The sequence below is a fragment of the Lepidochelys kempii genome, chromosome 24, assembly GCF_965140285.1.
Source record: "Lepidochelys kempii isolate rLepKem1 chromosome 24, rLepKem1.hap1, whole genome shotgun sequence".
In the NCBI taxonomy this organism is placed as follows: domain Eukaryota; kingdom Metazoa; phylum Chordata; order Testudines; family Cheloniidae; genus Lepidochelys; species Lepidochelys kempii.
Genome location: NC_136403.1, coordinates 822,647 through 883,594, shown reverse-complemented (window position 1 = coordinate 883,594; position 60,948 = coordinate 822,647). Strand labels below are relative to the sequence as shown.

At 63.4% G+C, this 60,948-nt stretch overlaps 3 protein-coding genes across 11 annotated transcripts; 2 read left to right on the top strand and 1 right to left on the bottom strand.

The window, feature by feature from the left end:
* Positions 1-389: 389 nt before the first annotated feature.
* DCST2 (DC-STAMP domain containing 2) lies at positions 390-10,901 on the bottom strand. The gene is made up of 15 exons (XM_073323471.2): positions 10,583-10,901; positions 10,120-10,290; positions 9,823-9,924; positions 8,866-9,060; positions 8,402-8,467; positions 7,536-7,749; positions 5,280-5,437; positions 5,007-5,171; positions 3,882-4,049; positions 3,449-3,549; positions 3,085-3,215; positions 2,407-2,534; positions 2,145-2,238; positions 1,083-1,250; positions 390-519 (listed from the first exon to the last, which is right to left on the bottom strand). The coding sequence occupies exons 1-15, from the start codon at positions 10,899-10,901 to the stop codon at positions 390-392; spliced, it is 2,310 nt and encodes a 769-aa protein (XP_073179572.2).
* A 1,282-nt stretch (positions 10,902-12,183) lies between these two features.
* Positions 12,184-22,551, top strand: DCST1 (DC-STAMP domain containing 1). The gene is made up of 16 exons (XM_073323470.2): positions 12,184-12,220; positions 12,337-12,459; positions 12,936-13,010; positions 13,377-13,505; positions 15,236-15,375; positions 15,817-15,994; positions 16,158-16,301; positions 17,241-17,362; positions 17,652-17,809; positions 18,226-18,325; positions 18,948-19,043; positions 19,223-19,349; positions 20,305-20,421; positions 20,764-20,906; positions 21,594-21,707; positions 22,312-22,551. Exons 1-16 carry the CDS (start codon positions 12,184-12,186, stop codon positions 22,549-22,551), a joined length of 2,043 nt encoding a protein of 680 aa, XP_073179571.1.
* A 1,065-nt stretch (positions 22,552-23,616) lies between these two features.
* On the top strand, positions 23,617-54,081 carry ADAM15 (ADAM metallopeptidase domain 15). 9 transcript variants are annotated; one of them, XM_073322880.2, is made up of 25 exons: positions 23,618-23,960; positions 28,891-28,994; positions 30,448-30,524; positions 31,471-31,549; positions 32,491-32,567; positions 42,538-42,709; positions 42,943-43,008; positions 43,115-43,174; positions 43,470-43,639; positions 43,743-43,827; positions 43,915-44,063; positions 44,155-44,332; positions 46,833-46,925; positions 47,587-47,782; positions 47,956-48,064; positions 48,148-48,307; positions 48,427-48,504; positions 48,599-48,710; positions 48,997-49,135; positions 49,223-49,270; positions 50,081-50,174; positions 51,914-51,991; positions 52,776-52,847; positions 53,082-53,212; positions 53,366-53,510. In XM_073322880.2, the coding sequence occupies exons 1-25, from the start codon at positions 23,825-23,827 to the stop codon at positions 53,406-53,408; spliced, it is 2,706 nt and encodes a 901-aa protein (XP_073178981.1). In that variant the 5' UTR covers positions 23,618-23,824; the 3' UTR covers positions 53,409-53,510. The 9 variants fall into 9 exon arrangements, with proteins under 9 accessions (XP_073178989.1, XP_073178981.1, XP_073178980.1 ...); XM_073322879.1 differs by having other exon boundaries at positions 43,115-43,183; XM_073322883.1 differs by lacking the exon at positions 51,914-51,991 and having other exon boundaries at positions 43,115-43,183.
* Positions 54,082-60,948: the final 6,867 nt, after the last annotated feature.

Below are 60,948 nucleotides of genomic sequence, written 5' to 3'. Positions count from 1 at the left end.
CTGTTGGGGCAGGGGAAAAATGGGGGGTTCTAGGGTAACAGCAGCCCCTGGCCACAGAGAGATGGGGGGATGCAGACATTAGGCCCTCTCCTTATAGCCCTGCTGGGGGGCATCTTGCACCCAGAGCCGCCGCCCCCCCTCCTCCCCCGGTGGCAGAGAGTTCAGTGCACAGATCAGCTTGAGCCCCAGGGCACTTTATTAATTGCTGCTCCTCCCGCGCAGTCCCTGGGGACTGGCTCCCAGGCAGGGGGAAGCCCCCTGGTGCCCAGGCCAGAGTCTGTGCAACTCCGAAGCCAGCTGGGCATTGGGGGGCAGGACCATCTGCCCAGTGCCCCCACCTGCCCTGTGCATCTGTCTCCTTGGCACGGGCCAGGCTGCTGGTGCTTCCCTCACTGGCTGGTATCTGGGACTGTCTTCACTTCCTCCAGCTCCCCACGCTCTGGGGGGCTGGGCCCCGGCAGGGCCCCTCCCTCCCCGTCACTGTCCTCAGGCTGGTTCTGGTAGCTGAAGTCCAGGTCGCTGGGGGGCAGAGAGAGGAGGCCCATGAGATCAGTGCTGGCAGATCGGCCTTCAGCACCTGGCCCCTGCACTCCCCTCCCATGCAATCCTGCTGGGCCCCGTGTACCAGCTCTCCCTCCTCCTCCCCTCTCTGCTTCTTCCAGGGGGCCAGGAGCCCTCTCCCCAGGGCCCTTCAGCTCGCCCCCCCGCGGCTGCCAACATTGTCTTTCAGAAATCCGGACTGGGCTGTGTTTGGGTGGCAGCAAGACCCCTGCATGAGGTCACAGGGCCCCCCAGTCGAAATCCCTTCGGCCTTTCGGGCCGGGCTGTAGTCGTGCCAGGGCGGGCGGAGGCCGGAAAAGTGGGTGGAAAGGCAGCCTGGGCTGACGCAGTGTGGGGCAGGCAAGGGCCCTCCCCTATACTCTGGGCTCTGCCCTATGGGCCCTGGCGCCTGGACCTGGCCCCCGTGGGCCTACGCCCCTGCCCCGTTCCCAGCCGCTCACCTGGAGCTGTCGTCAGCTGCTGCCCTGGGGCTGGGAGTGCTGTCTCCGCTCTCCTCCTCCTCCAGCTGGGCCCAGACCCACTCGGCCAGCTCCTGGGGCAGGCGCCGGCAGGACCCCCGGCCTTGCACCCTCTGGCGGATACGCCTTCGCAGCAGCTGGCGCAGTCGGCACCTCTGCTCCTGCTCCTGGCCCCGCAGCGCCCGCAGGGCACCCAGCCACAGCCCCACGGTCTCCTCGTCACTGGAGTCGCTGTGGGGCCCAGGGCAAGGCTGTGGCAGGGGGGCCACCTCCTCCCGCTGGGCTCGCACCCGCCCACAGCCTGGACCCCAGCCCTGGGGGGAGCCTAGCCCAGGGCCCAGCCGGCAACGCCAGCTCCAGCCCCGAGCCGCCTTCCCCCTGCCCCAGCTGGCATGTTGTGTCGGCAGCTATCCAAGTTGGAGCTCTAAACGCCCGGCATCAAACGGCCAATGCCAGCCGGGGGGAGGGCAGAAATAATGCATCGGACCCCCCTCCCCCCACCGTTACATGATTGGCCCCCATGCTCCAGAGATCTGTAAATATAGATGAGCTGGTGGGTTTTGGGGTGTTTTGATTTTTATTTCCCCGCCACCCTGGTGCTGAGAGGGACAATTAGTGTTTCCATGGCTCTCGGATTCATTAAGGTGATTTTGGCCCTGCTTCTCCCCCCCCAGCCCCACCTCTGCTCCTCCAGGGGCTCTTTACCCACTTTCCCAGGCCGGGGGGGGGCACTGCAGTGGGGTCCCCTCTCCCCATTCTATGCTGGATGTTGGTGGGGGGCAGAGGAGCCATCTCATTGGTCACAGGAGCCGGGGGGGTGGGGGGGAAGGGGCACGGCCTGAGATCCTATTTCTTTTGTTCCCCACCCCATGAGAGCGGAGGGGGCGAGAACACGGCCTGCCTCCTCCAGCAGCTGATTGGCTACCCTGCCCAAGGAGGTGGGACGGTGGGGCAGGCAGCCAATGGGAGGGGGGATGTCACCCCTCCCCCGGGGGTTCTCGTGGCATTGCCTGAAGGGCACAAGTCACGCAAGCCATGCCCATGACGCCCCAGCTGATGCCAGCCCCCCTGCCGCGGGCTCTGTGCCCCATGGTGGGCACGAGTGCCCCTCCCGCCCTCACTCACATCTCTTCGTCCACGTCGCCCTGGTAGGCCAGGGGGGCCATGCAGATGGCGCAGACATTGCTGAGCTGCTGGTAGCATGCCCTGCAGTAGATCCCTGGGGAGGGGAGCAGAGCAGGGCAGGGAGGGGTGTCAGACTCCGCTCTGGCTGCCCATGCCCGGGGGGGTGTCACCCACCCCCCGTTCCCCCTCCAGCCCTGCCCTCTGCTGCCCCCTCAGTCCCAGGCTCCCCTCCCCTCGCTGTCGCCTGCGCCCCACTTCCTACCTCTGCAGCCAGGGGTGATGCAGGTGATGAAGTCCTGGCTGGCGGCCCCCCCGCTGATGCGCCCACATCCCATGCAGTACTGCTGGTGAACGCCCATCCTCCGCGCCAGCCAGGCGCACAGGGGCAACCTATGGGCATAGCGCCGGGGAGGGGTCACTCACAGGAGGGGGGATTGCACGGGGGGGGTCACTGGGCATGCACAACAGGGAGTTGCACAGTGGGGGGGTTGCAGGGTGGGGAGTGGGGGTTACCCAGTGTGGGGGTCACTCAACCTGCACAGGAAGGGGGATTGCACTGCGGGGGGGCTGATGAGGTGGTCACAGAGGGGGTTACACAGGGTAGGGGGGACAGGCCCGCGGGATCTCAGACTGGGTCATGCCATCCCTCGCACTAGGGGCTCACAGGCCCCCCCCCCAGGTCTCCATAGCTGCCAGTCAGGGGCCGCGGTGCTGCCAGGCTCCTGGCTCCTTCCCCGGGAGTGAATGGAGCAGGCTGGCCGCCAGGGCCTGGGATGGATCCCATGAGCCCCCGCATGGAAAGACCCAGGGGCCCGGGCAGCACCAGGCCCCTGCAGGTGCCCCAGGGACGGTTCAACCCTGCCCAGGCACCTGGCTCCGAAGCTCCCACTGGCCCCTCGAGACCGTGGGGCTGGCCCCCAGGGGGAGGGGGCTCCTTTACCTGGAGGCGAGGATGAGGAGCAGGTTGGTGTGGCCTTCGTCGGCTGCCCGCTGCCTCGTGGCCCGGAGCAGGGAGCTCGCCAGGCCTGTCCGCCGCGTCAGGAGGCTGTTGTAGAGGAAACATGTCCGCTCCTAGGGCACAAGGGGGTGAGCGCCATGGGGGGAGGGGGCGTGAGCACTGGGGGGGCTGGGCCTGGGATGAGCATAGGGGCAGGGGCTGGGTGCGAGGGGGCGTGTGAGCGGCACGGGGCGGGCGGCTGGGGGGACCATGCCCATTGCTGGCGGGGGTGTGGAGAGATTCCCGGGCTGAGGGCCCAGGGAAGGGCCCAGGCCGACCGTCCCTCTGGCTAACGGGGGGCTCTCACCTGCTCGCGGGAGGGGTAATACGAGGCGCACACGACCCTGCGCAAACGCCCCACGTAGCTGCCGAAGATAGCGATGAAGAAGCACACGCCATACATGAGGCCTGTGAGCAGGAAGGGGTGCCAGTCACAGGTGGGGGGCTGGGCACAGTGGGGGGACAGGGGCTGTTGGGCACAGCAGGGGGGCACAATGTGGGAGGAGGTGCTGGGCACAGTGGGGGGCGTCTGCCAGCCATGCTGATTGGAGGGGGGCTGAGGCTGAGCCCTGTGGGTGCAGCTCTCCCCTGCGGGCTGGTGAGCCGTAGGTTTGGCCACGCGGGGCCTCGCACACGCAGACGGGGCACGCCCAGCACACACGTGCACCTGGCTGTCCCCAGGCCTGCTCAGGCAGCGAGGGGGGGTGCCCGCCCCCGCCCCCGCCCCCCCGGCTGGTCACCGATGAGCAGGTAGGTGCGGTAGTCCGGCTCGGCGGGACGTAGGTGGCACCGGCGGGACAGCACGCTGACGTTGCCACGCTGCAGGGCGTCGAACGACGAGACCAGGTCGCGGTAGATCTCGCCCGTGTAGCCCGTCCCGTTCACACTGACGCTCATCACCACGGGGGCTGTGGGCAGATGGGCCGGGTCAGTGCAGGGCCGGGTGTGGGCAGGGAGTGGCTGGGGGCCCAGCGACTGGCAGGGCCGGGTGTGGGCAGGGAGTGGCTGGGGGCCCAGCGACTGGCAGGGCCGGGAGTGGGCGGAGAGTGGCTGGGGGCCCAGCGGCTGGCGGGGCTGGGTGTGGGCGGGGAGTGGCTGGGGGCCCGGTCTCCGGCAGGGCCCGGTGTGGGCGGGGAGCGGCTGGGGGCCCAGTCTCCGGCAGGGCCCTGTGTGGGCGGGGAGCAGCTGGGGGCCAGAGGCTGGCAGGGCCGGGAGTGGCTGGGGGCCCGGTCCCCGGCAGGGCCTGGTGTGGGCGGGGAGCGGCTGGGGGCCAGAGGCTGGCAGGGCCAGGAGCGGCTGGGGCCCAGAGGCTGGCGGGGCTGGGTGTGGGCGGGGAGCGGCTGGGGCCCAGAGGCTGGCGGGGCTGGGTGTGGGCGGGGAGCGGCTGGGGCCCAGAGGCTGGCGGGGCTGGGTGTGGGCGGGGAGCGGCTGGGGCCCAGAGGCTGGCAGGGCCCTGTGTGGGCGGGGAGCGGCTGGGGGCCAGAGGCTGGCAGGGCCGGGAGTGGCTGGGGGCCCGGTCCCCGGCAGGGCCTGGTGTGGGCGGGGAGCGGCTGGGGGCCAGAGGCTGGCAGGGCCAGGAGCGGCTGGGGCCCAGAGGCTGGCGGGGCTGGGTGTGGGCGGGGAGCGGCTGGGGCCCAGAGGCTGGCGGGGCTGGGTGTGGGCGGGGAGCAGCTGGGGCCCAGAGGCTGGCAGGGCCGGGAGTGGGCGGGGAGTGGCTGGGGGCCCGGTCTCCGGCAGGGCCAGGTTAGTGGTAATGTGCTGCTCCCCAGTGTGCCATCCCTGGGGCACCAGGGGGCTCGGCCGGCCCAAAGAGGGAGCCCCGAAGGGTGGCCGGGGAGGGGCGGGGGCTGGGCCGGGGCACTCACCCCTGGCGACGATCTCGCCGTGCAGCTGGTAGCGGACCAGGTCAAGCAGCCAGAAGACGCCGTAGTCAAGGAGGATGAGGGTGAGGCCGAGGAGCACGTGACGCAGGACGCCGACCAGGGCCAGGCTGTAACCGAAGCGCTCGCGGCGCGACAGGAACGGGGAGCCTGTGCCAGGGGGGAGACGGTGCTCCATTGAGAACGGGTGGGAGCAGCCCCCTCGGCCCAAGGCCCTGCCCTTCTGCTCCCCGCTGGGCCCTGCCCTCAGCCCCTTACCCGGGCAAATGTACTTGGTGCTCTCCCGCGCGGAGAGGGGCAGCACAGTGGGCCTGCCCTGCCGCGCCCGCAGTACGTCCATGGCCAGGAAGCGCTCGGTGATATAGATGTTGTCGAAGTCGTCGTCGTGCAGGTACCGTCTGCGATAGAGTAGGGCCCTGCGGGGACACCAGGCTGAGGGGGTGTGACGAAGTGGGACTGTTCTTAATGTTTCCTCTATGTCTCCCATAGTATTCTTGTCAGCAAGTTAAGGAAGTATGGGCTGGATGAATGCACTATAAGGTGGGTAGAAAGCTGGCTAAATTGTCGGGCTCAACGAGTAGTGATCAATGGCTCCATGTCTAGTTGGCAGCCGGTATCAAGTGGAGTGCCCCAGGGGTCGGTCCTGGGGCCGGTTTTATTCAATATCTTCATAAATGATCTGGAGGATGGTGTGGATTGCACTCTCAGCAAATTTGCGGATGATACTAAACTGGGAGGAGTGGTAGATACGCTGGAGGGGAGGGATAGGATACAGAAAGACCTAGACAAATTGGAGGATTGGGCCAAAAGAAATCTGATGAGGTTCAATAAGGATAAGTGCAGGGTCCTGCACTTAGGACGGAAGAACCCAATGCACAGCTACAGACTAGGGACCGAATGGCTAGGCAGCAGTTCTGCAGAAAAGGACCTAGGGGTGACAGTGGACGAGAAGCTGGATATGAGTCAGCAGTGTGCCCTTGTTGCCAAGAAGGCCAATGGCATTTTGGGATGTATAAGTAGGGGCATAGCGAGCAGATCGAGGGACGTGATCGTTCCCCTCTATTCGACATTGGTGAGGCCTCATCTGGAGTACTGTGTGCAGTTTTGGGCCCCACACTTCAAGAAGGATGTGGATAAATTGGAGAGAGTCCAGCGAAGGGCAACAAAAATGATTAGGGGTCTGGAACACATGAGTTATGAGGAGAGGCTGAGGGAGCTGGGATTGTTTAGCCTGCAGAAGAGAAGAATGAGGGGGGATTTGATAGCTGCTTTCAACTACCTGAAAGGGGGTTCCAAAGAGGATGGCTCTAGACTGTTCTCAATGGTAGCAGATGACAGAACGAGGAGTAATGGTCTCAAGTTGCAGTGGGGGAGGTTTAGATTGGATATTAGGAAAAACTTTTTCACTAAGAGGGTGGTGAAACACTGGAATGCGTTACCTAGGGAGGTGGTAGAATCTCCTTCCTTAGAGGTTTTTAAGGTCAGGCTTGACAAAGCCCTGGCTGGGATGATTTAACTGGGAATTGGTCCTGCTTCGAGCAGGGGGTTGGACTAGATGACCTTCTGGGGTCCCTTCCAACCCTGATATTCTATGATTCTATGATTCTATGAATAGTGTGGGGGTGCCTCAGTTTCCCCTAGGCAGTTCTTAAGTCTCTAGGGGGTGGGGTAAGGGTGTATGATCATTGCAGAGCCCTAGAGGGCAGGTGTGTGCAGGGGTCTGGACACAGACAATGGCCAACACCCTCTTTCCTGGCCACTGATGGCCTGGGCCCTTCCCCCCTGCAAGGTGAGAGCTAAAGGGTTGGAGAACAAAGGAATCCGGTGACCTCCTGGCCCGGGAAAGGAACAAAGCCCAGAGGAGGAGGGGCTGGAGGGAGTTTCAGTTTGGGTCTGGCTGGGACATGGAGTGAAGAGAAGATGTGGTTGTCTGGCTCACTGCCCCCCAAAATGGACCCGGCTGAGGGGTCCTGTTCTCTGCACCTGCAAGCTCTGTGTTAGACCATGTTCCTGTAGTCTAATAAACCTTCTGTTTTACTGTCTGGCTGAGAGTCACGTCTGACTGCGGAGTGGGGGGCAGGACCCTCTGGCTTCCCCAGGACCCCGCCTGGGCGGACTGGCTGTGGGAAGCACGCGGAGGGGCAGAGGAGGCTGAATGCTCCGAGGTCAGACCCAGGAAGGTGGAAGCTGTGTGAGCTGTGTGTCCTGGAGACAGGCTGCTCCCAGAAAGGAGACTGCCCCAGAGTCCTGCCTGGCTTCATGGGGAGCAGTTCCAGAGCATCGCCCAGGGACTCCGTGACAGGGGGGAGCAGCCCCAGGAGTAGGGCAGGGGAGCCAGGACTCCTGGGTTCTCCCCTCTGGCTCTGGGAGGGAAGTGGAGTCTAGTGGTTGGAGCAGGGAGCTGGGAGCCAGGACTCCCCGGTTCTCCCCCCCGCTCTGGGGGCAATGGGGTCTGGTGGCTGGAGCAGGGGCCCCGGGGGCTGTCCCCGGCGGGCTCCCCCAGGAAGCACTCACTGTAGGTAGAGGAAGAGGAGGACGACGGAGGAGATGTGTGTGCAGAGGCTCAGCACCTCACGGGCCGGCTGCAGCCGCAGGCCAATGGCCTCCATGATGTCCAGGGCCACCTGGGCCAGGCTCTTGGTGGAGTTGAGGCTGACGTCGAACTGGTTCACGGCCGAGATGTTGAACTCAAACTCCCTGCGCACGCGGTTCAGCACCCTCAGGACAGCTGGGGGGGCGAGCCGCGGGGTGGGGGGTGAGAGCTGAGGGGGGGCAGAGCCGCAGGGGGGTGAGAACTGGAGGGGCAGAGCTATAGGGAGGTGGGAGAGTAAAGCCGCAGGGTGGTGAGAGATGCGGGGGGGGGGCAGAGCCACAGGGGGGTGAGAACTGGAGGGGCAGAGCTATAGGGAGGTGGGGGAGTAAAGCCGCAGGGGGGCGAGAGGTGGGGGGACAGAGCTATAGGGAGGTGGGGGGGTAAAGCCGCAGGGGGGTGAGAGGTGGGGGGGTAAAGCCACAGGGGGGCGAGAGGTGGGGGGGCAGAGCTGCAGGGGGGCAAGGCCTGGGTGGCAGAGCCATGGGGGGATGTGAATCCCTACAGGGGACTGGAGGGGGAGGAGACCTGGAGGGGGCAGGGGGCTGTGGGTGGGGGAGACCCCAGTGGGCTGGAGGAGGGGGAGACCTGGGGGAAGAGCAGGGGGGCTGGGGCCCAGGGGAAAACGGACACTGGGCAGTGCAATGCTGCTGGCACATGGCTGGGGGGGCTGCCCCTTCCCAGGCCTACACGCCAGCCCTCCCCCAGCACGTGGAGGGCTGAGTCCTGGGGATATGCCCCCCCTCCCCGCCCCACCCCACTCCACCCCACCCAGGCCCCTGGCACTCACGGGCCACGACTTTGCTCCGCAGGAAGGGCCCCACGTACTGGGGGATGACGCAGAAGACCAGGAGCACTGTGGGGAAAGTGGTGGGCTGCATGGGGGGAGCTGTGCCCAGGTGGGCTGGGGGCTTCGGACCTATTGCCTCGGCCAGCCCTACCCAGCAGGCCCCAAGGGGGCCCCACACTCCCTGGTCTAGAGTCACTGGGTCCGGCCTTGGCACCCGGGGCTGCACCCTCGTGGTCCCTTCCAGCCCCACATTGCTGGGATTCTCTGATTGAGCATAGCCCCGCCCCCTGGAGATGTTGGCCCCGCCCCCCTGGAGGGTACTCACTGTTGGCCTGCCCCCTGGAGACACTCATACACCATTGGCCCCACCTCAGCGTACTTACACACCATTAGCCCTCCCCCCAGGGAACTCACCATTGGCCCCACTTGGGGAACTCACCCTTGGCCCTGCCCTGGGAACTCACCATTGGCCAGGCCACAGAGCGGCTTGAAGAGGAGGAGGATGTAGCAGAGGAAGAAGAGGGCGGGGATGACACGCTCACACTCGTCCTTGGCATTGTCGAAGAGTCGCAGGCACTTGGTGTAGGGGGCACCCAGCTCCTGGTTGCACACCTCGCCCATGTGCACCAACCAGTACCACACGTTCCGCAGGGCCCGGGCTGTGGGGATGGCATGACAGGGCATCCTGGGGGGCAGCAGGGCAGGGGTTCGAGGGTGGGCAAGGTGGCGTAGGGCCATGAGTAAGGGGTTGCAAGACAGGGTATGAAGGCAGAATCATGGGGCACAGGGGAGGGGGCATATGGGCAGCACCATGGAGGGCACGGGGCTGTGGGGGGGATTGGGGCATGAGGGCAGGGCCATGGGGCACCATGTGGGGTGCAGGAGATGGGCTTTGCTCCAAGCCACAGCTGGTGCCTACCTCCCCCCGCCCGAGCAAGCACACAGAACGGAAGCAGGAGTGGGGCTGGATGCGGGTTGGCTGGAAGGGGTGGGGGGACAGGTCACGGGACTGGGGTTGGGGGCTGGCTGGGGGTAGCGAATGGGGTCCCAGCCTGGAGGCAGGTATGGAGGAACAAGTTGAGGGTTGCTGTTTGGGGGCTGGCTAGGGTGAGGGGTCAGATAGGCTGAGGGCTGGCAGCGGGGGATTGGGGTTTTGGGTGGCTGAGGGGGTGGGGTCAGACGGGGCAGGGTGGGACAGGAGGGGGGTTATGGCCAGGGGAGGGGGCAGGCAGCAAGCTGAGTTGACCTGGGTGGGACTAGCCAGGGACAGGTGGGGGGCCATGGCCTGGGGGGCTGGCTGGGGGCAGGTGGGGGGCTGGCCGGGGGTGGGTTGAGCAGGCTGCAGGCTGAGCTGACCTGGGCTGGGGGGGCCAGCAGGAGGTAGTCGCTGTTGGTGCCTTGTTCCCCCCCCCCCAACTCACCAACGTGTCGCACAGAGTCCATGACGGAGCGGAAGAACTTGCGGACGCGGTCGCCCACCACCTTGGCCTTCTGGGCGATGGCTTTGATCCTGGTCAGGGCGTCTGGGGGCGGGGACATGGTGAGCACCCCCCCAAGGGCCTCCCGCTGCTCCCCACATGGGGCACCCCATAGCACCCCCCACGGGATGCCCCAATCCCCCTGAAACACCTAGCCCTCCCCCCAGGTTCCACAATGGATCCCTCCCTGGCCCCCCAGCTCCCCACTTGTGACCCCCCGCCCCCCGCTCCCCGTCTCACTGAGCAGCGGCTCCCTGGCTCTCTGCAGCATCTCGGCCGTCTGGTTGAGGGTGAGCTCGGCCCCGCAGGACACGGACTGGGCCGCTCGGGCGAAGTTCCGCAGGATGTTGGCGCAGGGCCCCTGCATGGCCATGCCCAGCGCCACCAGCAGAAGCATGTTCTTCCCCTGCTCTGCAGGGGGCGGCAGGCACCCCACGGCGTCAGTGGGGCAGGCAGGGCAGGGTCTGGGGGGATGCAGGGTGCCCCGGGGGGCAGGCTGGGAGCTGGGCGCTGGGTGTGGGGCGAGCTGCCCCTTCTGCCCACTTCCTGTGGCCGCGCAGGGTCTGCCAGGCAGGGGCACGGCCGGTATGTCGGGCTGGGCCCGGGGACCCCAGGGGGTGTGACGCCGGGTGATCCCGGCTCTGGTTTTGGTCCCTGTGGGATCAGGGGGCTGGGGACCCTGGGGCTGGCGGGGGGCACTTACTGGAGAAGACGTGGGGCAGCATGAGCAGGACGGTGACGCGCACCTTGCTGGAGAAGGCCATGCCCAGCCCCAGGCCGGTGCCCAGGGTGGCGGTGGACACCAGGCAGTACCAGATGCTGTAGCTCTGGGCGAAGAGCACCAGGGCACCGTAGAGGCTGGCCAGGGTCATGCCCAGGACGAAGCCACGCACGCTGCACACCACGCCCCGCACGGGGCTCTCCCCCGCCAGCCCTGGCCCGCCACTGCCCTTCCTGCTCCTGGGACGTGGGCCCTGCCTCGATGTGCCCAGAGCCCTGCGGAGAGCTGAGACAAGCCCCATAGAGCTGGCGCGGGGCAGGAGAATCCTCCGCTTCGCCCCACGGAACGGGGCCCGGGGCTGCAGAGAGACAAGGCATCGCTGGGACCCAGACACCTCCAGACCCCCGGCCCCTCTCCCCACGCCTCCTCCCTGCCCCACCCCGCACCTGCTCGGCTCTCTCCTGCTCCAGGTGCCCGCGGGGCGCCCGGCTCCCAGCATGCCTGGGTGAGCATGGGGCTGGCTCCTGCCTGCTCAGCCCGGGGGGGCGTTGAGCTCGGCTGGGCCGGGGGGCTGTGTGATGCAGAGATCAGCTGGGCCCTGCTGCGGGAGATGCTGGGGCTGGCCCATGCGGCTCTGGGGTGGTAGCACCCAGCTGGCCCTGGCCCGCACCAGCTACTGGGGGACCTTGTTTCTCCTTCTCACCAGCCCAGTCTGCGTTCAAGCCTGGCCTGGGGCCAAGGGGCCGCGGCAGCGGGGACGGGGGCAGCTGTGCAGCGGCGCAGGGACCCGGTGGCCCACTGCCAGAGAGTCGCAGGCACCAGGGCCCCGCCAGGTCCCACTCGGGCAGGGTTTCACGGCGGGCGTCGCGGCCCGTCGCCAGGAGACGGGGCACTGGCGGGCGCAGGGGCCCCAGGCGTCGCGGCCCGTCGCCGGGAGACGGGGCACTGGCGGGCGCAGGGGCCCCAGGCGTCGCTGCCCGTCGCCGGGAGACGGGGCACTGGCGGGCGCAGGGGCCCCAGGCGTCGCGGCCCGTCGCCGGGAGACGGGGCACTGGCGGGCGCAGGGGCCCCAGGCGTCGTTGCCCGTCGTCGGGAGACGGGGCACTGGCGGGCGCAGGGGCCCCAGGCGTCGTTGCCCGTCGCCGGGAGACGGGGCACTGGCGGGCGCAGGGGCCCCAGGCGTCGTTGCCCGTCGCCGGGAGACGGGGCACTGGCGGGCGCAGGGGCCCCAGGCGTCGCTGCCCGTCGCCGGGAGACGGGGCACTGGCGGGCGCAGGGGCCCCAGGCGTCGCTGCCCGTTGCCGGGAGACGGGGCACTGGCGGGCGCAGGGGCCCCAGGCGTCGTTGCCCGTTGCCGGGAGACGGGGCACTGGCGGGCGCAGGGGCCCCAGGCGTCGCTGCCCGTTGCCGGGAGACGGGGCACTGGCGGGCGCAGGGGCCCCAGGCGTTGTTGCCCGTTGCCGGGAGACGGGGCACTGGCGGGCGCAGGGGCCCCAGGCGTCGTTGCCCGTTGCCGGGAGACGGGGCACTGGCGGGCGCAGGGGGTCCTGGAGCCACAGCGAGGGGAGGAGAGCACAGCTGGCATGGGGAGACCGAGGCGGCAGAAACCGCCCAATACAAGTGAGACCCCCCCTCGGGGACCCTGGCCTGGGCCCCAGCCCCTTCAACCCCAGCGCCCTGTTATGCCCCCCGTGGCGCGCTGGGGAGACCTGGTATTACCCCATCTCTCCCCACAGCCCTGAAGCGAGCCGTGGGCCTGCTGCCCTCCAGCTGTGCCCGCTTCCTCTGGAGCCAGCCTGACCAGTTCCGCCTCAGCAAGTTCTTCCTGGGTGCGGGCGTCGGGGGCTTCCTGGCCCTCGGTGAGTCCCTCCCAGCCGGGCCCTGTCGGGGGGCTGGGGAGGCCTTTGGGGGTGTTAGTGCCCAGAACGGCCGGGAGACGGGGGTCCCTGCTGTGGGGGTGAGCGGGTGGGGTGGACACATGTGGGGGGCTGCTTGGGAGCCTGTGATGGGGGCCAGTAATGCCAGGGCATTGGTGGCAACAGGGATGTTGGGGTGTCTGGGGGCACTGGGGTATCGGGGGGATATTGGGGTGGGGGTCACCCCAGTTTAGCCACATCAGCCTCCAACCCCATTTTGTTAAATTGGGGCCATTGCCCTGTGCTGGCCAGGCTGTGGCCTTCCTGCAGCTGGCCTGAGCGCTCCCCGCCCCCCCGCCCCATGGGCATGGTGCAGCTGGGGGGTGGGGGGGGGTGGGGCTGGAGGGAGGGATCTGTGGGCAGGGAAGGGCCCGAGGGGCTCAGGGCAACTCCCACATTCCAGCTTCTTGGCTGTCCAGGCCTCTCCCAGCTCCTCATCTTCCCCATGAGCATCGACGAGGGTCACAAGATAAAGCTGATGTACGGGCTGGCAGGTGGGTGCCCAGGGGGTCGGTGCCCCCTGGTGGGAAGGTGCCCAGGACAGGGGGTGCCCCCTGGTGGGTGGGTGCTCAGGAGAGGGGGTGCCCCCTGGTGGGAGGGTGCTCAGGAGGGGGGTGCCCCCTGGTGGGTGGGTGCCCAGGACAGGGGGTGCCCCCTGGTGGGTGGGTGCTCAGGAGAGGGGGTGCCCCCTGGTGGGAGGGTGCTCAGGACAGGGGGTGCCCCCTGGTGGGAGGGTGCCCATGGAAGGGGAGCAGTGCCTGTGTCCTGTGGGTGGGGGGCGGGTTGGCCTCACCGGTGCTCAGCTGGGCGGCAGGCTGTGGGGAGAAGCCACCAGCTGTCTCAGCCCCCTTCCCCTGCAGGTGTCAGCGCCCTGGGCTGGGGCGTCTCCCCGCACTTCCGCTGTGCCAGCCTCCTGGTCGCCCCCAAGTTCCTGGGCAAGGAGGGGCGACTCTACCTGCTCACCTACGTCCTGGCTGCCGTCTATGACGGTAAGGAGCCGGGGTGAGGCTGGAGAAGGCGGGGCAGTGACCCCTCACCGGGCACCTGGTGTGACCCCTGCTCCCCACAAACATATTCCCTAGAGCAGGGCAGTCACAGCCCAAAGCTGGGGTCTCCTGCACACCAAACCAGCCAGCCAGAGAGGACTTCGGTCTCACCCCACTGGCTAACCACACGTCACACAAGCAAATTCCCTCAGACACCCCAGTGCCCCAGTATCCCCACCAGAGCCCTCGCCATGGGGACAGATGGTGGTGAAAACCAACACCCCAATAAAAGAAAAAGGTTCCCTCGATCCCAAAGGACCAAGCCCCAGACCCTGGTCAACATACAAATCGGATCTTACCCACGAATCACGCTGTTGTCAGTCCTTTACAATCTAAAATCTCTAGGGTTATTCATCAAAAGAAAGAGCGGGAGATGAGGGCTAGAACTGGTTCAGTGGAATCAGTGACACACAGCAATGGCAGAGTTCTTGGTTCAGGCCTGCAGCAGGGATGGAATAAGCTGCAGGTTCAAATCAAGTCTCTGGAGAACATCCCCAGCTGGGACGGGTCCTTCAGTCCTTGGTTCAGAGCTTCCCGTTTGCAGCAAAGTCCCTCCAGAGGCCAGAAGCAGGACTGAAGAGAAGATGGAGGAGCTGCGGCAGCTTTTCAAAGTCTCTTGCCATGCGGCTTCTCTTTCTTTGTCCCAAGGACAAGCTGCCCAGCCCATGGCCTGGAAAACCCCAGAGTCCTGTCCATAGGCAGGGCCCTGCCCACCTGGCTGAGTCCCCAGGCATGTCTGCCTTCCCTCAATGGGTCACTTGTATCGCTGATGGTCCTTAATGGGCCATCCAGCAGGCCAGGCAGAGCTGACCCCAACCTGTCTGGGGCAGCAGGGAGGGGGGAGTGTTGACCTGGGAATGTGGCAGGGGAGTTTCAATGGGAGACCTGAGAGCCTGTAACCCGAGCCGGGAGGAGGAGGGAGAGGTGACACCTCTGCCCGGGAATGTGGACAGAGGCTGCAGGAGGGAGCCTGCTGGGGGGGTTTAGTTTTCAGTTCGGGGCTGGGTGGAGGAACGCAGGGAACCCCAGGGCTGGGGTCTAAGCTCCCTGCTGCCCCAGAAGGACTTGACTGAGGGGTCCTGGTTGTACCCACAAGCTCTGTTTTGGACTGTGTTCCTGTGGTCCAATAAACCTCCCGTGTTACTGGCTGGCTGAGAGTCTCAGTGAATCCCAGGAAGAGGGGTGCAGGGCCCGGACTCCCCCACACTCCGTGACAGGTGTCCCCCAGAAGCCTAGCACAAGTTTGAACTACAGACAGTACAGAGCCAATACTGATCACTTTAAATATAAAAATGGTACGTACGTGCACCCAGACAGCATAACCCTAACCAGCCAACCATAACCGTGTCTTAGACACCTTATTTGACCCCCTTTATACAAGATTTGATGCCACTATAGGACCTTGGTTGCAACAATGATCTATATGGTCCCAGTTTGTGTCAATAACATCACCCCGCCCTCCACTGCACCCTCACCTGGGTACCTGGGGGTGACCCCCACTCCCCACTGCGCCCTCACTCAGGGTATGGTGAGGGGGGTTGCATTTCTCACCCCATCTCAGCAGGGGGCTGCCAGGTGGTTCTGGTGCAGGGTGGGGGCTGCCAGGTGGTTCTGGCTACGGGCCTTGCCCTGGCGTGGGGAGGCTGTGACCTGGCCGCACGGCCCATCCCCAGGCCCCATCGCCAACATGTGGCACAACCTGGACGAGGTGATCCACTCCGTGGGCTGCACCGTGGAGCTGCAGATCAACCACAGCCGGCAGATCTGGAGGGTGTCCACGGCCCCCCTGCGTGCCATGCTGCGAGACTTGGTGGTGAGGAGCAGGGAGCACGGGCGGGAGCCCGGCCGGGACGGGCAATGAGGAGCTGGGGCCAGGGAGGGCACAGGGCAGCCTGGCTGGGGTGTGTGTGCAGTGGAGGGAGTGTGGGGGGTCGGGGGGTTGGCCTGGAGCACTGGGGAGCCTGGCTAGGTAGGACACAGAGACACCAGGGAGCCTGGCTGGGGGAGGGGCGCAGGGACACTGGGGAGCCCGGCTTGGGGGGAGGGCACAGAGCACTGGGGAGCCCGGCCAGGGGGTGCTGAGCACTGGGGAGCCCAGCTGGGCGGGCAGAGGAGCTGGGCGGTTGGGGATGGGCACTGGAGTAAGGGCTGCACATGGTGGTGGAGCCTGGGGGTCCCCCACTCAGCCCAGGGCAGGGTTCCGCCCCCCCATGGGCAGACCTGCCCCCCCCCATGAGCACCTTTTCCCCAGCAGAAGGGCGGGCGGACCCTCAATGCGGAGACCCGGAACATCTGGCAGGCTTTTGCGGGGCTGAACAAGCAGGTGGCCAGTGAGGCGGGGTACGGCGTGAGGCGCCCGCGCCGGGCACAGGGGCACCGCGCCCCCAGCACACAGCAGATGTACGAGCAGAAAACCAAACTGCGCTGCAAATGTGAGTGTGCCCAGGCTGGGTGGGGCGGGGGGCCCAGTGCCAGGCGGCCAAGGCAGGGCCAGGCTGCACCAGGCAGGGCTGCGGCTCCGCTCTCTGGGTGCAGCTGAGCCGGGGGCTGCGCTGGGCCGTGGCGAGACGCCCCAGTGACCTGCTCCCTCCCCAGACGTAGTTGACGAGGCCATCAGGCGCTGCCAGGCCTGGTTCGATGCCAAGCACAAGGCCTGCCAGCGGAGCATCACTGTGCCCCTCATCAGCCACCTGCTCTGCCTACCCATGAAGTTCAAGTTCCTCTGCCACGTGGTGCAGGGTGAGTCTCCAGGGAGCCCCTGTGCTGGGGGCAGCTTTGGGGGAGAGGAGGTGGCCAGAGGGTGACCCCATGGTGGAGGAGCTGGGAGCCCCAGGCTGAGGAGAGCAGGGCTGCTGTGTGCCCAGGTCCAGGGACGTAGGGGGTGCGGCGGGGAGGGTGAGACCCCTTCATTCCATTGCTCCCCCCATGCTGGGGTCCTCTCCCATGCGGGGCCCTGGTGCTGCCAGACCCCGGCAGAGCATCCAACTCAGAGACCAGAAGAGCCAGGAAGCCCCCCCACCGCCTTTAGCAGCCCTGAGCACCCCGGGTGGGAGGGACAGGTGGGGCTGTGTGTGACGAAGCAGGACTGTTCTTAATGTTTCCTCTGAATAGTGTGGGGGTGCCTCAGTTTCCCCTAGGCAGTTCTTAAGTATCTAGGGGGTGGGGTAAGGTGTATGATCATTGCAGAGCCCTAGAGGGCAGGTGTGTGCAGGGGTCTGGACACAGAGAATGGCCGACACCCTGTTTCCTCGCAACTGATGGCCTGGGCCCTTCCCTCACTGCCCCCCCCCCCCCGCAAGGTGAGAGCTAAAGGGTTGGAGAACAAAGGGATCCGGTGACCTCCTGGCTTGGGAAAGGGACAAAGCCCAGAGGAGGAGGGGCTGGAGAGGGTTTCAGTTTGGGGCTGGCTGGCCTCCCCCTCCAGCACCAAATGCCTCTGGCCATTCCCTGTGTCCAGACCCCTGCACACACCTGCCCTCTAGGGCTCTGCAAGGATCATACACCCTTACCCCACCCCCTAGATACTTAAGAACTGCCTAGGGGAAACTGAGGCACCCCCACACTATGCAGAGGAAACATTAAGAACAGTCCCGCTTCATCACACTGCGGCAGGATGGGGGCAAGTGGGGCGCTCCCCACTCCATGCAGATCACTTCACACACACCCCCCCCCCTGCAGTGATGTACCCATGGTGCAGGGACAAGATCCCCGTGGAGGGGAACTTCGGCCAGACCTATGACAAGGTGAACAGCTCCGTGGTCGGCATCAGCCAGGACTTCAGCGCCCAGCTGGTCGTCAAGGTGTGAATGCCCCTCCCCCACCCTAGGGTGTGATCCCCGGCCCTCCCCCCAAGATGTGACCCCCCCACTACCTCCCTCACCACTCTAGGCAGAACGAGTGCCCCCCCTGAGGTGTAACATCTTCCCCACCTCCCGGGTTTGAGCCCGACCTTTCTCCCCAGCCAGGCCCCGATGGAGCGTAGCACCCCCCTTACAGAGTGCCCCCGGAGGTGAACTGCCCAGCCCCCACGCCTGCTGAGGCCCTGGGGAGGGCTGCACCCCCTCCACTGACAGGCTCTCTGCCCCCCAGCATGAGCCCCAGGACACACTGGTGGGCGCAAACGTGTCCCGGGAGCGGCTCACCGAGGAGGTGACCTCGCACGTGCGTCAGCAGAGCGCCCGGCTGAGCCAGACCATCTCCGTGCTGCGCTTGCTGCTCTCCTGCACCTTCCTCTTCATCTTCATCGCGTGAGCTCGGCCACCCGGCCCGGGGAGCATGGGACGGGCCCCGAGCCCCCACTCCCACATGCCCTGGGGGGTGTTATGGGAGGCAGGTTGGCCTAGCAGGTAGAGTGCGGCCTGGGACTCTGGAGACTGGGCTTCTAGTCCCACCTTGGCCACTGGGTGACCTGGGGCAAGTCCTGTCCCGACTCCGTGCCTCAGTTTCCCCGTGTGTAAAACAGAGACTGGGATCCTGCCCTTATAAAGCCCGTTGCGAGCTGTGGATGAGCTGTGTGAGCCCTGGGGCTTGTGTGGACTCTGGGACCAGGCCTCCCCTGGCAGCAAGGGGCTTTGTGCCCCATGTGCCTGTCTGTCAGTGCCCAGCATGGGGGGGTGGGGCTCAGTGGGGCCCCAGGTCTCAGCTCCCCCCACTCGTCTCCCAGCGCTTTCTCCTACACAAACCACTACAACCACGACATCCGCTTCGACAACCTCTACGTCACCACCTACTTCCGCCAGCTTGATGCCCGGCGCTGGAAGCAGGTGAGGGCACCTGGCCGGCTTGGGGAGGGCACGGGGAGCCGTGGGCTGGGGATCGGTGGACTCGGGGATAGGGTCCCAGGCAGAGAGTCCACAAATTGTCCTGCACTCTGGCTATTCCAGGTGAATGCCCCTGGCCAGGAGATGGAGTGAGGGCCCATAGGAGGGGCGGGCCCTGGGTGCCCTCAGGAAGGGTGGGGGGACAGCCCTCAGGAGAGGCAGGCCCTGGGTGCCCCCAGGAGGGGTGGGGTGAGGGCCCCTGGGAGGGGCAGGCCCTGGATGCCCCCAGGAGGGGTGGGGTGAGGGCCCCCCCAGGAGGGGGGGGTGAGGGCCCCTGGGAGGGGCAGGCCCTGGGTGCCCCCAGGAGGGGGGGTGAGGGCCCCTGGGAGGGGCAGGCCCTGGGTGCCCCCAGGAGGAGGGGGGTGAGGGCCCCTGGGAGGGGCAGGCCCTGGGTGCCCCCAGGAGGAGGGGGGTGAGGGCCCCTGGGAGGGGCAGGCCCTGGGTGCCCCCAGGAGGTGGGGTGAGGGCCCCTGGGAGGGGCAGGCCCTGGGTGCCCCCAGGAGGGGGGGGTGAGGGCCCCTGGGAGGGGCAGGCCCTGGGTGCCAGCCCCGCTTTGTCTCTCCAGAAGAAGCGCACGTTGCTGCCCCTGTGCCGGGCCGAGGTCTCCGGCGTGATCTTCCCATGCAGGCTGGCCGTGCAGCCGCCCGAGCTGAAGAGCCTGGTGAGTGGGGGCCGGGGGCCCACGCTGGCACAGGGTGTTCCTGGCTGCCTGGCAGCATGACTCCCGTGGGGCTGGCGCTGAGCGAGCATCGCGCGGCGTGCTTTGGGGGAGCACTGGGCTGGGATTGCAGGACGTTTGGCGGGCCTGGGGGAGGCTGTAACGCACCCGCACCCCCCCAGATGCTGGAGCTGCTGGAGTGCATCCCCCCACTGCTCTTCCTGCTGCTGGCCTGGGGCCTGGACCACGTGCTCTACACCATGTTCAGCGTCATCCGGCACCATTCCTTTGTGCAGTATTCCTTCCGCAGTGAGTGCCTGGCACAGGCAGCTGACCCCCGGCACCCCAGCCCCAGGGCACCGTCCCCAGAGGGGGCCGTGCCCCCAGACCCATGGTACCATCTCTGGATGGTGGCCTCCCTTCAGCAGCGGCAAGTGCCTTTCACAACTTCTGGCTGGGGGTGTCCCGGAGTCCCCGGGCGATGCTCTGGACCTGCTCCCTACGAAGCCAGGCAGGACTCTGGGGAAGTCTCCTTTCTGGGAGCAGCCTGTCTGCAGGACACACAGCTCCCCCGGCTCCACCTTCCTGGGTCTGACCTCGGAGCATTCAGCCTCCTCTGCCCCTCCGTGCACTTCCCACAGCGAGTCCACTCAGGCGGGGTCCTGGGGAAGCCAGAGGGTCCTGCCCCCCAACTCCGCAGTCAGACGTGACTCTCAGCCAGCCAGTAACACAGAGGTTTATTAGATGACAGGAACATGGTCTAACACAGACCTTGTAGGTGCAGAGACCAGGACCCCTCAGTCAGGTCTATCTTTGGGGGTAGGGAGCCCAGGCCCCGGTTCTGGGCCTCCGTCCATTTCCCCAGCTGGCTCTAAACTGAAAGTCCCTCCAGCCCCTCCTCTGGCCTTTGTCTCTCTCCCGGGGAAGGAGGCCACCTGACCTCAGTGGCCAGGAGACCGGGTGTCGGCCATTCTCTGTGCAGACACCATCACACTGGCCCTCTAGGGCTCGGCAACAGTCACACCCCCTGATCCCACCACCTAGAGACTTAAGAACTGCATAGGGGAAACTGAGGCACCCACACAGTATTTGGAGAAAAGATTAAGAAGAGTCCCACTTCATCACAGGGGGCACCCGCACTCCAGCCCCACAGGCAGGGCTCGTCAACTCCCCTCCCTGCCTTCCCTAGGCCCCTGCAGACCCCCACCTGCGTGTGTCCCCCAGGTTCCTTCTCTTCACGACCCCATCTCTCCACCTGCTGCAGGCAGCCACCACCTGGAGGTGCGGGTCGGGGGCCACTCTCTGCTGGCCCGGCTTCTCCGAAGCACCATTGGAGCCTTGAACACGTCCTCCGAGATGGCGCTGGAGTCGACTAACCTGGGTGAGGGGGGAGATGGACGCCCCTCCCCCACACGGAGGGTGCCCTCCCCCAGACGTGGGGATCCTGCGGGTGCAGGCTCCCGCGGCCTGGCCCATCTCTGCCCAGCTGCGGGGCTACTGCCCAGGCCAAGCCCAGCTGCTGTCCACGGCCTTGGGCATCTGTGCCCTGCTCCCCCTCCCCTCAGGGAATTCACTGGGGGCCTCCCGAGTGAGACCCCAGGGCAGTGCCCCCTCCCCTTCTCAGAGCTCTGGCTGCTCCGGGGTGGGGGCGGGGAATGGGACGAGGGGAACATGGAGCCGAGGCCTCACCCTGCCTGTCTGTCCGTCCGACCCCCCCCTGCAGCCTGCCTTCCGCAGCCCCAGGCCATGACACAGAGCGACTACCTGGCCAGCTGCCTGCCCCTGGGGGCCCTGGTGCTGCTGTGCCTGGGGCAGGTGTATGCCTACCGTCTGCGTCGCATCATTGCTGCCTTCTATTTCCCCAAGGTGAGGCCCCTGCCTCCCACGGCCCCCTCCCCTGCCCCCGAGACCCCCCCACTGACCCCACCCCCTGCCCCGAGAGCCCCCCACTGACCTCTCCCCCCCATGACTCCTCCCTCCCCTCTATCCCCAACACCCCCCTATGTTTCTATTTCCCCAAGGTGAGGCCCCTGCCTCCCACGGCCCCCTCCCCTGCCCCCGAGACCCCCCCACTGACCCCCCTCCCCTGCCCCGAGAGCCCCCCACTGACCTCTCCCCCCCATGACTCCTCCCTCCCCTCTATCCCCAACACCCCCCTATGTTTCTATTTCCCCAAGGTGAGGCCCCTGCCTCCCACGGCCCCCTCCCCTGCCCCCGAGACCCCCCCACTGACCCCACCCCCTGCCCCGAGAGCCCCCCATTGACCTCTTCCCCCCATGACTCCTCCCTCCCCTCTATCTCCAACACCCCCCTATGTTTCTCCTCTTCCTCCATCTCTCCTCTGGTCCCTCCACACCCCCCTCCTTCCTGTCTCTGTTAATCGGGCCCAGGTGGGTTCCAGCCAGGGCCCCCTGCCTGGGCTGGGGGCTCAGACCCCACTCTCCCCAGACTCCTGGGGGGCAGGGTCACCCCCAGATCCCAGGGGAGTGGAGCTGGGGGGGGGGGCTCTGTCGCCCTGCCCCCGCTGCCCCTCAGGCTCTGCCCTCCGGCCAGCGGGAGAAGAAGCGGGTTCTCTTCCTGTACAACGAGCTGCTACACAAACGCCAGGCCTTTGTCCGGCTGCAGGGGAGACGCATCGCCCGGCATGCCCGGCGGCACCAGGCTTTTGTGAGTGCAGGCGTCGGGCTGGGCAGGGCACGGGGATGACGAGGGACAGGGATGGCCCTGCAGTCCCCACATATGCACACACCTCTGCCTGCCCCGCAGCTCGCCAACGGCCTTGCACGCCCAGGGCAACACGCCCCTCTGTGCGCCTGTGGAGAGAGCAGCCACACTCAGCCTGATGGGCCCGCCCCTTTGCACACTTGTGCACATACTCGCACATGCTTGGGGGAGCCATTGCACACACCCTCTGCACACCTGTGCACACGCTCGCCTGCCTGTGGGGGATGTTCCACGCCCGTTGCCACAGGTGGATGGCCACCCCGCCCCCCACAGCCCTCCCCAGCTCACGGTACTCCTGCTTCTCCCCCACGCTGTCTGCCGTCGCGGATTCCAGGCCAGGGCTTCCCCTGCTCACAGCAGCTGGGGCCCACGTCACATCACGGGGGCTGGCTCCCACTCTGACCCACAGCCGGGACAAGATCCCGGGCTGGGCTGTGGGGAGGATGCCAAGCAAAAGCCCCAGGGAACCTGCCTGTCACGGAGTCCCTGGGGAGAAGGACCCGCTGCCCACCCCCACTTAGAGCCCCTGGCCTTGTCCCTTCTGCAGGAGAAGCCCCTGCTGGAGCGTTTCTACCTCTGGTGGCCACGTCTGCGCCGCTCTCTGCCCCGGTACTGTGTGCTGTGCGGCTCGCCTGCCTCCCCGCAGTGCCCCACGCCCACCTGCGGCACCACATACTGCCAGTCCTGCTGGAGGGACATGGGGCAGATCTGCTTCGCCTGCACCCCTGGCCGCACGCCCCTGCCTGGAGACAGCAGCAGCGAGGAGCAGATGACATACGCGGACTGAGGCGTGGGGGGGCCAGTGGGAGGTTCCTCCCCAGGACGGGGCTCCTGGCTCATTAAACAGACGCTGCTCTTGGCCTTGGCGGCTGCCCCTGTGCTGCTGAAACCGTCTCTGTCTCATGTCCCCCTCGAGCAGCTGGTGCACAGACAGGATAACAGCCTGCTACTCCTGCCAGCTGAGGGAGTTAGTCCTTTAGCTCCAGGGGAGGAGGCCTGTGCTAGTGTCCCGGGTTCAAACCCTGCTGGCAGCCTGTGGTCAGGGCAGTCCCCGGGAGCTGGTGTTTGCAGTGCAGGGGCTGATCCTCAACTCTCCCCTTCCAGCTTTGGTGTCCCGGCCCATTGCCCCACCCCTCAATGCCCATGACCCAGCGAGAGCAGCTGGGAGCCAGCACCACTGAGGCCAGAGTTCTGTATGACTCAGCTCCAGGACATGTGGACCCAACTCCTCATTCAAAGGCTGCCCCCCCCCCCAAGCGACCCCCTGGCTCCCAACCCAGCGAGGTCGTCCTGAAGCCTTGGCAGCAGGAAAAGCCTCTCCTGTTAGCCCCTTCCTCCGGGGGGGGGGGACGACAGAGTGGGGACACAGGGGGAGATTTGGGGGCACAGGGGCTGGGGAGTGAGCAGGGCAGAGGGATCAGAGAGGTGGGGAGTGGGGCAGAGGGTGTTTGGGGGCAGGGCAGTTGAGGGGCAGTTGAGGGGCAGGGGGTGTTTGGGGGCAGGGCAGTTGAGGGGCAGGGGTGGGGAGCAGGGGGTGTTTGGGGGCAGGGCAGTTGAGGGGCAGGGATGGGGAGCAGGGGGTGTTTGGGGGCAGGGCAGTTGTGGGGCAGGGATGGGGAGCAGGGGGTGTTTGGGGGCAGGGCAGTTGAGGGGCAGGGATGGGGAGCAGGGGGTGTTTGGGGGCAGGGCAGTTGAGGGGCAGGGATGGGGAGCAGGGGGTGTTTGGGGGCAGGGCAGTTGTGGGGCAGGGGTGGGGAGCAGGGGGTGTTTGGGGGCAGGGCACTTGGGGGCGGGCGATGCCCAGCTCCCCGGGGGCCGGGCGGACGGGCGGAGGCGGAGCTCGCTGGGCGTAGCCCCGAGCCCTGGCAGGGCCGGCCGGGAAGTTCCCCTCCCCGGCCGAGCGGGCGCTGCCAGGCCCGGCCCCGCTCCGTGCGAGCCGGGAGGGCGGGGGCGGCCCGGCCGGATCGGGGCTGGGTCCGGGACCGGGACCCGGACCGGGATAAACCCGCAGCCGCGGCGCCCCGCACGCCAGGAGCCAGGACCGGCGGCTGAGCCGAGCCATGGGGCTGGGGCTGCGGCTGCTCCTCGGGCTGCTCTGGGCCCTGGGCGGCTGCGGCTCGGGGCTCCCCGGGCACCGCCGCGAGTCCGGCCCCGAGCCGCGGGACCTCGGAGCCGGCTGGGGCGCCCGGCGCGCAGGTGAGCGGGGGAGACCGGGGCCGGGCCGGGCCGGGGAGCACGGAGCCCCCTGGAGCCAGCGCGCCAGTCCCCGGGGGGGGCGGGGGGCCAGGACTCCTGGGTTCTCTCCCCGGCGCTGGGAGAGGAGGGGGGTTGGGGGGGCGGGAGGAGGCACTTCTGGGTTCAACTCCCTGTCTGCGGCCGGGACTTGGGCTGAGTCACCAGCCCGGCGCTGCCTCTCCAAGCACCTGGAGACGCTGCAGGGAGAGGCCGCGACAGGTGAGCGAGCCGGGGCTGCCCTTGGGACTCCTGCCCAGGGCCCCCTGGCTGCGCCGGTGCCCGTCGGGGCTGGCTGCGCCGTGGGGCGAGCTGCCATCGGGACGACGTGGGAGCCTGCGTGTTCCTGTCTGACAAGGGTGGATTCAGGCACCGGGGGGCCCTGGGTGCATTGTGCCTTCGCACCCCACACCCGGCGGGGCCCCTGTACTCACCCCAGCAGCTAGGATGGCTCTGCTTGGGGGAGCTGGGCCCCCGATGCTTTTCCTTGCCTGCGTGACCAGAGCACCCCTCTGGGTTAGGTTGGTGGGGGCCCCAGAGCAGTGGGGCTTGGAGCTAATGCCCTAGTGAGAGGCAGAGAGCAGCTCCCTTCTGGGGCAATTGGCCCAGGCTGTCTGCAGACTCAGGCAGGTTTCGCTGCATGAGCAGTACTCAAAGCAGCTTCCCCGCTTCCCCCCTCATCAAGCACCTGACTCTGCCTGTGTTTGCAGAGAGCCTGCGACAATTGGTTGGGGGGCAGGCTGCGTTGGCACAGGGCCTGGCATCGCTGGGGCGGGGGGGCGGGCTGCATCTACGAGCCCTAAGGAGAGCTGTATGGTGCCAGGGGGCTGCAGGTCATGGAGGCTGCCAGGGGGCTGGGAAAGCAGCCCCATGGTGTCCCTGCACCAGTGGGGGAGGAGGAGGTCAAGCTGACTTGCCTCAGGTGTCACTCAGCTGTAACCATACCAGACCTTTGGGGATGGGGGGCTGAGCCCCCTCCCCAGGGTAAGCTTTGCCCCCTCCCCAGGGTAAGCTTTGCCCCCTCCCCAGGGTAAGCTTTGCCCCCTCCCCAGGGTAAGCTTTGCCTTCACAGGCCTGGGGGTGGGAGCGGATGTAGTGGCTGGGGAGGAGATCGGTATGGGGCGGGTTGAGCTCTCCCCTGACATCCACCCCAATCCTTGGCCATGCCTGGGGGCTGGAGTCTAGGCTGGCTCTGGGGCCCAGGGGATGAATGTCCATCCAACATCCCCTCCCCAGTGCTATCTGCTGCCCGGCCCCCTGGCTGGCGTCTCAGCAGGGCTGAATGGACCATGGAGCCTGAACACCTGTTGGGGGGGGGTGCATGGCGGGAGCTGGGGTTACCTAGCCCTGCTCTGGGAGATCCAGAATCACAATGATGGGGCGGTGGTCTCCTAGCAGGGTGGGAAGGTCTGTGCTGGCATCCTGGCCCGACCGGCTCCTCCAGCTCCACCCAGCACTGGCTGCCCCCAGGGTCCTGCTCTTGCTGTGCCAGGGGCTTGGCATGTGGCCAGGGGCTGGGAGGAAGGATGGGGGCGGCTGATTGCCCCACCCTAACCCCGCCGGGTCGTCTGGCTTCAGGTGCAGCTTTGGAGGGATGGGCCCTGCCCCCGCCATAGATGCAGAGACGTTCGCGAAGGGCTTCGCTGTGTGGCCCCAGCGGCTGGAGCCCCATGGGGCTGGGGGCTGGCATGGGTGGCTTTGCTGAGGTGCCAGCTGGAATTGGCCCAGCTAGGTTGATCTTCCCACCAGCCTGGGATGGAATCAATCGAGGAGAGAGCCCTGGGGTGCGAACTCGCAAGCCCTGATGCCAGGGGCTGCCCTGGCCTGCCATGCCTTGGCCAGGCCATCTCGGATCGGGACCCCTGGCGGTTCTTCCCCGATGCACACGCAGGTCTCCCTGCTCAGGGTACGTCCTGCACACGCAGCCCCATGCTGGGAGCCACCCAGGTCACCCTGATTCCCCCCACTTACGCCCTCAGTTCCCCAGGCTTTGTCTAAACCAGCACCCCTTTCCCCCCCCCGCCCGACAAACACACCGGCGTGTTAGCCCGAAGTCGGCCCGACAGACACGCTCCTGCGGACACCGCTACCGCTGCTCGTTAGGGGTGGTTTGATTTCGCCGTGGGAGAGCTCTCCCCTGGCAAGGAGCTGTGCCGTAGTGTGGACGTGGCCTACGTATCCCGAACGTGCTGCTGTCCCTCCGCGGGGCAGGGGCCATGCGCTGGCGAACGGCAGGCACAGGATGCGGGCAGGGCTGGTGCAACCACTAGGTGAACTAGATGGTCGCCTAGGGCGCCAAGTGGTTGGCGGGTGGGGCAAAAAGCGATGCCCTGGCTCGGCAGGGAGAAGCCACCTTCCCGAGGCCCCGGAGAGCCAGAGCATCGGCTTGGGGGGTCAGAAACCCAGCCATGGAGGAGCCAGCGCGGCGCAGGGGGGAGCAGCCCTGCAAAGGCGGTGACACTGCTAGCGGGGAACAGCCGCGTCCCCCGCCCAGGCTGTGGCTCGGTGCCCCCCCCAGGGGGCTCCTGCAGGCTGCACCAGATGCACGTGGGCGGCTGCCCCCGTGCACGCCCCGGCTCCCCCCTCACCACGCTTGGGCTCTGCAGCTCCCAGGAGCATGAGCCGCTGCTGCCCCTCCGGCTCACGTGCCCAGGAGCTGCAGAGCCCGAGCGTGGCGAGGGGGGAGCCGCGGGGTGCACGGGGGCCGGCGCATAAATGCATATTTAGGGTTCTTCAATAACTTGATATCCCATCGCATTGCATTTTTGGCCTTTTGTGTTTGAAAAGCAGATTCTGTGTCCACCGTTGAAAATCTTGGTTACCTTCCAGAACAATGGCACAGAATTCAGAAGAAGCCCTGCCTAGATTACAGCTTATCCTGCAAGATGGGAATATTCTTCAGAGTTCAGATAAATAAAGACCAATTACATGGTTGAGGAGTAAATATAAAGTATTTTCATGCGTTTATCCAAAGTGAGTTTGTTTCTACTTGGACCAGCACATCTTAAAACAAGTCGTGTTTTACTAACTTTAATATTGTTCAAAATTCACAAAGAAAGAAAATGATTCTGAAAGCTGCGGATGGAAAAACAGCCCTTTTCCCCCCTTTTCTGCCTTTGGAGGTTTTGTTCCTCAAATATTTGCACGGCATATTTTGAAAGTCAATTGAAAAACAATGAACTCGTATCAACTAAGCCACCAAGTAGTTCGGGTTTCAGAGGATGGGGGAGAGAGAAATACGGTTTTTTTATCAAAGAGATAAAGAGCCTAGATTTTCATGAAAGTTGCTGAAAGTTAGATGAGCAATGAACTGAGTGGGATTTGTCAACTGCAAAGTTGAGTGTCGGTAGGCTATGCCAAGTGACTTTATTTATTAATTTGGATTTCATTCTAAAAGAAACATTTCCACAGCCATATGCACCATGACAACCTGCCCCATTGTTTATCCATGCACCTGTTGTATCCTGTCCTTAGACTGTGAACACCTGGGACGTTCATTTACCACGTATCAATTTAGTTCCTAGCACAATGGGGCCCCAACTTGGTTGGCGCCTCTGGCACTATAGATCTTTAATACTAATATTTTTAAAACACCGCACCCTGGGAATTGTACCCCATAACTCCATCCAGAGCAGGAGCATTTCTCCAGCCTCCATGCTACAGGCATGGAAGCATGTGAGTACCTTTAAACAGAGCAGGACAGCTCACCTGGTTGAAGTTATGCCATGCTTCGGTGCTGTATTGTCTAATCATCAGTTCGTAGATGCAATGGCATTTGATGTGCTCTTCAACCATAAACTGACAGATTCGGGTTGTCCTGCACCCTAGGATCCATAGGACGTGGTTGCAAGTCGTCCTGCTTCAGGGACTCACTATGGGGACCCTGGGTGCACAAATTCCCTTGAAAGGTGCTGGGCTGCAGATGTGGTCATGTTCCCCTTACACCTTTCTCCACAGTGGTTGCAGATATGGTAGCCTGTCCTCTCGGGATGGTGAGCCCTGCAGACGCCCTATCCCTGCTTGCTGGAGTTCTTGGGGGGCCATGTGCCTAGTCCATTGAAAATGAGGCATAGAGGTGTCATGTTGCCCCAAAGATTGTCTCTGTAAGAGCTAGCTCTTCTAGATGTTCCTCTGAGGTGCCTTGCAAGGGAGGAGAATTTGTGTGTTGCAGGAATTTTGAGGAAAAGCTGGGAATCGAACATGGATCTGCTCACTCCCAGGCATGTGACTCACACACAAGACCTTCCTTCTTCCCAGCATATGTGATTTATAAGAGAAAAAGATTTATAACCCAAGAATAAAATATCCCCTCTGCCCTTGTATTGTATGCTTGTATTTGTTCCTGATCATTAAGAAATATCTTTTTAATAATCAAGAGGTAACAGCTATAAAGGCTCATTGGGATTTGCCCCTGAATTAACCGATGTGCGGGGGTGGGGCCGGGGCCTGCAAGGTGGAAGTTTCACCCAGGGCTCAAAATATCCTTGCACCGGCCCTGGGTGCGGGCCTCACTCTGAGCACTCACCGAGAGGGGGGCGCGCGCCCCACCTATGGTGTGGGGGGTGGAGAGCCAGAGACGCTTACCAGGCCCACAGGGAGCCAGGCTCAGAGCTGGGAATGGGACCCAGGAGTCCTGGCTCCCAGCCTGCCCCCGATTCTTTCCAGGGCACCAAGTCAGATGTGGAATAGCGCAGGGGTCTGGATCCCAGGGCACGCTCTGTGCACCTGCCTGGCCTAGAGCCCTGGGGGGATCTGGGGCCCCATGCGCCAGTCTGGGGGTGAAGCCCAGGGCGGTGGGGAAGGGCCTCCAGGATCCGGGGAAGGGGGGCCAGGACGAGGGCTGGGGGACCAGAGGGGCACCCGGGGTGATGGCTTTGTTCTCGGCCCCATGCAGGCGGCAGCAGCAGGCGGCAGCGTGAGGACCTGGGACATTATTGGCACGTGACGCCCTGGATCCTGCAAGGCAACCGGATGCTCAGCATGGCAGAGACGGGCTTGGTAAGGACTCTGCCCTTCCCCCACAGCAGCCAATGGCTGCATTCCCTGGCACCCCTGCTCCCCCCAGCTGAACGCCCTGCCCCGGCTCGTCCCACGGGGGGGGCCTCTCTCTGGGCCAGGCGGGACCCAGTCTAGCTGGCAGGGAGGGGGCAGTGCCCATACAGGCTGGCACCCGCACTGGATTCGGTGCGACCCCCCCGCTTTGGGGGGGCACACGGGGAGCCCTCCCAGCCCCATGGGTGCTACTCTCACATCGCTCCGCACCCCCCTGGATTCCCCTGCTCCCTTTCCAGGCAAAGGAAACCCAGCTCCTGTCCCAGCTCTGGCCTCCGGGGTCCCGGCAGGGAGCAAACACCTGCAGCCTCTGGGGGGACGGGGGCATGGGGAGACCCTCAGCCCCCCCAAAGATGGGGGAGAAGGGACCTGCTGCCCCCCCCTACAACTCCCCCCATCCCCGTGTGGGAGGCCCTGGCCCCAGCAGGCCCCACTGCCATGAGGGGCTTCCTCAGGGGCATCTGGGGGCTCCCCACACGGGGACTTGGGGGTGCCTGGAGAAGGTCCCCTCAGACCCGCACTGAGGGAGGGGCAGGGAAGGAGACTCTGTCCCCGTGGAATCCCCCCCCCCCCCCCAGCCAGGCCGGCTGTGTGAGCTCATTCCTCCTCCCCCCCCCCCCCCCCCCCCCCGCCGGAAGGGCCTGGCCCGGCACAGCCAGGGATCCTCTGTGGCATTTCCTCTTTGCTCCCTGCTGGGCAGGAAGCGCAGGGTGTGGGGGGGGGCGGGGGCGGGACACCTCCTGCGACACCCCACCCCCAGGACAATGAGCTAATGTGGGAGGGGCGCTTCCTGCTGCCCTCTGGGAGGGGACCCCCATCCTGACCTCTGCCTGACCCCCGGCACGCTGGGGCCTAACCCAGACCAGGCTGCCCCCGAGCACCGCTGCCTCCGGCCCCCCATCGCCCCCCGGCACAGCTCGGGCCCCCTCGGGGGAACTGAGCCCTGGCCAAAGCACAAACTCGGCCCGGGCTGGGCTGAGCTGCGATGCCAGGCGGGGTGAGCCGGGGCATGGTCTGCCGGGGGGCATGGGCGGGTGCCCCCCTACGCTTTCTCCTCCCAAACACCCTCCATGGGGCCATTTCCTGGCAGGATTCCTCTGCCCAGCCTCCTGCATGGGGGGCTCAGCCATGGGGCAGGGGCAGAGGGACTGGCTTCACCCCTGCCGTGGTCCTGGAGACTCCCTTCCACCCCCTCAGAGGACATGTAAGGGGGTGAGGCAGGGAAACCCCCCCCCCCCCCGCCCTGGGGGCGGATTAGGGCTGGCGCCCCGTGGTGGGGACTGGCTCCATGTTCCATCCTGGTTGGGTGTTGGGGGCAACTCCCAGGCTGGGGGCCGCTGGCTGCTGTCCCTGGCGCCGTGGGGGCTGGGCCTGTAACCCCCTCCCTGGTCTCCCCCAGGAGGGTTTCCCAGCCCGGCTGCAGGTTGCCCTGGACCTGGAAGGGGCACGTCTTGTGCTGGAGTTAGAGCAAAACCGGTGAGTTGGGGGGCTGGGCGTGTTCCCTGTACCCCTCTTCCTCCCCTCCCTGCCAGCTGGCTGTGCCCACGCCGGGTGGGGCAGCATCTGAGCTGCACAGGGCCTGCTCTGCTGGGCCCTGGGGGGGAGGGAGCTGGGGGGCTGCAGGGGATGGCCAGAGCGCACACGTTGTTCTTGGGGGGCAGGAGCTGGGGGGCTGCTGGAGGTGGCTGGGGGGCAGGAAATGGGGGGCTGCTGGGGAGCAGGAGCTGGGGTGGGGGCTGCAGGGGGTGGCTGGGGGGCAGGAAATGGGGGGCTGCTGGGGGGCAGGAGCTGGGGTGGGGGCTGCAGGGGTGGCTGGGGTGCCCGGGCGTTGTTCTGGGGCAGACCCTGGGGGGCAGGAGCTGGGGGGCTGCAGGGGTGGCTGGGGCGCCTTTGTGTTGCTCTGGGGGGGCTGGGCAGGGGCAGTGGCCTGGCAGCAGATGGGCTGCACCCAGCCCCGTGGCGGGAGGAACACCCCGGTCTGCGTTACTGGGGAGTGTGGCAGTGTCCCTCTGGCCTGTCGGGGGGCTGCACCCCCTGGGCCGTGCTCCCCGTGCCCGGTGGAGTCCCAGAGGCGTTCGCAGCCCAGGGCGGGGGGAAGCCCCCGGTCTGTGTTACTGGGGAGTGTGGCAGCCCAGGGCGCGGGGAAGCCCCCGGTCTGCGTTACTGGGGAGTGTGGCAGTGTCCCTCTGGCCTGTCGGGGGGGCTGCACCCCCTGGGCCGTGCTCCCCGTGCCCGGTGGAGTCCCAGAGGCGTTCGCAGCCCAGGGCGGGGGGAAGCCCCCGGTCTGCGTTACTGGGGAGTGTGGCAGCCCAGGGCGGGGGGAAGCCCCCGGTCTGCGTTACTGGGGAGTGTGGCAGCCCAGGGCGGGGGGAAGCCCCTCCGGCCGTGGAGCTCGCTCTCACTGTCTGTCTGTCTCCGGCAGGGAGGTGGCTCCGGGTGCTCGGGCACTGTTCTATTACCTGACCAACGGCACGCGGGTGACGCAGGCCGCTGGCTCGCAGGTAGGTTTGTGGCTGGAGCAGCAGGGGCAGAAACCTGGCCACGCAGGTATCCCGGATCCACAGGACCAGGCTCTGGGAGACCCCTGCAGACCCCCAGGGTCCCACTCCTCCCCCAGTGCGGGCCATGCAGCTTTACCACCTCCTTCGACCGAACCGCTGGGGCACCAGCCCTCCTGCTTCCCGCGGCAGTGTCAGGCGCCTGGCAGAGACTTCAGACGGGTGCCCCTTGCCCAGTGCTGGCAGGGACACCCACACGGCACGGTCACCCCACCAGGTTTATTACTCCCTGGAGGCAGCTTCCGAAGCCCCCAGGCTGGTGCTGGGTGCTGAAGGTGAAAGCAGTGTCCGTTCCGAGCCCTGTCACCCCATTGCAAATCCCCGCCCTTGGGGCAGGTCCCAGTGAGAGCCCCCAGCTGTGTCCCTCCCCTTCCCCCATCCTTTGTTCTCCAGCTGGGGGATTGCGTGCAGGTGAAATCCCGCTCTCCCCCGCCTCCTTGCCAGGTGTCACTGTTCCTGTAATTAATTTTGTTCTCTTATCAGTGACTCCTCCCTGGGTGACATTCACAACTGTCTCCAGCTGCCCTGGGAGCAAAGGCCACCCCCAGCCATGCAAAATACAGGGGAAACTGAGGCACACATGGGTGAGGGTCATAAAAATACTACAGAAAATTCCCGGCCCCCAGCAGGTGACTGACTGCAATGCCCTGGCCGTGCCAGGCGGGGACTCAGGAGGTGGGGGGGTGCTGTGAGCTTCCCCAGGGGGGTGCCCTGTCATTGGCGCTGTTGTATTTGTACTGGTCCATTACTTGGACCCGTGTCCCTCCCGTTGTTGCTGGCTAGGGCTGCTCTGCAGGGAGAGAGGTCCCAGCAGGGTCCCCTGAGAGCTCTGCTGGGCCCCCGTGCTCGGAGCTGTAGCTAAACTCGGCTTCTCTCTGCTGCAGGGCACCTGCTGCTACCGTGGCTACGTCCGGGGAGTTCCAGGCTCCAGGGCCAGCATCTGCGCCTGCTCCGGACTCAGGTGGGGAGAGCTCTGCAGCTCCAGGCTGGGAGCTGAAATCGGGGATGATGGGGGAGGGGCAGCAGGGGGGAGGGTGCCCCGCCCAGTGGAAGAGGGCAGGGAGGGTGCCTCTGTGGGTTTTAAAGAGGAACCGCTCTGGCTGCCCCTCAGTCCCGATCTGCAGCCCCGCAGTCATCTTAGCCCTGCCCCGCACCAGCCTGAGGCAGCAGGGAGTGGGGGAGTGTTGACTTGGGAATGTGGCAGGGGAATTTCATTGGGGATGACAAGTTTCAGAGTAGCAGCCGTGTTAGTCTGTATTCACAAAAAGAAAAGGAGGACTTGTGGCACCTTAGAGACTAACCAATTTATTTGAGCATGAGCTTTCGTGAGCTACAGCTCACTTCATCGGATGCATACTGTGGAAAGTGTAGAAGATCTTTTTATATACACACAAAGCATGAAAAAATACCTCCTCCCATCCCACTCTCCTGCTGGTAATAGCTTATCTAAAGTGATCACTCTCCTTACAATAAGAAAAGGAGGACTTGTGGCACCTTAGAGACTAACCAATTTATTAGAGCATGAGCTTTCGTGAGCTACAGCTCACTTCATCGGATGCATATCCTCCTTACAATGTGTATGATAATCAAGTTGGGCCATTTCCAGCACAAATCCAGGTTTTCTCACCCCCCCTCCCCCACACACACTATCAGAGGCTCGTTCACCTGCACATCCACCAATGTGATCTATGCCATCATGTGCCAGCAATGCCCCTCTGCCATGTACATTGACAAACTGGACAGTCTCTACGTAAAAGAATAAATGGACCCAAATCAGACGTCAAGAATTATAACATTCATAAACCAGTCGGAGAACACTTCAATCTCTCTGGTCGCGCGATTACAGACATGAAAGTTGCTATATTACAACAAACAAACTTCAAATCCAGACTCCAGCGAGAAACTGTTGAATTGGAATTCATTTGCAAATTGGATACAATTAACTTAGGCTTGAATAGAGACTGAGAGTGGCTAAGTCATTATGCAAGGTAACCTATTTCCCCTTGTTTTTTCCCCGACCTTCTTGTTAAACTCTGGATTTGGGCTGGAAATGGCCCACCTTGATTATCATACCCATTTCCAGCCCAAATCCAGGTTTTCTCACCCCCCCCCCCACACACAAACCCACTCTCCTGCTGGTAATAGCTTATCTTGACATCTGATTTATGTCCATTTATTCTTTTACGTAGAGACTGTCCAGTTTGCCAATGTACATGGCAGAGGGGCATTGCTGGCACATGATGGCATAGATCACATTGGTGGATGTGCAGGTGAACAAGCCTCTGATAGTGTGGCTGATGTGATTAGGCCCTGTGATGGTGTCCCCTGAATAGATATGTGGGCACAATTGGCAACGGGCTTTGTTGCAAGGATAGGTTCCTGGGTTAGTGGTTCTGTTGTGTGGTATGTGGTTGTTGGTGAGTATTTGCTTCAGGTTGCGGGGCTGTCTGTAGGCAAGGACTGGCCTGTCTCCCAAGATTTGTGAGAGTGTTGGGTCATCCTTTAGGATAGGTTGTAGATCCTTAATAATGCGTTGGAGAGGTTTTAGTTGGGGGCTGAAGGTGACGGCTAGTGGCGTTCTGTTATTTTCTTTGTTGGGCCTGTCCTGTAGTAGGTAACTTCTGGGAACTCTTCTGGCTCTATCAATCTGTTTCTTCACTTCTGCAGGTGGGTATTGTAGTTGAAGAATGCTTGATAGAGATCTTGTAGGTGTTTGTCTCTGTCTGAGGGGTTGGAACAAATGGGGTTGTATCGCAGAGCTTGGCTGTAGACAATGGGTCGTGTGGTGTGATCAGGGTGAAAGCTGGAGGCATGTAGGTAGGAATAGCGGTCAGTAGGTTTCCGGTGTAGGGTGGTGTTTATGTGACCATCGTTTATTAGCACTGTAGTGTCCAGGCAGTGGATCTCTTATGTGGACTGGACCAGGCTGAGGTTGATGGTGGGATGGAAATTGTTGAAATTATGGTGGAATTCCTCAAGGCCTTCTTTTCCATGGGTCCAGATGATGAAGATGTCATCAATATAGCACAAGTAGAGTAGGGGCGTTAGGGGATGAGAGCTGAGGAAGCGTTGTTCTAAGTCAGCCAAAAAAGGTTGGCATACTGGGGGCCATGCGGGTACCCATAGCAGTGCCGCTGATCTGAAGGTATACATTGTCTCCAAATGTAAAATAGTTATGGGTGAGGACAAAGTCGCAAAGTTCAGCCACCAGGTTAGCCGTGACATTATCGGGGATAGTGTTCCTGACGGCTTGTAGTCCATCTTTGTGTGGAATGTTGGTGCAGAGGGCTTCTACATCCATAGTGGCCAGGATGGTGTTATCAGGAAGATCACTGATGGATTGTAGTTTCCTCAGGAAGTCAGTGGTGTCTCGAAGGTAACTGGGAGTGCTGGTAGCATAGGGCCTGAAGAGGGAGTCTACATAGCCAGACAGTCCTGCTGTCAGGGTGCCAATGCCTGAGATGATGGGGTGCCCAGGATTTCCAGGTTTATGGATCTTGGGGAGTAGATAGAATATCCCAGGTCGGGGTTCCAGGGGTGTGTCTGTGCGGATTTGATCTTGTGCTTTTCCAGGGAGTTTCTTGAGCAAATGCTGTAGTTTCTTTTGGTAACTCTCAGTGGGATCAGAGGGTAATGGCTTGTAGAGATGTTTCAGAGTAGCAGCCATGTTAGTCTGTATTCGCAAAAAGAAAAGGAGTACTTGTGGCACCTTAGAGACTAACCAATTTATTAGAGCATAAGCTTTCGTGAGCTACAGCTCACTTCATCAGATGCATATCGTGGAAACTGCAGCAGACTTTATATAGGCTTGTAGAGAGTGGTGTTGGAGAGCTGCCGAGCAGCCTCTTGTTCATATTCCCACCTATTCATGATGACAACAGCACCTCTTTTGTCAGCCTTTTTGATTATGATGTCGGAGTTGTTTCTGAGGCTGTGGATGGCATTGTGTTCTGCACGGCTGAGGTTATGGGGCAAGTGATGCTGCTTTTCCACAATTTCAGCCCGTGCACGTCGGCGGAAGCACTCTATGTAGAGGTCCAGTCTGTTGTTTCGACCTTCAGGAGGAGTCCAGCTAGAATCCTTCTTTTTGTAGTCTTGGTAGGAAGGTCTCTGTGGATTAGTGTGTTGGAAATATTCCTTGAGTCGGAGACGTCGAAAATAGGATTCTAGGTCACCACAGAACTGTATCATGTTTGTGGGGGTGGAGGGGCAGAAGGAGAGGCCCTGAGATAGGACAGCTGCTTCTGCTGGGCTGAGAGTATAGTTGGATAGGTTAACAATATTGCTAGGTGGGTTGAGGGAACCATTGCTGTGGCCCCTTGTGGCATGTAGTAGTTTAGAAAGTTTAGTGTCCTTTTTCTTTTGTAGGGAAGCAAAGTGTGCGTTGTAAATGGCTTGTCTAGTTTTAGTAAAGTCCAGCCACGAGAAAGTTTGTGTGGAAGGTTGGTTTTTTATGAGAGTATCCATTTTTGAGAGCTCATTCTTAATCTTTCCCTGTTTGCTGTAGAGGATGTTGATCAGGTGGTTCCGCAGTTTCTTTCAGAGTGTGTGGCACAAACTGTCGGCATAGTCTGTGTGGTATGTAGATTGTAATGGATATTTTACCTTCAGTCCTTTTGGTACGATGTCCATCTGTTTGCATTTGGAAAGGAAGATGATGTCTGTCTGTATCCGTACAAGTTTTTTCATGCAGTTGATAGATTTCCACTCCATACGGCTAAATGCAGGGCCTTGCATAATGACAGGTTTCAGAGTAACAGCCGTGTTAGTTAGTTGTAAGGAGAGTGGTCACTTTAGATAAGCTAAAAGAAAAGGAGGACTTGTGGCACCTTAGAGACTAACCAATTTATTTGAGCATGAGCTTTCGTGAGCTACAGCTCACTTCATCGGATGCATACCGTGGAAACTGCAGCAGACATTATATACACACAGAGACCATGAAACAATACCTCCTCCCGCCCCACTGTCCTGCTGATAATAGCTTATCTAAAGTGATCATCAAGTTGGGCCATTTCCAGCACAAATCCAGGTTTCCTCACCCTCCGCCCCCCCGCCTCCCACAAACTCACTCTCCTGCTGGTAATAACCCATCAAAAGTGACCACTCTCTTCACAATGTGTATGATAATCAAGGTGGGCCATTTCCTGCACAAATCCAGGTTCTCTCACCCCCTCACCCCCCTCCAAAAACCACACACACAAACTCACTCTCCTGCTGGTAATAGCTTATCCAAAGTGACCACTCTCCCTACAATGTGCATGATACTCAAGGTGGGCCATTTCCAGCATAAACCAGGTTTTCTCACCCCCACCCCCATACACACACAAACTCACTCTCCTGCTGGTAATAGCTTATCCAAAGTGACCACTCTCCCTACAATGTGCATGGTAATCAAGGTGGGTCATTTCCAGCACAGATCCAGGCTTTCTCACCCCGCGCCCCCCGGGGAACGAACACACACACACAAACTCACTCTCCTGCTGGCAATAGCTCATCCAAACTGACCACTCTCCAAGTTTAAATCCAAGTTTAACCAGAACGTCGGGGGGGGGGGGGGGTTAGGAAAAAGCAAGGGGAAATAGGCTACCTTGCATAATGACTTAGCCACTCCCAGTCTCTATTTAAGCCTAAATTAATAGTATCCAGTTTGCAAATGAATTCCAATTCAGCAGTTTCTCGCTGGAGTCTGGATTTGAAGTTTTTTTGTTGTAAGATAGTGACCTTCATGTCGGTGATTGCGTGACCAGAGAGATTGAAGTATTCTCCGACTGGTTTATGAATGTTATAATTCTTGACATCTGATTTGTGTCCATTTATTCTTTTACGTAGAGACTGTCCAGTTTGACCAATGTAAATGGCAGAGGGGCATTGCTGGCACATGATGGCATAGATCACATTGGAGAGTGGGTTTGTGTGAGGGAGGGGGGGTGAGAAAACCTGGATTTGTGCTGGAAATGGCCCAACTTGATTATCATACACATTGTAAGGAGAGTGATCACTTTAGATAAGCTATTACCAGCAGGAGAGCGGGGTGGGAGGAGGTATTTTTTCATGCTTTGTGTGTGTATAAAAAGATCTTCTACACTTTTCACGGTATGCATCCGATGAAGTGAGCTGTAGCTCACGAAAGCTCATGCTCAAATAAATTGGTTAGTCTCTAAGGTGCCACAAGTCCTCCTTTTCTCATTGGGGATGGGAGACCTGAGAGCCTGTAACCTGAGCCAGGAGGGGGAGGGGGAAGGTAACACCTCTGCCCAGGAAACTGGACAAAAGCTGCAAGAGAGAGCCTGCTGCGCTGGGTTTGGTTTCAGTTTTGGGCTGGGTGGAGGAATGCAGGGAACCCCAGGGCTGGGGTCTAAGCTCTCTGCCCCCCAGAAGGACTTGACTGAGGGGTCCTGGTTGTACCCACAAGTTCTGTTTTAGACTTTGTTCCTATTGTCCAACAAAGCTTCTGTTTTACTGGCTGCCTGAGAGTAATGGTGAATCTCAGGGAAAGGGGTGCAGGCCCTGGACTCCCCCACACTCCGTGACAGCTGGTGGTAGCGGTGGGATTTACTGCACCCCTTGGATGGCGCTTCCTGCTGTAAGTGACTGGGGAGCAGTAAAATGAAGGGGGATTGATGGGGACCAGGAGTGCTGAAGGCTCAGAGAGACGGTTTCAGGGGGCGGTTAACCCCTGGGAGTGTGTGACCAGAGAGAAGGACTTTTGCAGTAACAGGGTCCCCCGCGGGATTGCAGCGAGCAGTCCCAGGGGCAGAGGAGTCTGCAGCTCGACCCTGGCAAAGACGTGGTGACCTCAAGAAGGGCTGGCACACGAGGGGCTTTTCCTGGAAACCGTGGAAAGCTGCCCGGCCTGCGAGTGGCCAGCAGGGAGATGTACGCTAAACGCCTGAAGAGCGACCTGGTGGAGCTGTGCAGGCAGAGGGGGCTGCGCATCGGGAGGTCCACCAAGGAACAGCTGATTGCCCAGTTGGAGGAGAGGGATCGCTTGGATGACCCGATCCCTGTCCCTGAGGGAAGCCGCCCAGCGGACGCAGCGTGGGCCCTGGGGCCTGACCGGGCTGGGAGGGGTCAGACTGCTGCTGAGGACATCCCAAGACCCTTCCTACCTAGGGCTGGGGGAGGGGTTGGGGGAAGCCCAGCGAATACCAAGGGCACCCTGACCCCGGCAGCCAGCAGGGATCCTCCCGGCGGAGCTCCCCATCCCTGGAGCGGAGGCGGCTGGAATGGGAGAGGGAGATGAAAATGAGGGAGCTGGAGGATCATGAGAAGTAACGTCAACATGAGGAGAAGCAACGTCAACATGAGCAGGAGGAGAAGGAGAGGGAACCTCAGGAGAAGGAGAAACAAAGACAGCATGAACTGGAGCTGGCCAGGCTGAGGAGCAGTGGGGCCCCGGCTGCGGTGAGTGAGGGGGGACCCAAGGCTGCAAGGAGCTTTGATAAGTGCTTCCTGGCCCAGCGTAAGGAGGGGGAGGACATAGATAGCTTCCTGACGGCCTTTGAGAATGCCTGCGAGCTGCACAGGGTTGACCCTCCAACAGGCTCCAGTTTCTCACCCCCTTACTGGACCCCAAAGCCGTGGAGGTGTACAGCCGAATGACAGGGGCGGAGGCAGGGGACTACGAACTGTTCAAACAGGCCCTGCTCCTTGAGTTTGGGCTGACCCCTGAGATGTACCGGGAAAGGTTCTGGAGTCAGCATAAAACGCCTGAGATCACCTACCTACAACTGGTCAACCGGATGCAGGGGTATGCCCGCAAGTGGACAGCTGGGGCCCAAGCTAAAGAGGACCTGCTGGACCTAATCGTACTGGAGCAACTGTATGAACAGTGCCCGTCCGACCTGAGGCTGTGGTTGGTTGACTAAAAGCTAGAGAACCCCCAGCACGCAGGGCAGCTGGCCGACGAGTTTGCGAACAGTCGGTCTAGGAGTAGCAGGGAGGAATCCCAAAAGAACAGGCCCCCCCCCCGATGCAGAGAGAGAGTCGTCAAGGGACCTCCCAGCGGGAAAATATGGAGAACCCCCTCCCAAAGGGAACACTTGGAGTCAAGACTATCCGACCCGCTCAAGGGGACCAAAGTGACATGAGCTGCTATCGCTGTGGCCAGAGGCTCAGGGACTGACTGAGCAGACCCAACCCACCCAGGGTTAACTGGGTAGGGACCCAGCTGCACAAGGGGCAGATGGCCCAGGCAAGGCGGGCTGCCAGCTTACCACCTGCTCAGGAGGGGAGAATACCCCAGGCCAGCTCCTCTGGGGGGCTGGAGGCTCTGGACTCCCGGTTCTCGGTTTGCAGTGTGGGCGCGGGACTGTCCCTGCGGAGAGAGTGCCTGTCTGGTGGACAGGTGAAGAGGTTCAATGGGATGCTAAAGATGATGCTGAAAACCTTTATGCACCAGCACCCACAGGATTGGGACAAGTACTTGCCTCACCTGCTGTTTGCGTACAGGGAGGTGCCCCAGGAGTCTACCGGATTTTTGCCTTTCGAACTGTTATATGGAAGGAGGCTGAGGGGCCCCCTGGACCTGATGAGAGACAAGTGGGAGGGGAAGGCCACTCCCGATGGAGAGTCAGTGGTGGAGTATGTCCTGATCTTCCGAGAGAGACTGGCTGAACTCATGGGCCTGGCCAGGGAGAATCTGGCCAGAGCCCAGAGGAAGCAGAAGGTCTGGTATGACCACACGGCGCGGGCCCGTGCCTACGCCACCGGGGATCCGGTGATGGTTCTCATCCCCGTGAGAAAGAATAAACTACAGGCCGCCTGGGAGGGCCCTTTCAAGGTTGTCAAGCAGCTAAACGAGGTAAACTATGTGGTGGAGCTGTCGAACTGGGCGCACCACCGCCGGGTGTACCATGTAAATATGATGAAGCCATATTATGCCAGGGGGAATGTGGTGTTGGCCGTGCGTGGACAGTGGGAGGAGCAGGGAGATGACCCTTTAGTAGATCGATTCCCTGGGACCAGAGCTGGTTCCCCCCTGGAAACAATTCCCCTCTCGGATCAGCTAACCCCTGCCCAGCAAGCTGAGGTCAGGGGGGTGCTGCATCCCTACCGACAGGTGTTTTCCAGCCAGCCTGGACGCACTAATCTGACTGTCCACCGGGTGCAGACAGGGTCGCACCTGCCGATAAGATGCTCCCACTTCTGAGTCACAGGGAAAACTGCTCAGGACCTGGAAAGAGAGGTCCAGGACATGCTGGCTTTGGGGGTGATCCAGCCATCTGCCAACCCTTGGGCCTTGCCGGTGGTGCTGGTCCCCAAAAAGGATGGGTCGATCCAGTTCTGTGTGGACTATCGGATGCTCAATGCCATCACTGTATCTGATGCCTACCCCATGCCCAGGCCGGACGAGCTCCTAGACAAGCTGGGAGGAGCTCCGTACCTTACCGCCATGGACCTTACAAAGGGCTACTGGCAAGCGCTGCTGGATGCAGATGCCCGGCTGAAATCGGCCTTTATCACCCCTCTGGGGCTCTATGAGTTCCTGACCCTGCCTTTCGGCCTCAAGGGAGCGTCGGCCATCTTCCAGCGCCTGGTGGACCAGCTACTGAGGGGGATGGAGAGTTTTGCCGTGGCGTATTTTGATGACATCTGTGTCTTTAGCCAGACCTGGGAGGACCATGTGTCCCAGGTTAGACAAGTGCTGGACCGACTCCAGGGGGCTGGGCTGACTGTAAAAGCGGAGAAGTGCAAGGTGGGGATGGCGGAAGTATCTTACCTGGGCCATCGGGTGGGGAGCGGCCTCCTAAATCTGGAACCAGCTAAGGTGGAGGTGATCAGAGATTGGCCCGCTCCCCACACCAAAAAGCAGGTCCAAGCCTTTATTGGGATGGCAGGATACTACCGAAGATTTGTGCCCCACTTTAGCGCCATAGCCACCCCCATCACTGAGCTATGCAAGAAGGGGAAGCCAGACAAGGTGGTCTGGACCGAGCAGTGCCAGGAGTGTCTCTGGGCGCTGAAAGAGGCTCTGGACGGTGGCCCAATTCTGGCAAACCCAGACTTTGACAAGCCCTTTATGGTGTTCACCAACGACTCAGACACGGGACTGGGGGCGGTGTTAATGCAGGAGGATGAAAAGGGGGAGAGACACCCCATCGTGTACCTGAGCAAGAAGTTGCCACCCCGGGAGCAACACTACACGGCCATCGAGAAGGAGTGCCTGGCCATGGTGTGGGCCCTCAAGAAACTAGAGCCCCATCTCTTCGGGCGACACTTCACCATCTACACCGACCCCTCTCCCCTGACCTGGCTGCACCAGATGAAATAATCCTGCAGGAGCAGGCTCCTGACATGGACGTGGTCCATGTGAAGGGAAGTGCCAACATGATAGTGGACCCTGAACTTCCCCAGGTCATTGGTCAGAGTGACCCCGCTCAGTTCAGTCTCGAAGGGGGGAGAGATGGGATGCAGCGGGGGCGGGGGGCAGGGTGTTGACCTGGGAATGTGGCAGGGGAGTTTCACTGGGAGACCTGAGAGCCTGTCACCTGAGCCAGGAGGGGGACGGGGAGGTGACCCCTCTGCCTGGGAATGTGGACACAGGCTGCAGGAGGGAACCTGCTGGGTGGGTTTAGTTTCAGTTTGGGGCTGGGTGGTGGAACGCAGGGAACCTCAGGACTGGGGTCTAAGCTCCCTGCTCCCCCAGAAGGACGTGACTGAGGGGTCCTGGGGGTACCCACAAGCTCTGTTTGAGACTGTGTTCCTATTGTCCAATAAACCTTCCGTGTTACTGCCTGGGATTCACCGCGACTCTCAGCCAGCAAGAGGGGTGCAGGGCCCGGACTCCCCCACACTCCGTGACACCCCACTCCCCAGCAGGGGCTGCGGTTTGGCTGAGCTCCTGACCCCTGCCTCTCTTGTGATCCGCCCTGAGGATTAACCCCGTCCCTGCCGCCCAGCTAACGCCCCGTCTCCCCCTCCCCTCCTAGCGGCGTCCTCGTGGCCTCGGAGAACAGGAGCTACGGCCTGGAGCCGGACCCCCAGGGGCCCCGCGGGAGGCACCTGGCCTACAGGCCCCGGGACATGCGACTGGGACGGCGGGAGTGTGGGCTGGGCCCCCCCAACCACACGCAGCCGCTGCTGGAACAGGAGACGCACAGGGTAGGTGGGGGAGGGGAATTGGGAGGTGGGGGGGGGAAGCTGTGACCCCAGACAAGTCTCGTTTGTCTCTGGGATGGGGGGAGCTATTGCCTGGGCCACTGCTTCCTGCCCTCCCTCATCTGTGGGACCCCTCGGGTTACAACCCCCGCTGCCCCCCCGCCCCGGTCCTGGCTCTTGTGTCCATGTGTTCGCCCCCCCCCCCGCCCCCCTCACTGGCTCGCTCTTCTCCCCAGGGGAAGCGGGAGGCAGCCCCAGAGCAGCCGTTCGTGGAGTTGGTGATGGTGGTGGACCATGCAGAGGTGAGTGACTCCTGGCTGTGCTCGGGGGGCGGGGGGGGACCTGCCTCACTCTCCTGGGCCCTGTGGTGGCTCCGTCCCCCCATGACACCTTGTCTCCCCCCTGCAGTTCCAGAATTACCCCAACATGGAACGGATCCAGACCCGGATGCTGGAGATCGCCAACCAGGTGGACACGGTGGGTCACTAGTGGCCCTGGGATGCCCTCTTCTTCCCCCCCCCCCCGGCTCTGCCAGTTCCCCTCCCTCCCACCCCACAGCCCCAGTTATCCCAGCTCTGTGTCGTCTTCCTCCTGACCCACAGCCCCAGTTATCCCATCCAGTGCCCCTCCCTCCCGCCCTGCAACCCCTGCTGTCCCAGCCCGACGCCCAGTCTGGACGGCCCTGGTGCGGGCAGTGGTGCCATCGGTGGCTGGTCTGGCCCCCGCTGCCCGGCCAGCATCTCTAACCCCAGCTTCCCCCCAGTTCTATCAGCCCCTGGGCATCCGCGTGGCGCTGCTGGCTGTGGAAGTGTGGAACCAGGGGGACCCCATCGCCGTGGGGCCCAGCGCCCAGGCCACGCTGGAGCGCTTCCTGCAGTGGAGGCAGAAGGAGCTGCTGCCCCGGCTCCCGCACGACAACGCCCAGCTGCTCACGTGAGTGCGGGGACCGGGGGGGGGCCAGGCTGGAACCTGTCCGATGCCGGGCGTGCGGCTGGGATCTCGGCTCCGGCCCCCTAACGCTCGCTGTCTCTTGCAGGGGGACCCCGCTGGAGGGGGCGGCGGTGGGGATGGCGTCCCAGGCCTCCATGTGCTCGGCCGCACGATCGGGCGGGGTCAGCGTGGTCAGTAGCTGCCTCTCCCCCAACCCCTCCCCCTGCCTCTGCCCCTGCCCCTGCCCCAGCCCGCTCTGACCCGGCCTCTCCGCGCAGGATCACTCGGTCAGCGTCCTGGTCGTGGCCTCCACCGTGGCTCACCAGCTGGGCCACAACCTGGGCATGAGCCACGACGGGGCCGGGCGCCAGTGTGACTGCGTCGGCCCCTACCAGGAGCGGAGCTGCATCATGGCGCCGCCCACGGGGTGAGTCTGGGGGTGCCGCGGGATGGGGGGGGCGAGGGGCAGGAGGGTCCCCGGTCCCTGCCCCCCCGCACTCACGGGCTCCCCTCCGCAGGCTGATGCCCGGTCTGAGCTTCAGCAGCTGCAGCCAGCAGGACGTGGAGCGGAGCCTGCGCCGGGGCCAGGGCTGGTGCCTCTTCAACGTGCCCGAGCCCGAGAGCCTGGCCGTGCGCCCGCGCTGTGGGAACCGGCTGGTGGAGAAGGACGAGACGTGCGACTGCGGCCTGCGGGAGGTGAGAGGGGAGGGGAGGGGGCACGTGCATGAGGGGATGTCTGCTCCTGTGATGATGTGGGACTGTTCTTAATGTTTCCTCTGAATACCGTAGGGGTGCCTCAGTTTCCCCTAGGCAGTTCTTAAGTCTCTAGGGGGTGGGATAAGGGGGTGTAATTGTTGCAGAGCAAAGGGCCAGGGTACATAAATGGCTGACACTCTGTCTCCTGGCAACTGATGGCCTGGCCCTTCCCCCTGCAAGGTGAGAGTAAAGGGTTGGAGAACAAAGGAAGCAGGTGCCCTCCTTGGGCAGTCACCTTCCTGTGAGCAGCCTGTCTGCAGGACACACAGCTCACACAGCTTCCACCTTCCTGGGTCTGACCTCGGAGCATTCAGCATCCTCTGCCCCTCCGTGCGCTTCCCACAGCCAGTCCACCCAGGCGGGGTCCTGGGGAAGCCAGAGGGTCCTGCACCCCAACTTCGCAGTCAGACGTGACTCTCAGCCAGCCAGTAAAACAGAGGTTTATTAGATGAGAGGAACATGGTCTAAAACAGAGCTTGCAGGTGCAGAGAACAGGACCCCTCAGCAGGGTCCATTTTGGGGGGCAGTGAGCCAGACAACAACATCTGCCCTTCACTCCATGTCCCAGCCAGCCCCAAACTGAAACTCCCTCCAGCCCCTCCTCCTCTGGGCTTTGTTCCTTTCCGGGGCCAGGAGGTCACCTGATTCCTTTGTTCTCCAACCCTTTAGCTCTCACCTTGCAGGGGGGAAGGGCCCAGGCCATCAGTTGCCAGGAAACAGGGTGTCGGCCATTCTCTGTGTCCAGACTTCTGCGCACACCTGCCCTCTAGGGCTCTGCAATGATCATACACCCTTACCCCACCACCTAGATACTTAAGAACTGCCTAGGGGAAACTGAGGCACCCCCACACTATTCAGAGGAAACATTAAGAACAGTCCCACTTCGTCACACATATAGGTTGGGGTCAGGAGTGGGAGCCTGTCCACCTCCCCACACATCGGGCTGATGGAGTCTATGGTCTTGGGACCCAGCAAGGGAACTAGACACCGGGGCTTTTCCGCAGGGTCCCCCTGGTTCAAATCGCCAGCCTGCTCAAAGGCAGTGAGGTGAGCATCCACATCCCCCCCCCCTTAACCAGGGGCAACAATTTAGTCTCGAGGTTCCCTGCGGAACTGGGCCCCCGGGGTCTATCCCCACTCACCCCTGGGGGGTCCCCTAGGCCTCTCCACTTCCCCACCGCCAGTTCATGCTGCTGCTGCAGCTCTTTCTCGGGCTCTCGCTGTCTCTCACAGTCCTCTTGCTCTCTCGGACTCAGCTCCAATCCCATCCATCTCCGATCCCCGGATGGGGAACCCGATCGTGAAGACCCTCGTCTGGTTGGGGACTGGAGTCTTGGGCATGCCTGGCTCCCACTCCAGGGAGTTCCCTGCTCCCAGATCCTGCAATAGCCCCATTTGGGGTCAGGAATCTGTTCCTTAGGGTGGTCATCCTCCTCCAGCTGCACGATTAACTCTGCTTTGGTGAACTTTCCAATGCGCAACCCTTCCTTTCTGCACAGGGTTACAATGTCCTTCTTAAGGAGATGGTGACAGGCCATCACTTCGCTCTTCCCAAGTTGTTGTGTACTCACAGGCCTGTGTACTCTCAGCTCCCCACGGTTTCCAGGGAGAACCCCTAGTGTGCCAGCCCTTCTCAAGGTCACCCCCTCTTTGCCAGAGTCGAGCGGCAGACCACCCCTTGGACCGCTCGCTGCAATCCCCAGGGGAACCCTGTTACTGCAAAAGTCCTTCTCTCTCCCAGGGCCAAGCCGCAGGCTCCTCCGCCCCTGAAACTGCTACCCGCAGTCCCCAGGGGGACCCCATTACTGCACAGTCCTTCTCGCTGGTCACACACTCCCAGGGGTTAACCACCCCCCGAAACCGCTCCTCTCTGAGCCTTCAGCAGGCCTGGTCCTCAGCGATCCCCCTTCGTGTTACTGCTCCCCAGTCACTTACTGCAGGAAGCGCCATCCACGGGGTGCAGTACATCCCACCGCTGCCACCAGTTGTCACGGAGTCCCTGGGCGATGCTCTGGAACTGCTCCCCATGAAGCCAGTCAGGACTCTGGGGCAGTCTCCTTTCTGTGAGCAGCCTGTCTTCAGGACACACAGCTCACACAGCTTCCACCTTCCCGGTCTGACCTCAGAGCATTCAGCCTCCTCTGCCCCTCCGTGCGCTTCCCACAGTGAGTCTGTGTCCAGACTCTGTGTCCAGACCCCTGCGCACACCTGCCCTCTAGGGCTCTGCAAGGATCATACACCCTTACCCCACCACCTAGATACTTAAGAACTGCCTAGGGGAAACTGAGGCACCCCACACTATTCGGAGGAAACATTAAGAACAGTCCCACTTCGTCACAGCTTCATGGGGAGCAGTTCCAGAGCATCACCCGGGGACTCCATGACAGCTCCCCCCCGCCGACCCCAGGGCCCCGCTCACTGCTGCCCCTCTGCCCCACAGGAGTGCGCTGACCCCTGCTGCAATGCCAGCACCTGCCAGCTGGCCACCGGAGCTGAGTGCGCCAAGGGGGATACCTGCTGCCAGGACTGCAAGGTGAGTGGGAAGGGCCCTGCCGGTGCCCCTCACTCCTGACCCACAGCCCCCTGCTACCCCAGCCCTGGGCTCCCCCCCAAGCTCTGCCAGTGCCCCTCACTCCTGACCCACAGCCCCTGCTACCCCAGTCCTGGGCTCCACGTATTCACTTTCTGGGGGTGCAAGGACCAAATGTCGGCACAATAATATTAACAGCGGGGTTCTATGTAACGGGCTACGATCGCTGGAATCCCGGGGCAGGCTGATATGATGCGGCCCAGGCTGCTGCCAGAACGAGCTGAAGCAATCACAGACCCACTGGTGTTTCTTGTCGAGAGCCCCCAGAGGGCGGAGAGGGCAAACGTGGGGCCCAGGGCGTTACTGACCTCGCTGGCTGGAAAGAGCCTGGAGCAAACCGTTAAACGGCTCGGGAGCCCCTGGAGCAGGTGCTCAGGAACGGCCGTTGCGGACGGGTCACAGACAGACCTGGCGGGAGCTGTTGGGTTTACTCAGGCTTTGGGCACCGTCCCACACGACAGCTGGTTTTACTGCAAGGGGGGCTCACCGCTCTGTGGGGTTGGCGCTGTGCCCCCAGCTTGGGCCCTTTGGTGTGCCAGGGGTCCCCCTCGTCCCTCAGGGCAGGCCCCCCACCCCTGCCGTTCTGATGCTCTCTGATCCCCAGCTGCGAGGGGCCGGCTCCCTGTGCCGGGAGCCCCGTGGTGAATGCGACCTCCCTGAGTTCTGCGACGGGCTGTCCCCACGCTGCCCCCGCAACACGTACCTGCAGGATGGGCAACCCTGCGCCGGAGGCCAGGCCTACTGCTACGGGGGGACCTGCACCACCTACCAGGGCCAGTGCCAGGAGCTGTGGGGCCCAGGTAAGGGGCAGGGGTCTGTGGGAGGGGAGGACGGGGTGCCGTGGAGCTGAGTGGGGGAGTGCACAGCTGGGGGGGCTCTGGAGGGCTGCTGGGAATCAGCACCCCAGGGGGGCTAGGGAGCTGTGTGGGTGCCGAGGCCCCCGGTGGTGATCACGGTTCTCTGTCCCATGCAGGTTCGGGCCCCGTCTCCGACGTCTGCATGGCCTCCCTGAACGCCAGGGGGGATGAGCACGGGCACTGCGGGCAGCACCCCAACAGCACCTACGTCCCCTGTGCCCAGCAGTGAGTGCCCCCGTACACCACCCATCTGTCTCCTGCCCCCCACCCTGTCGGTCCATCCTCCTGACCCCTGTCTGCCCGTGCAGGGACGCTGGCTGCGGGAGGCTGCAGTGCCAGGGGGGCAGAGCCCAGGGCGCACGGCAGGATGGGGCAGCACCCGGTTGCCGCGGGACCCCTCTGCCCCCGCGCGAGGATGTGAGCGACCTGGCCATGGTACTGCCAGGCACGGCCTGTGGCCCTGGGAAGGTGAGCTGGGGGGGCGCCCTGGGGCACAGGGAAGGAGCAGGTGCAGGAGCCAAGTGGGGAGGGGGTTGCTGGGCCAGGACCCCCCCTTCTCTCTCTTGATTCCCCCTCTCTCTGGGCAGGTGTGCAGCAGTGGCCAGTGCCGGGACGTCTCCGAGCTGGGGGTGCAGGAGTGTCGGAGCAAATGCCACGGGCACGGGGTGAGCGGGGCAGCAGGTCGGGGTGGACGGGGGGGGACTGTGCTGTCCCTTTGCTGAGAGCCTGTCAGTGAGGAGGCTCCATGTCTCCCCTCAGGTCTGCAACAACAAGGGTCACTGCCACTGTGAGGCGGGCTGGGCTGCCCCCGCCTGCAACAGCCCGGGGGCCGGGGGCAGCGTGGACAGTGGCCCCGGGGGCCTGGAGCAAGGTGAGGGGGCTGGGGGAGGGCAGGGCAGGGCATGGGGGGCAGGGCTTATTGCGGTGTTTCTGACACTGACGAGGTTGGAACCCAGGCGTCCGGCAGGGCGGGGCAGGGCCTCAGACCTGGCTCCCCTGGGGTGGGGTTGGTGGCACCAGAGGGCCAAGCCAGGCACACACGGTGCATGCAGGGCCCCCCCCCAGCTGCGTGGGGCTTGAGAAGAATGGGGCTTTGTGCGCCGGTGGGGGTGGGGGGCTTTGCTGCCAGGGACACTAACCGGCTGTTCTCCTGCCAGGGGGCAGCGCGCTCCCCACCACCCTGCTGATCCTGGCCGCCCTGATCCTGGCCCTCGCTCTGGGGCTTTGCTACGCCAAGCGTGCCGGCCTGCACCGGCACCTCTGCCAGCTAGGCAAGGGCACCAGCTGCCAGTACAGGTAACGTGCTCTGGGCAGAGCTTCCCCACGGGGCCCATGGGTACGCTCTGGGCCCGGGCTGCGACCCTGACTCTGTTCTCCCTGCAGCACCCAGGCGCAATTGCTCAGCGCAGGCGTCTCGGCCGACCCGAACGGGTAACGTCGCTGCGGAGGGCTGGACGCTGGGCTCACTTGGCATTTCCCCATGGCCGTGCCGTGCCCCACGGGCCCCGGTGGATAGAGGGGGGAGCGTCATGGGTTCCCCTCACTGTAGGGGGGGCTCTGAGTCACTTGCCCAGAGGGTTGTGTCCATCTGTCCGTCCCCTGCCCCCCAGGCTCTGAACAGGGAATCCCTCTGTCTCTGCTGGTCGCTGAGCACTGTCCAGTCTCCCATGCCCAGCTCCGTGGGGCCTGGCAGTTGGGAGCGTGGGGGGCTGGCCGGGGGCTGGGGATCGGCCCCCCAAGGAGGTTGGGGGTGTGGCCACAGCAGCACACGCAGTGGGGTGGCTGGTCACCATGGGCCTGCCATGCTGGGGGCAGCTTGCCCCAGGGAGATGACGCCCTGCTCTCCTGTGGGGGTCCTGCCTGCCCCTGGGCTGGGGAATTGGGGACACGAGGGCTGGGCACTCCTGGGGACCGCCTGGGGCTGCCCTGGTTGGGGTGGGTGCTGATGCCCGCCCTGCATAGCTTGGAACCTGGCTCCAGCCTGGCCAGAGACTTGGACGCCTCCGCCGGCTCCCAGCCCCACCCTGCCCAGAGAGGGGTCAGGACCACAGCCGGGAATTGAACCCAGGAGTCCTGACTTCCACCCCCGGGCAATCCACTGACCCACCCCTGTGTGTGCAGCCTTGCCCCTCCCCCCCATGGCAGGGAATGGGCGGCTGAAGGGTTAACCCTGGGGGCGGGGATATGTGTGAAGTGGGGGGACCCTGCCCTGGGGGCGGCTGAGACATGTTCCCTCCCCAGGATCTCTCAGCCGGGGCCGCCAGGCTCCAACCAGCCCCAGCCCGGGCACCCGCGGCCCCAGAGCACCGAGCTGCAGGTGATGCCCACCAGTAAGGTGAGTGCCAGGGTGGAGTCAGCATAGTGCCCCCCACCCCACCCCGGGGTGCCCCCCGCCCTCCCTGGGGCCCCACAGGCCTTTGCTCATGCCTGCTGGGGCACCAGGGCTGGGGTGGGGGGCCACGGGGGATGGGCTGTGGGGCCGGGGTCCCGTCGCCATGGACAATGCCATGGCCCGGGGATGGGGTCTGCCACCGTTACCAAGACAGCCCCTCTGGCGGACGGCAGGTGCTCAAGTAGGGGGTCTCCCCGGGCCATGCTGGCCCTGGGGGGCACTTGGGAGAGTCGGGCTCCCGACACGGCCGGGGGGGGGAACGGGAGGTCTAACCCCCCCCAGAATGAGCAGCCGAGTGGTTGCATTTCATGCCTGCGTGTATGCGGTGAGCTCCCTCCGGGCAGCGTGTCAGCCCTGCGCATGCCGGGCTGCGCTGGGCGTTCGGGCTGCGGCCGGGGGGGGTGTGGGGAACGGCGGTGCCACTTCAGCTGCCCCTCGCACCAGCGCGGCAAGTCACACCCTGCGCCGTGGGGCGGGGCCAGCAGGGGGCGCTCTCCCCTGGCCGTCAGGGCTGGCCCCAGGGCGGTGATGGGGGGCGGGGGGCAGCAGGGGGCGCTCTCCCCTGGCCGTCGGGGCTGGCCCCGGGGCGGTGATGGGGGGCGGGGGGCAGCAGGGGGCGCTCTCCCCTGGCCGTCGGGGCTGGCCCCGGGGCGGTGATGGGGGGCGGGGGGCAGCAGGGGGCGCTCTCCCCTGGCCGTCGGGGCTGGCCCCGGGGCGGTGATGGGGGGCGGGGGGCAGCAGGGGGCGCTCTCCCCTGGCCGTCGGGGCTGGCCCCGGGGCGGTGATGGGGGGGCGGGGGGCAGCAGGGGGTGCTCTCCCCTGGCTGTCGGGGCTGGCCCCGGGGCGGTGATGGGGGGCGGGGGCCAGCAGGGGGCGCTCTCCCCTGGCCGTCGGGGCTGGCCCCGGGGCGGTGATGGAGTGGGGCGGGGGGCGTGCCGCGGGGAGCGGGATGGGGGGGCAGCAGGAGTTGCTGGCCCCAGTATAGGGCTGCTGTGGGGCTGGAGGTGATCTGTGGGTTAGGGATACAGCAGGACTTCGCTTGCTGACCATTCTTGGCCCGGCCACAAGGCTTGGGATGCGGATCCCGGCACTACGCCCCCTCCGACGCTGCCAGGCGGAGGGAGGGAGGGAGGGGAGTGGGCAGTGGATGCCGCTGGGCGAGGGGCTCTCGGGTGGTGGGGTCCGATTGCTATGTGGAGCCTTGGGCCAGCCCCAGTGTGAGGGGAGGGATCGGCCCCCAAGGAGTGGGGACCAGGCCTGAAGCCATCATGTGCTGTGCATCCCCCCAAAAGGAAAGGGCCTCCCGCCCGGGGAGCAGCCTGGTACAGGGCAGTGCCTCAGCCCAGGGCCCCCTGACGCTGGTGTGGGGGGCTCCTGTCCATGGGCTGCGGCCTCTTGGGATCTTGGGGGGGTCCTTGCGAGTGGAGCCTGCGCTGGGGGTGGGGGGGGGGGCAATCTGCTCTGCCTTGGGGGTCGTGGGCAGGCGGGCGGGCGTCTGTCCTGTGCGTTGACTCTCCGCATGCTGCATGGCCACTGACTGACCGACTGACCCCCGCCTGCATGGTCCCCCGGCCCATCTCCTACCCCCCCCATCCTGGTCTCTCTTACACCCCCCTGCCCATCTCACTGACAACCCCCCCCCCCCCCCCGGCTGCCGCTTTCTCCTCCTCTTCTCTCTGCAGCCCCTTCCCCACGGCTGGGCCAGGCCCGACCCGCCTTCCAAGCCTCTCCCGCCTGACCCGCTTCCCAAGGAATCCCAGGTAACGTCCTTGGGCCCTGCCCGGCGCGGATGGGGGCCCAGGGCAGCAGCTGTTCTAACCCCCCCGCAGAGGCTCCTGCATGCCTGTCACTGCATGTCCTCCCAGCGGGCACCCGGCTGACCGGGTCTCTGCCCCCACGTGGCTGGGCTCCAGGGCTTGGCTCTGCCTCCCCTCCCGTGCACGGGGGGGTGATGGGGTCAGAGCAGCAGCGGAGAGCAGGGCCTGAGTGTGAAACTGGCGCCCGCAGGGTCTGGGGGGCTGCCCCATCCCACCACCCCACGTCACCCATAAGTCTCTCTTCCCCAACCCCAATGTGGGGGCGGGGTGTAGCCCCATGGGCCAGGAACCCCCTGTGCCGGGCTGTGGGGTCCTGGGTGCTGCCATGGGACGGAGCAAGCACCCAACGTGTGGCCTTTGCCCCAAAGTCTCCCCCAAGCCTGACCCACACACCCCCGCCCAGGGGCCCCGCGCGCCCTGCCCTAGGCTCTCATGCCTGGCCACGGGTGGTGCATTAGGCTGGCAGCTCCCACGGGCCCCCTGGCATTGCAGCTCCTTCCCTTGGGGCTGCCCCTGGGTGGGGAGATTGAAGCTCCAGCCCATGGCGTTGGTCTCCCCGCAGGGCAGCCCTGGCCCCACTCTGTCCCTGGAGCCCCGACCCAGTGCTGGGCTCACATCTCCCCCCAGCTGGGGCAGGCAGGACCTGCCTCCTCCCCAGGGGTCTGTGCGGACCCCCAGCAGCCGCCAGCGTGGGGCGCTGTGTTTGTTTCATTGTCTCTCTGCCCAGGCCTTGCTGCGGGACAGGCCGCCCCCCCCCACGCGCCCGCTGCCTGCAGACCCTGTGCTGAAAGGCACTCAGGTAACGGCGCCGGCGGGCGCCACGCGGGGTGATGGTGACGGTGGCGCGGTCTGTGTGTGGGGAGGGACGTCTGGCTGTGGGGCCAAGCAGGTGCCAGGCTGCCCGTGTGGGGTGGGGGGGATCGACCTCGTCTCCCCCCGAGGGATGTGCAGGGCATGGCGGGGGGTGGGGGGCCTGCACGGGGCCCCAGGACATGGGCCCTCCTCAGTAACTCGCCCTGGTGTCTCTCCGCAGCCTCCAGGCCCTGCCAAGCCACCCCTGCCCAGGAGGCTGCTGCCCTCGGACCCCACTGGGCCCCTCATCTCCAGGCCTGAGCTGTCCCCTGTGCCCTCCTACGTCCCCCATGTCATGGTGCTGCCCTCCAGGTGAGTGCTGGCTGCAGACATGGCTCCGGGGGCGTCTCGCTCGCTGGCACTAGGGGGTGGGCTGAGCTGGGACTTTTTGGGGGTGACTAAGGCAGACACCGCCCCCCCCCACCACTTATCTGTTTCACATTTCCTCTTTCCTCCCTCCCCCAGGCCAGCTCCCCCACCCCCCGCTGGGCATCTCCAGGACATCTAGCGTGAGACGGATACTGCTCCCTGTGTGTGGGCTGCCTGGCCTCAGGAACCTCCCGTCCGTCGCTGCCTGTTGGACTCAGGGTTCCTGGTCCCTGCGTCGCTGGCATGGCCCCCCATGTCCCCTCCGTCGCTGACTCTGAAAGGTCCCAAGCGCTGGGATCTCTTTCTGGGCTCCTCCCGCCTCCCTCACGGAGGTGCCCTGCCCGCCAGCTCGGGGACGCTGCAGAGCTGGATCAGAACTTGCCATGGGCTGCTGGAGTCTTGGCCTGTTACGGTCTGTGCTGTGGACGCTGTTCCTGGGTCTTTGCCCAAAGCCCCTCGCCTGCCCACACCCTGCCAGGGCGCCATCCCCTCGGCTGGACCTGCCAATCCCCTGGGAATTGGGCCCCGAGAGCCCCTGGGTGCTGGGGACTCCGAACACTGGGTGTGGCTGGGCGCACCCCAGGGGAGCGGCTGCGTCTGGGCAGGGAGCACAGGTGAGAGTGGGTGCGTGCCGGAACTTGTCCTGGGAGATTCGGCACCGCCAGAGCCATTCACAGGGACGCTGCCTGGCTGTGTGGGGAGGGACTCCCTGGTGGGGGCTCCCCCTTCCTCTGGGGCGCTGGCTGCTTCTGAACCTGCTTTAGATCATCTGCAAACTGTCTAATAAAGAGTCTGGGAGCTGCCTGAGTTAACGCCTTCTGCTCCAGCGTGAATTCTCTGTGCCCCGGGAGTGGCATGTCGTGCAGGCCAGGGCCCAGGCAGTGCCCAGGGCAGATCCCAAGCTGCCCATCCTGGGGCTGGCTCTCCCTTGGGGGGCATGTGGTGCTCTCGTGACCCCAGGAGGCCTCCAGGGGGTCAGATCCCTTCCCCATGTGGCTTAATGGAGGCTTCAGGGGGGTTCCCCTCAGCCTTGGGGTGCTGCAGGGTGTCACAGAGTCACCAGGCAATGCTCTGGAACTAGCGGGGAGGGATAGCTCAGTGGTTTGAGCATTGGCCTGCTAAACCTAGGGTTGTGAGTTCAATCCTTGAGGGGGCCATTTAGGGATCTGGGGCAAAAATTGGGGATTGGCCCTGCTTTGAGCAGGGGGTTGAACTAGATGACCTCCTGAGGTCCCTTCCAACCCTGATATTATATGACATTATATATGACATATACTCCATATAATGCCACCCCTCCCGCCCTGTGGGGCGCTGTGGCAAGGCCCAGACCCAGAAACAAATTTCTAATGCCTCCTCCCGTCAGGGCAGGCCAGCGGGGGGAGCGCTCTGAGCTGGTGCCATTGGCCTGCCCAGGTCTCTCCTGGCCGGGGGGCTGGGGTTGGCCTGGCTGCTTGCTGGAGCCAAGACCCCAAAATTCCCCCGGTGGTTACCCCAATGCTCCACTAGGTGGCGCAGTGGCTCAAGCACTGGCCAGGCAGCCTGGGCTTGGAGGGCTGGGGGATCCCCGGGAGTGGGGGACTGTCTCTATTCCCAAGGGGGCACCCCTTCCCCATACATGCACCACGACCTCTGGGGCAGGCTTGGGGGGGCCCCTCTGCCTCTGGGCAACTTCCCCCTGGGGGCAGACTCTCCATCACCCTCAAGCTCGCCCATGCCCTGTTCTCCCAGCGCCCCGCAGGCCAGGGGGTGGCCCCCAGAGCTAGGAGCTATGGACGCCCTATGATGGAGCAGGGTGGATTGACCGGGGAATGTCGTCTAGTTCCACTGGGATTGTCTGCACGGAGGATGGGAGAGCCGGGGGTGACTCCACTGGAGTGAGGAGACCCGAGCCTGTAACTGGAGCTGGGAGGGGTTGGACCCAGATGACACCTTTGCCTGGGAAACTGGACAAAGGCTGGAGGAGGGAGCCGGGGAGAGGAGGAGTGAGACTGGGGGGGGGAGGGGAGTTTGGTTTCAGTTTTGGGCTGGGTGGTCGAACGCAGGGAACCCCAATGCTGGGGTCTAAGCTCCCTGCTCCCCCAGAAGGATTATGACTGAGGGGTCCTGGTTGTACCCACAAGCTCTGTTTTGGACTGTGTTCCTGTGGTCCAATAAACCTTCTGTTTTACTGGCTGGCTGAGTCTTGCGGTGAATCCCAGGAAGAGGGGTGCAGGGCCTGGACTCCCCCACACTCCGTGACAACTGGCGGCAGCCATGGGATCTACTGCACCCCATGGACAGCGCTTCCAGCAGTAAGTGACTGGGGAGCAGTAAAATGAAGGGGGATTGACGGGGACCAGGCATGCTGAAGATTCAGAGAGAGACGGTTTCAGGGAGCGGTTAACCCTTGGGAGTGTGTGACCAGAGAGAAGGACTTTTGCAGTAACAGGGTCCCCCGGGGGATTGCAGCGAGTGGTCCCAGGGGCGGAGGAGTCTGCAGCTCGACCCTGGCAAAGAGGTGGTGACCTCGAGAAGAGCTGGCACCCTCGGGGTTCTCCCTGGAGTCCGTGGGGAGCTGAGAGCACACAGGCCTGAGAGTGGCCAGCAGGGAGATGCATAGCAAATGCCTTAAGAGTGACCTGGTGGAGCTGTGCAGGCAGAGTGGTGAGCCTCCCAATACGCAGACCCAAGAACAGCTGATTGCCCAGCTGGAGGAGGGAGATCCTCGAACGAACCAATCCCTGTCTCTGAGGGAAGCAGCCTGGCAGATGCAGTGCGGACACCGGTGTCTGTCCCAGCGGGGAGCAAACAGGTGGCTGCTGAGGGCTTCCCGAGACCCCTCCGACCTATGCCTAGGGGAAGGGCCGGGAGGAGCCCAGTGGATACTGAGGGCATTGTGACCCCTGCGGCCAGCAGGGGACCCTCCTGGCAGAGCTCCCCATCGCTGGAGCTGAGGGGGCTGCACTGGGAGAAGGAGCTAAAACAGAGAGTTGGAGCTCAGGCAGCGGGAACTGCAGGAGGAGCGGGAAAAGCAGCATCAGCATGAGCTGGAGGAGAAGGAGAAACAGAGGCAGCATGAAGAGAAGCAGAGACAGCATGAACTGGAGCTGGCCAGGCTGAGGAGCAGCGAGCCCCTGGCTGCGGTGAGTGATGGGGGACCCAGGACGGCACGGAGCGTTGATAAGTGCCTCCTGGTCCAGTGTAAGGAGAGGGAGGACATGGATGACTTCCTGAATGCCTTTGAGACGGCCTGCGAGCTGCACCAGGTTGATCCTGCAGACAGGCTCCGGTCTCTCACCCCCTTACTGGACCCCCAAGGCCGTGGCATTGTACCACCGACTGGAAGGGACGGAGAAAGGGGACTACGAACTACTCAAAAAGGCCTTGCTACATGAGTTTGGGCCGACTCCTGAGATGTATCGGGAAAGTTTCCGGAGTCAGCATAAAACCCCTGGGGCCGCCTATCTGCAACTAGCCGTCCGCATGGAGAGATATGCCACCAAGTGGGCAGAGGGGGCCCAGACGGAAGAAGACCTGGTTAAACTGATCATACTAGAGCAACTGTATGAGCAGTGCCCATCCGACCTGAGGCTATGGTTGGTGGATGAAAAGCTAGAGAAACCGTGACATGCAGGGCGGCTGGCCAATGAGTTTGTGACGAGCCGGACAGGGTGGCAAGGAGGAGTCCCAAAGGAACAGGCCCCCATGATGCAGAGAGTCACCATGGGACCTCCCAGCAGGGAAATATGGAGAACCCCTTCCCAAGGGGAACATCCGGCGTCAGGGCCAATCAACCGGCTTGAGGAGACCAACGGGACATTGGCTGCTATTACTGTGGCCAGAGGTGCCCCAAGCTCAGGGACAGACTGAGCAGACCAAACCCACACAGAGTTAACTGGGTAGGGACCCAGCCAGATGAGGGGCAGGCTTCCCAGGCAAGGGGGGCTGGCAGCTTATCAACTGCTCAGGAAGGGGAGGGCCCCAGGCCAGCTCCTCTCGGCGGTTGGATGCCCGGACTCAAGGTTCTTGGTTTACAGGGTGGGCGCGGGGCTGTCCCTGCGGAGAGAGTGCCTTGTTCCCCTGGAGGTGGATGGGAGGAAGGTCAATGGATACTGGGATACGGGCGCGGAGGTGACGCTGGCCCGGCCCGAGGTGGTGGCCCCAGATCGGGTGGTGCCCAACACCTATCTGACCCTGATGGGGGTGGGCGGGACCCCATTCAAGGTGCCCGTGGCAAGGGTACACCTGAAATGGGGGGCCAAGGAGGGCCCCAAGGATGTGGGGGTGCACCACCATTTGCCCACTGAGGTTTTGATGGGGGGAGACCTAGAGGACTGGCCAAGCAAGCCCCAGACCGCCCTGGTTGTGACGCGTAGCCAGAGCTGGCGAGGGGCACTGTGCCCTGACCTTGGGGAGGGTACCACACCGGAGGCGCAGGACCCTACCCTGGTGGGGAGGGAGGGCCGAGGGGCACGGCTCAGAGAGGCAGAGGCCTCAGACCTGGCCAGCGATAAGGAACTGGGCCCCATCCCTTCCCCAGCCACTGAGTTCCAGACCGAGTTGAGGAAAGATCCCTCCTTGCGGAAGCTCAGGGACCTGGCCGACCTCAGTGTGGTACGGACCATGAGGAGAGGCTGCCAGGAGAGGTTCCTGTGGGAGAAGGGGTTCCTGTACCGAGAATGGGCTCCCACAAGGGAAGTAGAGTCCTGTGGGATCAGGAGGCAGCTGGGGGTCCCCCAGAAGTATCGCCGCAGGCTCCTGTACCTGGCCCACGACATCCCCCTCGCAGGGCACCAGGGAATCCGGTGCACCCGGCAGAGGTTGCTACAGAACTTTTACTGGCCTGGGGTCTTTACCACGGTCCGGCAGTATTGCCGATGCTGTGACCCCTGTCAGAGGGTGGGGAAGGCCCGGGACAAGGGGAAAGCGGCTTTGAGACCTTTGCCCATCATAGAGGAGCCTTTCCAGAAGGTGGCCATGGACATCGTGGGGCCTCTCAGCAGGACGACCCGGTCGGGGAAGAAATACATTCTGGTGGTGGTAGATTTCGCCACCCGCTACCCCGAGGCAGTGCCCTTAGCTTCCATTGAAGCAGACACCGTGGCCGATGCGCTCCTGACCATTTTCAGCCGAGTGGGGTTCCCCAAGGAAGTCTTGACAGACCAAGGCTCCAACTTCATGTCGGCCCTGCTCCGGTGCTTGTGGGAGAAATGTGGGGTCCGGCACGACTGGGCCTCAGCGTATCACCCCCAGTCCAATGGGCTGGTGGAGAGGTTTAACGGGACGCTAAAGATGATGCTGAAAACCTTTATGAACCAGCACCCGCAGGACTGGGACAAGTACTTACCTCACCTGCTGTTCGCATACAGGGAGGTGCCCCAGGAGTCTACCGGATTTTCGCCTTTCGAACTGTTATATGGCAGGAGGGTGAGGGGCCCCCTGGACCTGATGAGAGACGAGTGGGAGGGGAAGGCCACTCCCGATGGAGAGTCAGTGGTGGAGTATGTCCTGATCTTCCGAGAGAGACTGGCGGAACTCATGGGCCTGGCCAGAGAGAATTTAGCCAGAGCCTAGAGGAAGCAGAAGGCCTTGTAGGACCACACAAGGATCCAGTGATGGTTCTCATCCCTGTGAGAAAGAACAAACTACAGGCCGCCTGGAAGGGCCCTTTCAAGGTTGTCAAGCAGCTAAACGAGGTAAACTATGTGGTGGAGCTGTCGAACCGGGCGCACCACCGCCGGGTGTACCATGTAAATATGATGAAGCCATATTATGCCAGGGGGAATGTGGTGTTGGCCGTGTGTGGACAGTGGGAGGAGCAGGGAGATGACCCTTTAGTAGATCTATTCCCTGGGACCAGAGCTGGTTCCCCCCTGGAAACAATTCCCCTCTCGGATCAGCTAACCCCTGCCCAGCAAGCTGAGGTCAGGGGGGTGCTGCATCCGTACCGACAGCTGTTTTCCAGCCAGCCTGGACGCACTAATCTGACTGTCCACCGGGTGCAGACGGGGTCGCACCCGCCGATAAGATGCTCCCCCTTCCGAGTCACAGAGAAAACTGCTTAGGACCTGGAAAGAGAGGTCCGGGACATGCTGGCTTTGGGGGTGATCCAGCCCTTGGGCCTCACTGGTGGTGCTGGTCCCCAAAAGGGACGGGTCGATCCAGTTCTGTGTGGACTATTGGAAGCTCAATGCCATCACTGTATCTGATGCCTACCCCATGTCCAGGCCGGACGAGCTCCTAGACAAGCTGGGAGGAGCTCGGTACCTCACCACCATGGACCTTACAAAGGGCTACTGGCAAGTGCCACTGGATGCAGATGCCCGGCTGAAATCGGCCTTTATCACCCCTCTGGGGCTCTGCGAGTTCCTGACCCTGCCTTTCGGCCTCAAGCGAGCGCTGGCCACCTTCCAGCGCATGGTGGACCAGCTCCTGAGGGGGATGGAGAGTTTTGCCCTGGCGTATATTGATTGCATCTGTGTCTTTAGCCAGACCAGGGAGGACCACGTGTCCCAGGTTAGACAAGTGCTGGACCGACTCCAGGAGGCGGGACTGACCGTAAAAGCTGAGAAGTGCAAGGTGGGGATGGCGGAAGTATCTTACCTGGGCCATCGGGTGGGGAGCGGCCGCCTAAAGCCGGAACCAGCCAAGGTGGAGGTGATCATTGACTGGCCCGCTCCCCACACCAAAAAGCAGGTCCAGGCCTTTATTGAGTTGGCAGGATACTACCGAAGGTTTGTGCCCCACTTTAGCGCCATAGCCACCCCCATCACTAGTGTTCACCGACGCCTCAGACACGGGGCTGGGGGCGGTGTTAATGCAGGAGGATGAAAAGGGGGAGAGACACCCCATCGTGTACCTGAGCAAGAAGTTGCTACCCCGGGAGCAACACTACGCGGCCATCGAGAAGGAGTGCCTGGCCATGGTGTGGGCCCTCAAGAAACTAGAGCCCTATCTCTTCGGGCGACACTTCACCGTCTACACCGACCACTCTCCCCGGACCTGGCTGCACCAGATGGAAATAATCCTGCAGGAGCAGGCTCCTGACATGGACGTGGCCCACGTGAAGGGAAGTGCCAACATGTTAGCGGATGCGCTGTCCTGGAGAGGGGGCCCCGAACTTCCCCAGGTCACTGGTCAGAGTGACCCTGCTCAGTTCAGTCTCGAAGGGGGGAGAGATGTGACAGAGCAGGGACTGGGGAGGATTGACCGGGGAATGGCGTCTAGTTCTGCTGGGACTGTCTGCGCAGGGGATGGAGGAGCCGGGGGTGACTCCGCTGGAGTGAGGAGACCCGAGCCTATAACCGGAGCTGGGGGGGTTGGACCCAGGTGACACCTTTGCCTGGGGAATGTGGACACAGGCTGTAGGAGCCAGGGGGAGGAGGAGCGGGACTGGAGGAGGGGGGGTTTAGTTTTCAGTTTGGGGCTGGGTGGAGGAACGCAGGGAACCCCAGGGCTGGGGTCTAAGCTCCCTGCTCCCCCAGAAGGACTTGACTGAGGGGTCCTGGTTGTACCCACAAGCTCTGTTTTGGACTGTGTTCCTGTTGTCCAATAAACCTTCTGTTTTACTGGCTGGCTGAGAGTCTCAGTGAATCCCAGGAAGAGGGGTACAGGGCCCGGACTCCCCCACACCCTATGTCATGCCCCCCTGGGGTGCTGCTGGGGTGTGTTGGCATCACTCCCCCCCCCCGGCTCAGCTT

What these genes read in the sequence shown, in the direction of transcription:
- DCST2 (XM_073323471.2), bottom strand. Translation starts at nt 10,901, where the DNA reads ATGGGGCTTGTCTCAGCTCTCCGCAGGGCTCTGGGCACATCGAGGCAG. An exon ending in CTCCTCTTCCTCTACCTACA is followed by an intron (nt 5,438 to 7,535) that starts GTGAGTGCTTCC and finishes GTGTCCCCGCAG; the next exon opens with GGCCCTACTCTATCGCAGAC. An exon ending in GGCGACGTGGACGAAGAGAT is followed by an intron (nt 1,251 to 2,144) that starts GTGAGTGAGGGC and finishes TGGGCCCCACAG; the next exon opens with CGACTCCAGTGACGAGGAGA.
- DCST1 (XM_073323470.2), top strand. Translation starts at nt 12,184, where the DNA reads ATGGGGAGACCGAGGCGGCAGAAACCGCCCAATACAA. An exon ending in GCAGAAACCGCCCAATACAA is followed by an intron (nt 12,221 to 12,336) that starts GTGAGACCCCCC and finishes CTCTCCCCACAG; the next exon opens with CCCTGAAGCGAGCCGTGGGC. An exon ending in CGCCCGAGCTGAAGAGCCTG is followed by an intron (nt 19,044 to 19,222) that starts GTGAGTGGGGGC and finishes GCACCCCCCCAG; the next exon opens with ATGCTGGAGCTGCTGGAGTG.
- ADAM15 (XM_073322879.1), top strand. Translation starts at nt 23,825, where the DNA reads ATGGGGCTGGGGCTGCGGCTGCTCCTCGGGCTGCTCTGGGCCCTGGGC. An exon ending in CTGGAGTTAGAGCAAAACCG is followed by an intron (nt 30,525 to 31,470) that starts GTGAGTTGGGGG and finishes TGTCTCCGGCAG; the next exon opens with GGAGGTGGCTCCGGGTGCTC. An exon ending in GGCACCAGCTGCCAGTACAG is followed by an intron (nt 49,136 to 49,222) that starts GTAACGTGCTCT and finishes TTCTCCCTGCAG; the next exon opens with CACCCAGGCGCAATTGCTCA.